This window comes from Photinus pyralis, unplaced genomic scaffold (assembly GCF_008802855.1).
Source record: "Photinus pyralis isolate 1611_PpyrPB1 unplaced genomic scaffold, Ppyr1.3 Ppyr1.4_LG1, whole genome shotgun sequence".
NCBI classification, from domain to species: Eukaryota; Metazoa; Arthropoda; class Insecta; order Coleoptera; family Lampyridae; genus Photinus; species Photinus pyralis.
In genome coordinates this window covers 21,256,072-21,328,160 of record NW_022170249.1, presented here as the reverse complement: position 1 = coordinate 21,328,160, position 72,089 = coordinate 21,256,072, and the positions used below count along the sequence as shown (strand labels likewise).

Here is a 72,089-nt window from a genome sequence, read left to right as displayed (position 1 = left end):
TCTTCATCACGTGATCGGTTAAGCAGATTTCTACCTGACCCACCGACATTTTCAAACCACATTTGACGACGTATCTCTATTTTGGATTTATAACCGCAAGTATTGACGCCCTTATTATCTACCATTGCTAGACGTTTGACTACCGAATTTATTTATCAACGATTGATTACCAAATTTTCGACGCTGGATATTTTTGGCCCGAATTACCTCGAAATACTTCAAAATTACTACATAACCTCCGACCTAACCTTAAATTATTTACGACCCCCTTTGTGTGTATTTAATTGACTTCATATTTACCTTGTTTACTGTGTTGTTTTGATATTATTTAAATTGTGCCTTGTGTGAAAATTGAATTATTTAGATTACTCGTGTAAATATTTTGCTGTTCATTTATGCTAACTGTTGTGAGTTGAAGAAGCTTTATATCGACCCCAAAATTTTGTTTTTTTCTGTAATGTAAATGATTTTTTTTATTCGCTGAAGACGATTACAATTTCTTTGTGTGTGTATTATCAGCTATTTAGCTTCGAACGTTAAACCTTTTTGGGCACGTATTCGCCTAGTGCATCAATTAACCCTTATAGTATTTTTTTGTGTTTAACCTGATTTCAGGATTGGCGTAGCGCACTCCTTCGAGCTCGAATGGTTGCGACCCGAGTTTCAAGGTAAGTTTATTCTCCGTTTTCCCCGTGCATTAACGTTTGTGACTCATTTAGCGACCGATACCTTGTCGAAGTTGTAATTAAAATTTTTGTGTCATTTAACATTTTGATTCCGTGTTGTCTTGCGGAAACCCTTTTGGCCTTTTAACGACACCTTTTCGATCTCGAGTTTGTTTTGCCTAATTAAAGCTTTGTTTTATAAGATTTTATATTTGGGTTAGATTCGAATTTATATATTATTTTACCAGAATTGTGAGAATAAGATCTAGGTATTACAGTGTTCAAATTTGTAGTACTGTTGATCCATTTCATCATTTATTTTGACTCATTAAATTAATCCCCGATCGTGACATTTTTGTGTATTATTTGTATCCCTATTTCTTGTATTTCTTTTTCAGCTTACAAGGTTCTCTTAGTCTACATTGTCCCCTGATAGTAAGTATCTCTCATTCATTTTTCTACAAGACTAAGTGGCGCCTATATTTTGCTATATATTTTGCTTATATTTTTGCCTACCCTGATTTATGCTTATACTTTCTGATTACTCACCCTCCTTTTTATTACTAGCTTTTGAAATCGAACACCCCAGAACCCCACCCACACCCACCTCTACCTTGACCGAGCTTACCGTGTGCTTATCTAAGGTAATTTTGTTGCGTGTGCCAATCGTGCATGTAACAAGATATTTAGACTTTTCCGGCTATAAATTTAAACATAATTTTTTTGCCGTTTGTGTTATATTTGGCGGCGTACAACTTCATTATTTTCATTTTCGCTATCCATCTTGACACTTTCAAATTCGATGCGTCGGTAATACAGTGATCTTTTCCTTTGAGTTCAATTCAGCAACTTAATTTATATTAAAACCGGTCTAAATTAGCATGGGATGTTTTATTTAATTTAATATTGATTTTCAATTATACAATTTTGCATTCACATTTTGTTTTTTGTGTTATTAAATCTAATTCTTAGATTTGGGCAAGTCCTATATTTCGATACAAAGGGAAGTTACAACCAGATAAATTGACAGATCGATTCTTTGTTTTTTTATGAAACTTTCTCATTGGCTGGCTGCGGTGAGTTTTTTTAAAGCCATGCCCAGTGATTAATTATTACTCACTGATGCTGTTATCCAATAATGTGAGGAATTTATACTCTTACTTCATAAAACTGGAACGTTTAATGTATTCATTAACCCATATGAGTAGAAAAAAACGATTTCCGTTGAAAAAGTTAATACACCGTCCATTAAATCGCTTGTAAAATCTAAAGAAACTTTGGTAGGTGTAAAATCCAAATCCAGTAAAGCATATGAAAAGTTGTTTCCATGTATGTTACTTACGAATAAAGTCTTAAATGCATCGATAGTGCTCGCATATATGAAAGAAATGTCAAAGGTATCTTTTGGTGCATTCATTCAAAACTTCAAACAATGCTGCGATTAAAAAGTGGAACAGATTTGGAAGCATATCCTAAATTACGCGCGTTTGTGAAAGCTTCAACCAAAGGATAGGTACAAGCCTAAGAAATGTTCTGCATTTACAGAAAGCGACCTAGGAAGATTTTTTATTTCAGCGCCAGATGACAGTTTCAAAAATCATACTTGAAGTATCGTCACTTAGCAACTTTAAAGCACGTGTGTTTTAAAGGCCTTTTTTCGCATGCATGTGAGTGTTTAAAACGGAGATTGTGATTCAGGTATAATAAAAAATAGATTGTTTGGAACGTAGAAGTATTTTTGATAAATTAAAATTGAAGGCTTTTTCGGTTTCATCGATTTTTCCAAATTCAAATGAAAATATCTATAGGTTGTCTGTACAAGTTCATGAAATGACGGTAGACACTTTCCGTGATGAAGAAAATATGGATCTAAATTGTTGCAACACCCTCACCTCCAGTTCTACACTTTATCCAGGAGATTGGATGGCCGTTGCAATAAACATGAGAAGTCCAAGAACACAAAAATACATTTTTATGATGAAAGATACGATACAAAATCAGAAGAAAACCATTAAAAGATTACGACAGCGAACAATTCGACAGAAAAAAAGAATTCAGAATTTACAATCATTATTAAGTAAACTCAAGAACAAGAACTTAATATCTGAAAAAGCTGAAGTGAGTATGCAAGTAAAATATAGGTATTATTCCTTAAGATTACTCTGTAACTAAATTTACAAAATTACTTCTAGATGGTTTATAATAATGAGAGATTGCATATGCTATAGTTTCTGGAAAAGTGGACGGCAAATATCCTGCAATTTTCTAACTTTGCATTTTTACAGTTCACGGGCTTATCAATATGTGAGGTCCAAATTCGTTAACCGACCGCCAGCAACTTCCACAATTAGATCTTGGTACCAGTACGTTAATGAATCACCAGGATTTACCAAAGATGCTTTACCTTACAAAAAAAATTCTCTATCGAAAAGTAATGGAAAAGAATTACTGTGTTGTTTGATGGTGGTCGAAATGGCCACTCGAAAACAAGTCGATTGGAACGATGTACAAAAAAAATATGTACCTAGGCATTGTAGATTATGGAACAGATTTTCCCGAGTGTCAAGAATAGACCGGGAGGCAGCGTACATAGTAACTAAACCATAAGCGACAAAAAATTCGACAATACAGGCTGAAAGTACGTTGAAAACTAATAATAAAATCACTCGTCTGCCAATCGTAAGTGGCAGCATTAACTTGGGGCGGCACCGAATAGGTGACTACTTTAGGTGATCAACTAAATTACCAAACTATAAGGGTCACGGAAAAGATTTCTATCAAGAAATCCCATTTTTTCCATAGTTTTCAAATATGCTATGGCAGACGATTTCAAGTGCAGCGTTGGTAGCGAAAGACGCCCTCCAATGTAGGGAAAAACACCCCTGAACTAAACCATGAGGACCGTATCAAAATTATACATAAAAAATTCCTCTTTTTGTCACTACTTTAAAATATATCCTGGTAGACGATATTAAGTGTAGCTTTAATAGTGGCAGACGTCTTAGAAGTTAAAAAATTTAGGTATAGTAAATCCCAGCGTGTGCGAGCGTGTGAGAGATAAGCGCGCGAGAGCATAACCAACAGAGATACCGATAGGATACTGACTACTGAGATCTTTCAAACCATTTGATTCTAAACTTCTGATTCACATAGTTCCATCCACTTCAATCAAACGGATTGTAGAAACTCAGACATTTTTCGGTGGCATTCGCTCAAATTGCGATGAACTAAACCATGAGGACCATACACAAGTCATACATCCGGTAAATGCGTGGGAACCCGGTAACGCGTTACCCTGCTCGTTACACACATCAACACCCAAATTCACGAACATCTCTTGAAGATTTATGAATTTCTGTGTGTTATTGGAAAAGAGACCCACTTCCATCTATACCTTGATGGTAGCGTCAATTTTACATTTCCCAAAGCAATAACAGCAATCCATATCGGAAGCGCTAATAATGACTTTGCTACTTGTTGGTAGTTTACCAAGATGGTAAATTATTCGAGAATCTGCCTCTTAGTGGCTGCAGCACAATTCAGTTTTTACCACATCATCCTCCCTTGTCACAAATTTATAGCACTTATCTTCATATGTGGCAAACACAACTTTCCTTCCAAGTAAAGCACAACAGATCTTTTTTGCCTATGAACGGTATAAGTAATCTATAAGAGACGCTTTGAGCTATCATTGCGAAGTGGTTTTATAAAATTTGCAGGCTGCTTCTGAGTGGAAACAGAAATTGAGTAGGATTGTAATCTTTCCTTATTTTGATCGCAACGATCATGTTCTGCGTCCTTCATGAAAGGGGTAACTATCTGTCAAAAGTAAGATGTACTTCTCTCGCTGAGACAGCACAAATCTTGCCGAGGATGTGTTCAGAAAATCGCTCAAAGTTTACCGGAGATCTTTTAAAAGATGCAAAAAAATAATCCATCGATTAAAACAACATCTACAACTGGCGATGGACTAGGAGCACTTGAAGAAATCATACTTCCGAAAAAGTTTCAGCAAAACAAACTTGTCGATTTTAATCATCGATCCATCAATGTTGCATAGACAACGGAAGCGGAACTGGAGTCAGAGGATAGTTTAGAACGAGCTGAAGGTCTATCTTCTTTTCTCTTCAAGTTTTCTGTTATACAGTCTGAGAAGAATTCAAGAAATACCGACAATCTTATCGCGAAATAAACAATTTATTATTTTCCCTAATTTAATTCGTTTGGTAATTCCAAGCGGTGCGTAAATCTATAGCTATCTCTGTTCGTTGTGCTCTCGCGCGCTTATCTCTCACACGCTCGCACTCGCTGGGATTTACTATACCTAAATTTTTTAACTTCTAAGACGTCTGCCACTATTAAAGCTACACTTAATATCGTCTACCAGGATATATTTTAAAGTAGTGACATACAGAGGAATTTTTTATGTATAATTTTGATACGGTCCTCATGGTTTAGTTCAGGGGTGTTTTTCCCTACATTGGAGGGCGTCTTTCGCTACCAACGCTGCACTTGAAATCGTCTGCCATAGCATATTTGAAAACTATGGAAAAAATGGGATTTCTTGATAGAAATCTTTTCCGTGACCCTTATAGTTTGGTAATTTAGTTGATCACTTAAAGAAGTCACCTATTCAGCGCCGCCCCAAGTTAATGCTGCCACTTACGACTGGCAGACGAGTGATTTTATTATTAGTTTTCAACGTACTTTCGGCCTGTATTTAGTTTAGTTACTATGTACGCTGCCTCCCGGTCTAGAATGCCTCCTGCCAAATATGCCATGGTATGGTGTACCTGTTAACGTGCATAAATGATCATTGGAAAATTCCTGTGGCGTACTTTTGAATAGACGGTTTCGGCGTAAGTTTGACCTTGAAAGGATAAAGAGGAAAGTTCTACCCTAGTTTTGTTTCTTTCTAACAGTGTCGCCACACATAGCGCAATATATCCCCAAATTGATTAGTTATTTTTACAATATTACCATGTAATTGGTAATCCATGTTTATAGTAATATAACCTTACAAAACATTCGCATAACCTCATTTATTCGTTTCTGTCATCATTATTTCCTGGCCTTTTCTAGTTTTCTCATTGCATATTTCCATTTATCTTTCACGTTCCACCTTTGATTATTTTATTTCCTTTTGCATTTTTTGAATACCCTGTCTTTAACCTTTATACCAAACAGTTTTTTTTTAAACTAAACTGTACACAATCCTTCTTGCTCAAGTAAGTAGTTTTATACTTTATAGATGTTTATAATATATTGCAATGTACAATTTTATTAGTGGATCAACCATCGATTTCCCTATTACCAGAAGATGTTCCTGGTGCTGTTTTACGCCATGGTGTAAATATTGAGGACCATTCTAACCTGGAGTTGCAAAGGTGGTTAGAGTGTCGTGCATTAAAGAAAACAGGAAATAAAACTGATTTAGTGCAAAGGTAAATAGGCAAATTTATTGTGCTTAGTAGAATTACTTATATCTCATTTATTTGTAGGGTTGTAAACTGTATTGAAGCGGGACGCAGTAATAGTATTTCCCTAGCTATTGATGGAGGCAAATGGTACGATATGAAACGGAACGTTGTTGTAACTGCTTCCACTTCAACTGCTGCATCAGGTCCTGCATCTGATGAGACTCTTCTGTGGGCAAGATTCCCATCTCGTGAAATCCCCCAATATTTCAACAAGGGCCACATCTATACCTATCTTGTGGGATGCTTCTTTGAAAATGAAGATTATGTCAGCAACAATACAGGTGTAACAGAAAAACCGTTTCGACGTGGCAGCCAGTTTGTAAGCAGCGATCACTTGCACGAAGTGTTTGACAGCAGTGATAACCGATTTTACCTTTTAAAAGCAAAGTGTTTTGCATCATTTAATAAGAATAAATTGTACTCTGTAGTGATAACTTTAAACAAAGCATCGGGAGCTGTAGTTAATGGTAGATGCGAGTGTAAACAATCTGCGTTAGGTAAATGTAGCCACGTAAGCGCTCTTTTGCTGTTCCTGGAGAAGTTTTGCGGAGAAAACGGCCACGATAACACTGCATGCACCAGCAAGTTAAGGCAGTGGGGTTTGGGTGCTAAACTGAAAAAACCTGGACCTATTTCCCAAAAGAAGTACGGCAATGTGAGATTCGAACCAATTCGCAGGGCAACGTTCGATCCAAGACCAGACAACTATGAAAGAACTGTCAATATAAACAATTTTATTTGCGATTTACAAAAAGAACGTCTTCCTACAATGTTCGAAACTTTATTCCAACTACGTTATGATGACTTCAAATTGGACCAAAGTAGTGTAGATATCGTCATACAACAAGTTCTAATTTTCAAGAAGAATATGGATCAGGAACTTATAAAACAAAAGAACATCTTTTCTGTAGAAGGTGCCGAAATTCAGCATTCGTTGGGTTGGTTTAGATGGAGAAGCTACTTTATCACAGCATCGAATGCAAAGACCGCTTCATCCCTAGTGAGTCTTTCCGCAAAAAACAATTATTTAAAAAGAAATCTATGGCAATTAACACCAAATTTATTGACGGCAGCAATGAGATACGGTCAAGTTAATGAGGCGAAGGCAAGGGACAAGTATGTAGCCGATCACATTCAACCAAATGAACAATTTGTGCAAGTAGGGCTGTATATGAACAAGAAATACCCTCACCTAGCGTGTAGTGCTGATGGAGTTGTGACAACCAACGGAGTGATCACAAGAGTCATAGAAATCAAATGCCCTAAAGTGCTCGAAGACAAAGATCCATGTCAGTGGAACAGTGTGTTAACAGGTCAACAACAGAGCAACTTTTTCGCGTATGAGGAAAATAATAAAGTGTTTTTAAAAGCGAACCATCCATATAATTATCAGGTTGCTACAACAATGTTAATTTTTGAAGTTCCCGAATGTGATTTTGTTGTGTGGTCAAGTGTAGGTCTCCTAGTTTTTAAGGTACAATTATCTGATATCTCTAGGCATGTTATTGACGACATAACTAAAAAGCTTAAAAAAATGTATTATAATATGTACATTCCAGAATTATTTTTAATGCGAATTCCGAGGAACTTACCATTATTTGAGTTGGACTACTTTCAAGAATAATGTATACTATACTATATTTTGTGCTCTTTGTTATAATTACATACATAATGTTATAATAAAATTATGTTAAAACTGGTTTTTCAAAGTTTACCAAAAAACAAATTATACTAAATATATTGGACATAATGGGTAACATTGAAATTTGCACTGGCTTTGCTAAAATTTGGTAGCTTTTTATTCGTCTGATGGAGCGCTCTACAGTAATACGACACTTTGCAATTTTCTTTGTTAGTATTTCTTCTTCCGCTGTTAATCTTGTCCTGCCAGCCAAGAAAGGTGGAATGATTAATTTATATTTGTGCTCATCACAAATGTCTTGAATGGTAAAACCACGATCTGCCATAAGCACATCGTCTTCTTCCAAAAATACAGAAATGTCTGACGACTTAAATAGTTCGATGTCCGAAATGGACCCCTCGTAACCCTCACTGTTGTATACAACTGCCCCTCTTGAAGACACTCCCACTAAAAACTTGATCGTATTGTAGTGCTTGTAGCTGGAATGGGTGTTTCCTTGTTGCTGAAAATTTTTGGACATCTGCATCCGGACTTCAGTGGTATCCAGAACTACGGTCACTTTGTCATTAAGTAGGCGAAAACAAGCAGGCATGTGTCTTATATCAGTGGCACGAGCACCTTTCATGAAAGCATTGCGCAGAACACACGTTTGTAAATAAACAAATTGCACCCACGTATAAAATATTGCCGACACTTGGGTGACACTCATGTTATAAAATATAGATAATTCTTTCAGTGTATAACCTCTTCTTAAACGAATTAGCACTAAACACAGTTTATCTTTGTTGGACAGTTGCATACATTTGGTTCTTAGTGCATAACTTTTATGATTGTACATTAATTTTGACATTACATTTTCATCCAAGAAATTAAATAACGCCTCAAACAGTGGTAACGTCAATCCAGTGAAATAGTGAAAATTCTTGCTGTGCTGGAATTCTGAGAACAAGAAACAATTTTGAAACTGCTTCAACTTCGACACATTTTTGCACTTCACATCCACGGGTTCTGAAGCTGTTTGGGTGGCAGTATGATGATAGTTGCTAGTTGATCGTTTAGTGTATGTGTGATCACTGTGATCTCCACTTCCAACATTTACATTAGCCAATGCCCTTTCCAGATTCACATTATCTTCTTGGGAACCTGAGCCGACTTCGATGAAACTTTGAATATCCAAACTATTTAGACGTAGTAGAGGGTTAGTCAAGTAGCTTTGATGCGGTTCTGGATTTTCTGATTCCCTTGTAGCAAAATGCTGCTCACAAATATACACATTCTTAGTAATATTAGATGGGTTTAGATTGTTGTTTCCACATAGTTCAATCCATAATAAGCTCTTCGCCATATTCCGCAGTGGTTTAGGGAACGGATGATAACGGAGATTGCGACACCTTTTAGACTTTGAGGTGTTGTTGCAATCCTTGTAATGACACTTTGGCATTGTAATGCCTCCTATAATGAACAGAATCAATCATAATGTAACCTTCTTTTTACATAATACTTACTTGAGCAAGAAGGATTGTGTACAGTTTAGTTTAAAAAAAAACTGTTTGGTATAAAGGTTAAAGACAGGGTATTCAAAAAATGCAAAAGGAAATAAAATAATCAAAGGTGGAACGTGAAAGATAAATGGAAATATGCAATGAGAAAACTAGAAAAGGCCAGGAAATAATGATGACAGAAACGAATAAATGAGGTTATGCGAATGTTTTGTAAGGTTATATTACTATAAACATGGATTACCAATTATATGGTAATATTGTAAAAATAACTAATCAATTTGGGGATATATTGCGCTATGTGTGGCGACACTGTTAGAAAGAAACAAAACTAGGGTAGAACTTTCCTCTTTATCCTTTCAAGGTCAAACTTACGCCGAAACCGTCTATTGATGGATTGGCTGAGAGTGAAAGAGTGAATATAACACGCAAGCACTACGTTGAAGCGTTTAATTATAAATGACGTTTGTGAAATGATTATTAGATGCATGTTTATGGGTTAACCTTTAAAAATAATTATATTTTTTTACCATAGATATGGCAATTAGGGATTTAAAGTTTACTCGACTGTAACTCGAATCGAAATTCTAAGATATCTCAAGTGTCACTAGTTAAAATTTACACGATTAATCTTAAAATACTTCGACGTTGAAGGTTCTATGAACTTTCAGTTAATTAATCCTAGTTTATGAGTGTTTATGTTATGTCCATCTTATAAATGGCAGCTGGCATAAGAATGCGGAAAGTGTCAAAAATTTATCACCTTAAAGATAGATCGCGAAACATATTTTTTCATATTTTTACTTGGCATTAACTGTAGCCAAGAGCAATGGTTTTATAGTACTCTACTACACGAGCTTCATTAATTTAGTTCATACAATTGAGATAAAAATTCAATTCAATTATGCAGCTCATCATAAAATATTGTGAGCGGAGTAAGTAAAATGCATTTAAGGATTAAAGTTTCAGAATAATTGGGGTAGTAGATACTCGTTAAATGTACACATAAAAGCTCTTCTGCTACAGTACAGCATGTTTCGAATGCGTTTTATAGAGAAGTTATCGGAAATTCATATTCTACAGAACAAAATAGTAGGTAAGAAACATTATGTATTTACTAAAAGGATTCCCACCTACAATAATAATATAGATCCACGGTCGTATGTCGTATATAGAGCTAAGAGGACCGGTACTGGCAATGTTTAATGATCACATTGTATTACATAGTCTGTATTCATCCCGTAAATATCCTCAAAATTGAGACGGTTGTTAATAGTACGTTACTCTTTGTGCGTTGCTCTGGTTGTAATAGACTGGTTCAGTTTTCGAAATTTTTTTGACCTAGGGGCATTTCAGACAACATTTGGCCAAACTAGGCTTTTTTTACTAATTGGTACCTGCTGAACACGAATATCGATGTCGGCACCTCTGGCACATCTGAACAGGAAGTACAGAATTCAAGATGGCGGTCAATTTCCGAAAATGTCACTTATGCAACCGATTTTGTCTATCTAAAAACGGATGTTAGAAAAATGGAATTTGAATAACATATTTTAAACGGTGCTCTTTACTATGAATTTTTAAGTACTCAATGTTTTTGCTCTTCTTCAAAATGTTCTGATGCACATCGTAGAAGAAATTTGGATTCAGCACTTTTACTTTGATTTTTTATCGTTTTTTAGTTGTTTTGTTTTATTTGAAGTAAAAGGCCTACTAATTACTATGTATCAAAGTATCAAGCTACCCTTGATTGAAATTTTGAAAATTGACGGAGTGATTTCTTTTAAGACAAAACAAGTTTAACTTTAGCCGTTCGGCATATGTTAGTACATTACTAGATTAGTAATACTGCCGAGTCACGGCTTTCTCAGTTTAATGATAACTGCGATATTCAATTTTTACTGGACTTCTACTTTTTGAAAAAAACGATCATTTGCGGTTAAAGGACTCATTTTAGATATAATGTGTAATACATAGTCACACTAAAATTTACCAAGGAATCAAAATATCTAATAATATACAGGGGGTTCCATTAAAAAAATGCAATTTTGATATAAATCACCCTGTATGACAATTGAAATTTCGTTGAAAATATTTTTAGGTTGTAGCCTTAAGGGTCCTTCAACATGCCCCGACAATGAATTTTAAATATGTGCGCTAATAAACCCACAATCTTCCATCCACACACTAGTGGCCCACCCTGTATACTTCCTCCAGACGCTTTCCACTTCATATTTGCCAGATTCTCTGCTGAAAGCGAAGAGTTTCCTGTAAATTTTCTTGGACAATTTTTTGAAAAAGGGCCAACCTTATTACACTTTAAACATTTCCTCGAGTTCTCTTTCGCAACTTTTTCATTTCCACCAGGATTTCCACTGTTTGTTAATTCCTGATGCAACATATAAGCTATAGAATCATTTTTCTGGTCGGGTAATCTCATTTCTGTAAGTTTATTTAATGTACGATCCACTAGAGGAACCGAATCCCACACGCTGGTAAATTCGAAATAATCAGGGGACAACTCATTCAGAGCAAATCAGGGAATTGAGCTTTCACTAGGTTCATTTGAATCAGAAAAACTCGTGGTTGATCCATACTCTAAATGGGGTGATGAACCATACAGTAAATAAACAACTCAATTCCTCAAAACCTCAAATTAAATATCCATGGGGAAGGTTTTGAGGAATTGAGTTGTCTATTTCCTGTATGGTTCATTTGAATCACTGAAATTACGCTGCAATCGAACTGTGTGTATGTGTGTTTTCCGAAGAATCCTTTCCGCACGGAACGAAATTTTCCATACATCTGTCTACTCGTTGACCTAAACCACTGAATAAGTCCTAAAATTACTTATTCAATGCCTGAACTCTATCCATACACTGAAGTTAGTTTCCCACGATAATCTTGCAGTCCGACATGTAGCTAATGTTAGATCAATATTGGATTCATTCATAGACGTGACTAAAATAAGTTGTGCCAGTGCATCTGCTTTCTGAAATTTTTTTAAATTCCTTCTCATGAGCACTATATGCCTCAACCAAAGCTCCTGCTTTTGGTGCAACGAGCTCAGAAAGAGTACCATCTACCACATCAAGCACCTCACGATGTCCTGAGAACAATTCAATATGTCGCCTCCAGTTTGACCATTTACCAGGTCTCTCAACTTTTTTAATTTAATACTTTTAATATTAAATGCCCGCTTTATTGTAAATGGTTTATTACTTTTAAAACTAATTATGCAAAATTCACGTTATTTTGACAACTCTAACAACTGTTTTCTGATGTATCTATGATTCAACTACTCAATACACAACACTCCTCCCTTCCTAGTAGACACCACGAAATCTCAAAACGACTGGTCATTCGGCGTTCCTTTGTGGTCTTTGGATGCCGGTTGTTACTGTCATATTTTCTTTTGTATCTCCTACGCGGTCTCTACTGGTTCCTCCTCCTGAAGTCTGTTGTCATCAGTACGTAGATTGTTCGTTCTGAGTTCATCGATCTCTGATGGTCCATTCATAACGTTTCTACGTAGATGGTCTACATGTCGCTTATGTGTTTTTCCTATTTCATCCATCGTTTCATAAGTCACTGGACGCAATTAAATTTCCACGGTTTCGCGCTCACACGTGTGCATTTCAAAACGGCTCTAATCACCTACAGTTTGTAATATGTAATGTCTACAAAGTTTCTTACGGAAAAATTCAAAATTATGATTTTACTAAACAACTCGAACTAAAGCAATGCACACTATTTGCTACTGTTTTTTTTATTGACGTCGTTATAATGTATTATATTTCTAACAGTATTCAATATGTTCAACGTATTCAAATTATTATACTTTTGTAACTCGAAACAAGTAGCGTTTATTCAATAAATAAACAAATAAGTTGAGGTAGAAATATACGAACTTCTAAATAACACGATCCCCCAAACTAAACAAGGGGTGTAGTAAATATGCATAAACCAAACAAGATAAACTATAATACAGGCATGGATGAATTAAATCGCGATCTTCAATAACAACAAAGTTACTAATGCAGTTCCACTCGTGCTGGGACACCCTGTATTGCTCTCTAAATATGGAAAATTTTCGAAAAATGGTTGATGTGAAATTTTAAAGTAAACGTATTTATTTAGTACCATTCAGGTAATTTAAGAAATCCGCTTATTTCTAATTCTCAGTAAACGTTCATATTCGCTTAAAAATTGTGAACAATAATCTTATGATTTATAATTCTCAGCATATCTCACCAGACTAATGGACAAATTGATTCAGAAACGCGAACGTTTCCGTGGAGACCGTTACATTGTACTACTACCTTTATGACGGTAATGTATCATACGTCTGAATGCAATTTACGTTTAAAGGTATATTCCATTTATAGGAAATAACGTCGCTTTATAAATAAAAGTGCACAGTACATTGCATTACGAGACACATATTGATAAATATCGATTTTAGAGTCAGTACGGGAAATAACGCATTATGTCACTAGGCCAATAAGGTTACAATATTCTGACATTACGATTACCAAGACGTTAATATCAACAAAACCTGATGAACTAAAACGAAGTTCAATTCCAGTGCAGTATAAAGTCAAATATTGTACGACACACGCTCGTAGTTCTTCTCGACTTTGATCATACTCTGGCACTTGTTACTAAATTACTAATATTAATTACTTCTTTCAGGTTTTGCATACGAATATTTTATTTCATGAACCTTTGAGATGTTGTAAATCACGGTGATGTTTATGCGATGCTTACGACACCACTACATACCTACACTTGCGGTGATACGTAACTGGACAAGATTTAATTTGAATATTATAATATCCTTCGGATATGTTACGTTCAATCTCGGCTTTAAATGTAACAAAATTACCTTGAGACAAGCACATGATAAGCACAAACAAAGTAGAGGTGGGTCGGAGTGAATTTCGAGGTTCTTATACGCAAGCAAAGATAAGCAAAAAAGGAACTGTAGTAGTAAGGCAGACCAAGAGATCCATGTTCTGGTCTTAACAAGCTAAAGGAATAAAATACTTGATAGAGATAGCATATAAACAATAATTATTGACGTCACAATCGAGGGTGAGTTAATCAATGGTCTCAAAAATATTACAAATAGGTCACTGTGACATATGTCTAAATCTGCAATGTCAATATCTGAATTTAAATTGATTTTTAGTAAAAGAGGATCAACACATTGTCAGAGAAAATATTAGTAGTATTCGTAGTAATCAGAAAGTAACGTAAACAAAAGCGACTAAGCGAGTCTCGATATCGGTAAAGTCAAATCTTCGGTAATCACAAAGACAAAGCACATAGTATCAGGTATAACGCAGCGATTTACAGAGTCGTTAATCTTCAAAGAGGTTTCGTTATACTTGCAGTTATAATTCCGGAACAAATATCGAAATCTCCAGGTATAAACTTCGAGTAGGTCATGTAGATTAGTCAGCTGTTTAGTTGCATGGCGGGTAATTCTGCAAAGTCGGTAATGTAGAAACATCTATCGCGTCGTTCGTCGCTGTCAACCTTCATAAAATGACCGATCCAGATAAACGTAAAAGGTAAGTGCAGAAAGGTACAAAGCGCGAACTCTAGCAACAAGACAAAGAAGTAAGTAAAAGAACTAACACTAGGATAACCTCTAACGGCAGGACAAAGAACTAAGATAATAAGAAATCTACTACAGAAATTAACTTACATCTACGAGTAAACTAGTGGATTACAAATAAGATATCTACATGACGTGAGAATATCAAGTAAAACGTCGAATTTTAATAACCACGCAAATCAAAGGTTACTTAAAGCGGTAAGAAAAGAATGTATCATACTCTCCTGACTTTCGCCCCGTGTTATTATTTTGTTCTTTCTGCTGTCAGACAGCAACTTGCGGGAGAAAACTTGCCAGTCCGTCCCCACCGTTTAGTAGGTTCCCGCCAACGTGGAACCCGTCCCGTCTCCACTTCCCTGCCGAACACTTACATAAGCAGAGACGACAGTCAGGGAAAATTCCGGTAGGGTGATAGCGCCAATTATTCAATTTGCGTATTTTCTTCTGCCTTGACTATTAGCCAAGTTCGCGTTGCAGATTTTGGCGCCCAACGCGGGGCTCGACTTTTTGTACACTACTTGTGTTGTTCATTTTGAAATAATCTTTTTGGAGTAGTTACTCTATTTCCGGGATTATAATTGTAGGAGAAATTTTGTGTTTTTATAATGTTAGTTAAGCATCTTAGGCGGGATGAATTGGAATATCAATTGCAAGTCAGAGATGTGTGCGAGGGTGAAATGAGTAGCAGATATGCGTATCCCTCACTAAGTTAGAAAAAGGCGATATATTCTTGACACACCCTGATTATAATTGAGATTAGAAGAAAGAGGTTTGGTCAAGTCAAGTATGATGAACTTGTGTCGACAATTAGTGGGGTGGGGGGTGGGGAATATTAAGCACGATTTTCACCGCGAATGCCATGCTTAAGCGAATCCGACCGAGTTAGGTGTTTTGATTGTCATATATTTAGAAGCAAAATAGTAACAGTTTCAGTTAAAAATTCCTACTTTTAAAGCGAAAGTTTCAAGAAACAAATTATGTCCGTTTCGGTTTGGCCTTGGGGTGCACTATTAATAGATCATACCGCGAGAACATGAACTTGGTTGAAAGCAGACTGTAAAAGTAGACAGTTCAGTACCTAATCAATCGCATAATAAGAGTTAATCGTACAAAAAATTACCAGGAAACGTTAAAAATATTCAGGTTTCATTCTATATTGTGTTAAGGCAACATAGTATAGTTTTGTAACAGAAAACACTATTATTAAGATAACGTAATTTTTTTTTATTTGTATTTTTTTTTTTTTTGTATAGATGGGGAAATGCTCCTTATGCACACTCTAGAAGGAAGTTCCAGAGTAGTGTGGGGCTCTCCCATTTGTTGCGAATACCCACTAAAACCCCACCTAAGGCTTCGGCTGCTGAGGCCATTTGCCTATCACCCATTTTTATTACTTTTTAGACAGATATAGACAAGTACAACGAACAAGAACTAAGCAACATACATACATACTAATATCACAGAATATCACATTTCATTCAAAATTCCAATGCCTCGCATAATATCACAGATTATCACAGATCATTTAAAATTCCAATGCTTCGCATGAATCCCAACACACTTCGACAGCGATCCTGACTAGCAAAATTTGTTTCCCATATCACACTAATTTTAAATAGGTCACGCTCATTTTGGTATGTTACACAAACACAAAGTATGTTCTCTGGTGTTAAATTGATACCACATCTATTACACAAAGATGGTGCCTCACCCTTCAGCAAATAACTATGCGTGAGAGCAGTGTGTCCCAAACCGAGCCGATACAACTTTGTCGAGTGCAGACGTTCCACGTCAAGTAAAAAAAGTGGTCCTAGGTTTGGTTTAATTCTTCTCAAAGATGTATCGACCCGCGCCCATTGCTCCTGCCAGCGCTCATTTACACAGTGCTTGACAGCCACCTTTGTGAAATCTACAATGTTATCCTCTTGTAACTGTAGCTCCTCCATGAATTGTCTTGCTCTTTCACCTTGCGATTTATATAACCGTGTAGGTCTAGTTGTATCGGTAAGTAATCTATAATTTGGGTGTTTATCATTTTGATGTACTTTCAGGTAATAGTTAACTATTAACTGCTTTCGGCGAAGAGCAAGCGGAAGAATATTCGCTTCCACGTTGAGAGCACAGACGGGACTCGTTGGAAATGCCCCAAGGGAATATCTAATTGCTAAATTTTGAATTTTGTCCAGCTTACTTAGCAACGTGGAATTACACGAGGAATAACTATAGCACCCATAGTCAATACGTGACAGAATCAACAAAAATAACGATCGGTTCTCTTTAAGAAATTGCGTAAAGCATTTTTATTGAACGTAATCAAAACAATTTTTGAAGTGATCGATTTTTGTAAATTAGCTAAATAGAGCAAAATTGTATCGCATAAAATATTATGGTTGAACTTATTTAGAGTAGTTTTGGATTTTCTTCCTTTTGAATTTGTATTGTCTTTTTAAATGAGACTCAAATTTTCTACAAACGGATTGTCGTATGTGGTGAAGAATCCGGGACAAACAATTTTGTTAGAGTCGAGAATCCATACAAGAGGATCCTCATCCCGGACGAGGCCTCTGGAAGCAAAACCACAGAAGACAATAAAGAATTCAAAAATTGGTGTTGACAAATAGTAAAATTAAAGTTTCAGTCATTGCAAGAGAAGTGCGCATATCAGCTGCAACTGTTTAGAAAATATTACGCGAAGATTTGGAAATGAGGAAATTTCCGACAGATGGATTGCCAAGCTCCGCACACCAGAACAGAAACTTATCGGGAAAGAAATTTACCAGGAAAATGTAGGTCCTGCGATGACTATATTTTCCTCAAATTGAAAAAATACTTATGAGGCGAAAGGTCTGCTTGTGAATATGACCTGCAAGTTGCTGTTAGGGATTATTTCCCAAAGAATTTTGAGGTATCTTGATTGCTGAAAGGGTGGAATAAGTGTGTAGAGGTTGCCGAAAAATAAATCTTGTTTTGCCTTAAATTGATTTTCTTTCATATCTACGTAGATTAGGTACTTAAAAAAATCGTGTGGTCAATTTATGACAGCAACCCATTAAAATAAGTATAAATTGTGCACAACCCTTGTGCAGATAAGGCTGATTTTGTTAAACCAAAATAGCTTAGTAAATTATTGGGTTATAAGATAGTAGCATATTATATCCATTTATCGATGTTTACCTTCTTAGTAGAAGATTAATGGGGAGAGAAGTTTTTGTCATTACTTGCCTCCCTTTTTTGTCAGCATTTTTTATATACTAATAAACTGTCGAATGTGATCAAATATACATCGTTAATCTAAATCTACCACAACATGGAATATTTCACCGAGAAATGAATGCAAATTAAGCTATGGTGAATGACCTGTGAGTAGCTTATCTATATCTTAAGTTTTCTCACATTAATAATCTAAAGATATTAATACTTTATCAGGAAAATATCCCGAAATATGTGCTTGTTATTTTGGTCTCATTGTAAAAAAATAACTATGTAGCTATGGTGAGTACTTACACCTTCTTGTATGGCAGGTGAAAAAGAAATGGATTTTTAGGGAAACAGTTATCTCTTTGCACTGGTGCTGTTGATATCGACTATATTCTTAATAACGTTTTTGGGTACTTCTCGAAAGACAAGTAGAAACACAGCAAAGGAAGAATTTAATGGCGATCCCATCCTGTTGCACTACAGTCAGTTTATTGATCTCATTGCCGACCTGGTGGTTGTAGATGACTCTACAGTTTATTACGGAGGGTTACAGTTTCAAATATCTAAAAGTGATTACGAATTATTGCGGAATTTTGTTCAGGGCAGTGGCGGCGTTGCATTTGGTACAGTGAATCGGATAGTGAGAAGGATTTTATCTTCTCCAAAAGAGCTGGGATCACGGTGGCCCGATTTGTATTTTGGCGAATGGTACGAACCGCTTATTATTTCAACTGCGGTGCTTGTGTTGATTTTTGCGAGTTATTTGCGAATAATTGGATTTCCACCTTGGTCCATAATCATGTACTTGTTATTTTTAGCGTGGATTATTGATTTTCCCTATAGATGGATAAATCATTTGAAGGTCGGTACTTATTCTCAAACTCCCCAAATTCCATAATTTGTGCATTTAAGGTGGCCGAATTGAGTTCCCTAAAGTACCAAGAAGATAGTTCTCAATGCGATCATAACCGATTTTCCTGGGTGCAGTATTTGTGGTTTTCAGTTAGTAAGTACTCTGACGGTGAATAGTGCAATTAGTTTGGTTCACTTCAGACAGCGAAGACGATTGTCGGAAACATCATCAAATCAAAGGTGTTTTCTGGACTATTACGCCATTGCAAATCATTTCGGAGCAAATGCAATTTTTGGTTTTAATTCCAATAAATAAAATTAACGAAGCTATAAGAGATTTGGGACAGAGTTTCAGTAAGCCAGTTGATGATCTTGGAGTAGGAGTACAATAACTCGTATGTTGTAGAAATAATAATATTGGACTGGGAAATTATCTTGCTCTCCATTATTTTAATGGTTGACCTATTGCTACTCACGTACTTAATTAAAACGGTTCGCCATATACTTCTCTCTTTATTTGGAAGTAAACAAAAATCAAATGTCGAGACTAATACCGATGTGGAAATAAAGTATAAATATAGGTCAACCTACACCGAAGAGATACATCATTCTACAGAAGACTGTTTAGCCGTAACTTATGAGATCTTGCTTCATATACTGCTTCCCCTACAGGTTTAGTTTATTTTTAGTTATGCTATACCAATTTGTATCTCAGTTACGTAAATAAAGGCTACACTTGATATTTACAATTTCAAATAATCCAAAATCAGTTCTTCCGTATCGCCATGAAGGTTTGTTTGAGTTTTGAGTGACCTTTACTAATACACGTCATTTTAAACCACTAAGCAAAAAATAGCTAGAAACCATAGTTGGAACTATAATTTAGGTGATTTCAAAGTAAAACAGGTTGGTGATGAAGTGAAGAATAGGAAGATGGTAATAATAGAGAAAGTTTCAGAAACAGAAGGCAATTTAGAAATCCAACGTGAGCAGGTTTCCGACCAAGCACGCTACGTCCAGAAGCAACCCTTTCGTTCAATTGGAAGGATGCAGAAACACATTTGCAGAAATCTCAGTGTTCTTGCCATTACATGACAAGTCTATCAGAACGGAAGGGAAAGAATACGATGGCTAATGTTACAGAGACTTAAGGTATATGCATATCAATAACCGTCAAACAGTGTTTAAACCATTAGCGAGGGAAGTCTCCTTAAGGCAGTATACATCGAATCGTAGTCAGGATGATATTGCATAACTCGTAAGGATACTGGTGCACAAATAGAATATTGAGGGCTACGTGTCGTATCCAATTTGGTAGTCATTTGGTAGTAATGAAAATTCTTTTTATCCGAAAATAATACGTTTATCAAAGTTCGCGTGAAAATGACGTATATTGTTCACTGGTCAACAAATACGTATATACTTTTTGATTTCACCATTAGAAAACAAAAAGCACACGTGAGTTTTGCTTCCCACTTAGAGAGAGTCGTGCGTTATTTAAATAATAAAACCAAAATCCTTTAGTGAGAGGGTTTTTATCCAAAATGGTCATGAAACCTTCATTTTCATGCCTACTTTATGTTAGGAACTTTTAGTTTCCATGACAGGGCCAGACCAGGTTACTTTTCTTTGCCGCCTGTCACTTTACCGACCACACCTGTATTGAAATTTTATGTTAAAATCCGATTTCGGGTAAAATTTAATACAAAGTCGTCAGTAAAATGGCATTACTTGACTCGGAAATTAAAGTACTCGGCCCCATATTTCCTCACCATTAATGTGTGATTTTTTTACCTGAGGGGTGGCTCCCTACCAGGCGCGTCCCCAGGTGGCGGATAGGGGAACGGCCTAAGCGAATGAGCGTAAGTGACGCATAGGCTAATGCTAGGGATAAGGATGCTCGTCGCTTATGAAACAGCGACTGGAAGCAACCAAAGACAGCATCGCGGACCAGCTACCCCGCCCGGCTGTCGTGTCGTGGCCAAGGGCTTGCACGGGGTTTAACGGTGCCGACATGTGTTCGATGCGCAGAACCATGTTGATATACCATGCATGATCCTGGGGAGCTCAGGATGGTGTGGGGGGTCTTGGCTTTACCGCCCGGACCAAGAGGAGACAACCTCATCAAACAACCTAAATCCTAAGGGTCAGAGGGCCGGACCGAAAGGATGCGTGGCTGAATAGAGGATCAGCAACTACCGGCCCCAACCTCGGAGCACCGGGCGCCACTCCGTTGTATTAAGTCGCCTTGCACGTGTGCAGGGGGCACCGCGCGTGTGGACGTTCTTTTCCCCCAGACTCGTGGGACTTATATGGACCAAGAAAAACAAAACAAAATTCCTACTCCCGGAGCACCTGGTACTGGAGAGCCTAAAAAACTCTCCGGGGCAGCGCGCCGGAAGCTAAAGAAGATGAGGCAGGAACCAGGGGGCTCCAAGCCACCTGACCTCCCATCTGAAGTGGGACGACCTGGGGGCTCCAAGCAACCAGGCAACCCATCAACTAAAGCTGAGCCAAAGACTGGGACGCAAAAGCGACACCGGTCTGAGGGCAGCACTCCAAAAGGAGGTGCCTCCAAAAAAGTTAAAACTGGGACCGTAAAGGACACCAGAACTTTTAGTGAAGCAGCAACAGGCTTCAGAATGGCTTTCGTCCATGAAGACCTGGAAGGAACGCTGTCGGAGGAGGAGACAGGGCGACTACAGACCTGGATCCTTGACCGAGTTGACGCTTTGGCCGTTGGGGCGGTTTCGCCCAAATTCACAGAGTGTCGCCACCGAGGGGGAGCGCTGTTGATAACGTGCGCAGACCAGGCATCGGTGGACTGGCTGAGGTCGGAGCTAGGGAGTGTAGCTCCGTGGGAGGGTGCGAAACTTCGATTCGTCGAAGCCAAGAACCTCCCAAAACCGATTAGGGCTCACGTCTGGATCCCCGGGGCTCAAGTTGAACCGGAGAAGATCCTGAAAAGGATCGAGATCCAGAATGCTGGTGTGACAACCAGCAATTGGCGCGTGGTTGACAGGAAGGAGGATCCCAAGGGACAAACTTTGATTGTCCTTATGGACCAAACTTCCTGGGAGAAGATGGGGGCCACGTGCAACCATCGGCCCTATGTGAACTTCACTAGGGTGACGTTCAAACTCCTCTCCAAGACGAAGGTGGAAGAAGAGGAGGTGACACGAATGGAGTGCGAAGAGGCAGCAGCAGGTGAGGGGCTCTCAGAAGAACCTCAACCAACTGCGCCAACCACCGCACTTCATTAGGTAGGTTCGGTCTTACTCTTCTCTTTATGGTAAGACTAGCACAAATTAATCTGCATCACAGCAGGGCGGCATCTGCCACCCTCTGTGCATACATGAATAAACATCAAATTGATGTAGCCCTAGTACAAGAACCTTGGACCTACAAAGGGCAAATACGAGGTCTGGGACTGAAAGGAGCGCGGCTCATTACTGAGCCAAACGAAATCAATCCCAGATCGTGCATCTTAGCTAGGGATAGCGTTAAATTACTACCACTCTGGGAATTCTGTTGCAGAGACCTGGTGGCAGTAATGCTGGCAGTGGAAAGGGATGGGAGCGAGAGGGGGCTTGTGCTCGGATCCGCATACCTCCCTTACGATCAACCTAGTCCACCACCAACAATAGAAGTCTGCAAACTGGTGGAACACTGCCAGCGTAAAGGCAGGCAGCTACTTCTCGGATGTGATGCCAATGCGCACCACACTGTGTGGGGCAGTACTGACGTCAACAGAAGAGGTGAGTCTCTCCTAGATTATATTATTAATAATAATTTAGAGGTAGCTAATGTAGGCAATGAGCCAACCTTCGTCAACAGTCGGCGGAGGCAGGTAATTGACATAACATTTGGAACTGTTGCTGCTTGCAGCTCAGTACACAAATGGCATGTGTCGGAAGAGCCATCGCTCTCCGACCATAGATATATTCGTTTTGACATTGAATCTAACGAAACGGCTGTATCCGTATATAGAAATCCGAGAAGAACCGACTGGGACCTCTATAGAGAGAACCTAAAGGTCAATCTCGAGAACTGTCCTGCAGGAGTCAGTAACTCGGCGGAATTGGAGGTCATGGAATCAAACCTTCGCATGGCCATCAAAGGTGCCTATGAGGCAAGCTGTCCCACAAAAGAAAGGAGAACCTCAAACAAAGTGCCCTGGTGGCATGAGGGACTCTCTCGATTGCGGGCACAGACAAGGAAGCTTTTTAACAAAGCAAAATACANACGTTTATCAAAGTTCGCGTGAAAATGACGTATATTGTTCACTGGTCAACAAATACGTATATACTTTTTGATTTCACCATTAGAAAACAAAAAGCACACGTGAGTTTTGCTTCCCACTTAGAGAGAGTCGTGCGTTATTTAAATAATAAAACCAAAATCCTTTAGTGAGAGGGTTTTTATCCAAAATGGTCATGAAACCTTCATTTTCATGCCTACTTTATGTTAGGAACTTTTAGTTTCCATGACAGGGCCAGACCAGGTTACTTTTCTTTGCCGCCTGTCACTTTACCGACCACACCTGTATTGAAATTTTATGTTAAAATCCGATTTCGGGTAAAATTTAATACAAAAACTCGTCAGTAAAATGACATTACTTGACTCGGAAATTAAAGTACTCGGCCCCATATTTCCTCACCATTAATGTGTGATTTTCCTGAATTTTATGTAAATAAATATTTTGTTGTTTTCAGGTTACCTGTCAATCAAAATTGTGGAAGTTTACGTATACATTGCGATACGTTAAATTTAACAACTGTTTGTATTATTTTATGGCGTTTTGCTACATTAGCCCATAAAAATCCATTATTTCATAACGAACAATTATAGAAGCATAACCTTCGTAAGTTTCACTGCAATATTCTACGCCAAAAGATGTATAACCCAAAAGTGCCATCAGGTTTACCAAGAAAAAGTAATCAACTTATTTCTAATGTTCTTTTGAACGAAGAGACAATGGTGGCCGACTTTTACCAGTCGCGGTAGTAAAAGAGGTGAGTGGTTTCATTTCACACAGAGTTACGGATGCATTAAATATTAGCCTGCGAACAGTGACTTGTATTTTACAAATTTCTAAATCGGGCCAACCTAAAAAAGCCAATATAAGAAACCCGTTAGCGATGTTGATACTTTCACACAAACAGCGATCCAACACACATCCAACACAGTAAGTTCAAACACCCGTTAAATGTAGATAGGCATTTATGTCAACTGTGCTAAGATTATATTATATTAAATTTATATTTGGGTAGATACATTATAAGCAGTTTACATTTGAATTTTAGAACAACATCTTACGCTTCAATCCCTTTTGCAATTTCTAAAAGGGAAAGACGTATTTAATGGGCCCAAAATATAGGGTTATAGTAGGGGAGCTAGTCCTAAATCTACTGAACGAGTGTTCAAAATTTTAACCGATGGAGTTCCACTTTGGCCTATCCGAGTATGCCAAAATCAACCGCCTGGCACCTCAAGTCATGTTACTTTATCTGTATCTACGTTAAAGTTGTGTTAAGTAAAAGTTAGTACGATTTCTGGCTACGTCGATTCATTAGCACATTATCTTCCCGATTTCGTACATTTTTCCTTTTTTCAACGACGTCAGTTTCAAATTTTGTTACCCTACCGGTCTGAATCATTTTTGTTCCTGCAGTTAACCCAGCTCTTGTTAGCCTTCTCCGTATAGTTCTGAAATATATTTATAGAACATTCGAGATTCCTTATTGTACCAGAACCGATAGCGTTTGTTTGTATTTTAACGTTAGTTTTATCATGAGATTGTATTAAGTTAAAGGACGCACGTTGTATAGGTGATAATTGCAATTGTACATTATTCACTAGGATAAAATTAATTATCTGCCCAGTGAGGCCAGTTAACTATAATAAATATGTTTCGTGTAAAACTATTAATGTGACTGCAGTGAAAGGAAAATTAATTGGATTCTTTCCTATGCTTAACCCTTATAATCTGATCTAGCCCGGAAATAAAAATACGCAAAATATGTCCAAACGTACTCATAACGAAGGATGAAGAAGAAGAATTCCCGTTACATTCTTTACGGTCTTGTTGTGAGCAGTTATTGGCATAGTACTGTGAAACGTATTTGCTGCCCACAACATGAATTGTGGGACGTGGGTCTTTTTGAATTTAAGAATTGTAAGTAGTAGTTGCAAAGTAGATACTGAAGAATATTTGCGACGCGACGCTATAAAATACGTTTGGTACCTATTAACGGTACAGTTCAAAATTTACTCCAGTTACTGTTTTTACTGAAAGTAATTTTGTGGCGGTTATAAAATTGCTGACATTTACTGCAAATGCAACAATCAATACGCATGCGTGAGATTTACTGCAAAATACTCATGTTGCTTCTACCAATTGGGTGGTAAAAGCTGAGTAAACTGAGTAAAGGTTGTAGTAAACATGTGGTCATAGAAAATGGAGTTGGTTCTCGAAAATAATGCACAGCAGAAAATAACACTAATTCCCGAAGATTACGAAAGAGCTATAAATGGTAAGTTTATTAAAGGTTACTTGTCTGGTAGTCCAGTCACTATTGTGTTACAGATATTACCTTTGCAACAACATTGCTACAAAATGGCAGGACTACACAAGCCACTCAAGAAATAGAAGAAAACTCGGAGGAAGTGTCGGAGAGCACTTTTGAGGTTGAGGAATGCTCGCCACAAAGTGCAGAGGGTGCAGAGTCTCAGGATGGATTACCATTACCAATTATACAAACATTTGTGAAGTATTTATAAGGAACATAATTAATTTTAGATAACACACATCGTTGGACGCATGAAGGTATTGTACTACTACTACACAATTATAGCGAAAACCAGCAATATCTTCTAAAAGGTAAAATGAAGCAAAATGCTTTTTGGGGAAAGATTGCTGCTTTAATGGCCAAAGAGGGATTTGCAGTTATTGGAACGCAATATCGCACCAACCTGGCCACATTAAAGCGCCAATATAAAAAAATCAAAGATCATAATAAACGCTCCGGGAGTAACAGGACAGATTGGCCCTATTTAGAGGTAATTGAATTAAAATCTGTAATGAATTTAACGTAATTACTGGTTTAGATAATGGATGATTTGTTTGGAAGTAAGCCATGGGTAGAGCCTTTGTCTACGGCTTCAAGTTCTTCAGCCTCCGATCCCAAAAGTGAAGGTCCTATAGCCATAGAACCACAAATTTCTACAGACCCGGAATTGCAGTGTAACGATCCGCTACCTCCTGTCGTACGTTCAACATCTATGTCCGGAGAACCTGTAACGTCTCGCAATGCAGTGAAAGGCACACGAATAAATCAAAAGAAAAAACTACAGAGAAGTGTGATGCCTTCATAACAAATTATTATTCTTTTAACATCATTTTTTAGCCGGCAGTGCCAACCGAGTTGCAGATGTATTAGAAAAACTTAGACAAGATCGTCAAACGCAACATGAACAACGAATGTCCCAAAAACAAGAAGCACTAGATCTCTTAAGATCCCTAGTGGACAAAATGTCCAAGCAAAATTAAAAAAGAATTGTAGTTTTTGTTTAGTTTTATTATAAGAGTTTCTGTTCATTTTTTATTAATCAAAATGTTCATAATGTGGATGATTTCTTTACCTTTACCTCATTAAAATAAGCAAGTAAAACATGAAGTTTTATCTATACCCTTTCCTGCCCACCATTGTTCATTCACTTTAAAAATTCATTCGGGGAGTAAATTTTTTACTACACTCAATTTCCCTTATTTGAGGGGATGTACATTGAAATTCTTTAGTATGGGCCATTTTTTAACATGCATGTTAAATTAATATGAATATTGTAACGTGATTTATAAATTCGGGTTCGATTTATATCAATATTTATTAAACAAAACTAAAACACTATAAAAACCGTACAATTTATATCGATTATTTATATCACACACTTCGCAATTTATATTTCCGCGCGTCAATGTTTCATACTTACTCGATCTCGTTCGATAGTAAAACTGCCGCGATGTTCGGTCCGCAACCATTTATACACGCAAGCAATGTAAGTCCAGAACATCGCGTACATTCTCGAATATTCCTACACAAATCCCACTATCGCGCGCGTAGAAAATTCCAGAGCGCCAAAGGCGACGTCATGTCTGGAGCATTTCCGTTACACTGCCCCCTTCTTAATTCTGGACGTCTCGTTCAGAAACTGCGTTAGTATTACTTTTTAATGCCTCGTGTCGGAATCTGCAGTCAGAGCCTGCTCGACAAACACCTTTCTTGAAAAAGTAACAGTCCACAGTTTTGCGGAGGGTCGTCCCCTGTGGGTTGAAGCAGCATACTGTAATTCGAACGCTAGTGTTTCTAAAAATCACTTCGATCATGGTTCGCACTATTTTCCAGTCCAACCCATCTAAACCACATCCAATCTTCGGGATCGCCAAGCTATTTATGTCATAGTATGCCATGAGTTTCTTTAAGCTTTTTAAAGCAGACCAGAGGTTTTCATAGGTGGGTTTGCCTTCTGACGTTTTCTTTGAAACCAAGTAGAACAAAGAGCGTTGATTATCTTCCAAGCGCAGTACTTTACCCACTCGTGGTCTTTGCTTTAACAACTCGTCTATTCTTCCAAATCTTTTCCGGAATACGGAAGCTATACCTCTACCCATGCGAAGGTCTTCGGCGACACAATGGGCGATGGAAACGTTAACCGGAAGCTCAAAAATATTTTGACAAATTTCCTGAGTAACGCCAAATCGAGCTTTCTTCCGCTGGGCGTAATTTGACATAAAATCGTTAAAGTTTGGCTCGATCCCAAAGCTGCGTTCCTCTTCTCGAATACCTCTAACTTCTTCGTTGTTGTTGGATCCGGCATATCGTGCGAGTCGATTAATGTGGACAACTTTCGGTTTCCGGTGGTTCATTCTGATACGATATATCACGTCATTTATTTTCTTGATCACCTCATACGGACCTTCCCATTGTCTTTGTAGCTTGGGAGAAAGACCTCTTCGTCTCTGTGGATTGTGCAGCCATACCAGATCTCCAGCTTCAAAAGTTTCATTGGCCGAGCGGAGGTTGTATTGATTTTTCATGCGATCGCTGGCAATCTGAATATGACTTCTAGCCAAGTCGTGAATGTCGTTCATCTTCGCCTTTAGTTGGTCAACATAATTTTCACCTGCGACATATTCTTCATGGGGTTTACGCCCAAACTCGAGGTCACATGGAAGGCGTAGTTCACGACCCAACATAAGGCAGGCAGGAGTCTGACCCGTGGTCTCGTTGACGGCTGATCGATATGCCATAAGGAACAGGTGGAGGTACTGGTCCCAATTTTTCTGATGTTCTGCCACGACTTTTGAAAGATATTTACCCATCGTTCGATTCATTCTCTCCACCATTCCATCTGACTGAGGATGCAAAGGTGTTGTTCTGGTTTTATTGGCTCCTACCAATCGACAAACATCTTGAAACAAAGCCGATTCAAAGTTCCTTCCTTGGTCTGAATGGATTTCTATAGGAACACCAAAACGTGTAAAGAACTCCTTTACCAACACTTCTGCAACTATTGCTGCCTCTTGGTTTGGAATGGCGTAAGCTTCAGTCCACTTTGTGAAATAATCCATAGCGACTAGGATATATTTATTTCCGCCATCTGTCTCGGGAAACGGTCCTGCGATATCGATAGCAACTCGTTCCATCGGACTACCAACGTTATACTGCCTCATGGGTGCCTTCTTCTTGGAAACTGGTCCGTTTCCAGTAGCACATAACTCGCATTTTTGACACCATCGCCGGACATCTTCTTTACGGTTGACCCAATAGAATCGCTCACGTACCCTTTGCAACGTTTTCGTAATACCAAAGTGTCCTCCGGAAGCGCCGTCATGCAATTTTCGCAATACTTCCGACACTTTGCTTCTAGGTACTACTAATTGCAGCGTCGATTCGGTGCCATCTTCACTTTCAAGGGTCCTATACAACAGGTTGTCTTTCAGAGTCAGGCTATTCCATTGGCCCCAATAACTCTTTACTTCAGGACTTGTGGCACTAATGTCTTGCCAGTCTGGTCTTTGTCTGTGGCGCATCCAATTCAGAACAGTTTTTAAACTTGGGCCGTTTTGATTTCGCTTGGCTTCCATTCCTCACTCTCTACAGTTGTTCGTCGCAGATGGCCAATCTTGTCTTCTATTTTAGAACAATGTGTGCAGTTGTCCTTGCACGGTCTTCTTGACAAAGCGTCTGCATTATTGTGAACTTTTCCAGCCCTGTGTTCAATGTCGTAGTCATATTCCTGAAGACGTTCTAACCATCTTGCCACCTGTCCTTCTGGGTTTCGGAACTGCAAGAGCCACTTTAGCGCTGCATGATCTGTCCTTATCAGGAACTTGCGGCCGTAAAGGTACTTATGGAAATGTTCCCATGCCTTTACCACACCCAGGAGCTCTCGCCTAGTCACACAATAATTCCTCTCGGGTTTCGACAGTACTTTGCTGAAATAGGCAATGACTCTTTCCTGTCCGTCTTGCAATTGAGAGAGAACAGCTCCAATGGCGGTGTTACTGGCATCGGTATCTAGCACAAACTTTCCTTCATTTCTGAGGTAGCCAAGGATAGGTGCGCTAGTAAGAGCTTGCCGGAGATGTTCGAAAGCTCTTTGACAGTCTTCACTCCATTCGTACTCATTGCCTTCTTCTGTCAACTTTATTAATGGTTTGGCAATATTGGCAAATCCTTTCACGAATCGTCTATAATAGGTGCACAAACCGAGGAAACTTCGAATCTCGTGCTTGTTCTCAGGAATCGGCCACTCTTGAATCGCTATAATCTTCTCTGGGTCAGCTGTAACACCATCACGAGATACGATGTGCCCCAAATATTTAACTTCTTTTTGGAACATAAAGCATTTCTTGGGACTTAGTTTTAAATTGGCCTCTCGTAATCGTCCAAACACCTCTCTCAGGTTCTTTAGGTGTTCTTCAAAAGTTTTTCCTACGACAATTACATCATCCAAATATACCAGACATGTCTGCCACGTTAGTCCCCTTAGAACTGCTTCCATAAGTCTCTCAAAGGTCGCGGGGGCATTACACAATCCGAAAGGCATTACTGTGAATTGCCAAAGTCCAGAGCCTATAGAAAACGCGGTCTTCTCTCGGTCTGTCGATCCCATCCCCACTTGCCAATAACCACTCTTTAGGTCGAGTGTGGAAAACCATTGGGCTCCAGATAGAGTGTCCAAGGTGTCGTCTATTCTTAGCAGTGGATAGCTATCTTTCTTGGTGACCGAATTTAATAGACGGTAGTCAACGCAAAATCTTGTGGAGCCATCCTTCTTCTTTACAAGCACTATCGGTGATGACCAAGGACTATTCGATGGCTCGATGACACCTTGTTTTCTCATGTCTCTGATAATTTCCTCAGCTTCGTCTCGTTTAGCTAAGGGGAGTCGCCTTGGCTGTTGTCTAATCGGTTGGGAATTGCCAGTATTTATTTTATGGGTGACTATGCTTGTCTTGCCCTTGTCCTGGTCGTTTACCGCGAACACATCTCGGAATTCCACAAGCATATTTTTCACCTTTTGTCGTTGTCTATTGTCCAAATCTGGAGTGTTTTTAATTACCATATCTATCAGCTCTCTTGGATACTTTCCTTTAGATAGATTTTCCGATTTCACAGAGCGAATAGCCGAGATGGGCACACACTGTCCAACTGCAGTTCGTTTGCTTAGCTTAACAGGACTATCTTTCAAATTCATAATTCGAATCGGAACGCCATTTTGAACTTTTACCAGAGCCCTAGCCACTAGAAATTCCTTTTGGTTTAGTGCTTCGACTATCCGTAGGCTTCCCTGGCGACAATATCCATCTAAAGTGGTCATTATAATTTTTTCACTATGTCCGGGTATAATGACGTCATGAGTGGTTAACAGGCGGATGACATCTTCTTTGTCTTCATGGAAAGGGAGTTCTTCATCGCCGACCTTTAACACACCCTTTTTCACGTCTAACACAGCTCCGAGTTTCTTAAGAAGATCCATCCCCAAGATGAATTGATCAGAAATATCAGCAATTAGCACCTGGTGATTGATGGTGGTCTTTCCGATTTTGACAGACATTTGTATTTCTCCGTGCGTTTTTATTCTCGCCGCAATTCCAACATCGTGGTTCACGTTTCTTTGCCAGTGACTGTATTGCTTTATTGACCTTTTCTTCCACTACTTTACTGACCTTTTCTTCAACACTTTCAGAACCACCTTCCTCTTCGATGGTTCTTACCCGGCTGTCACTGCGAGGTTCCACCATACGTACTCGCGCACTTCCATGACTTCCATCACGAACGGCATCGATAAATGTTTGTACAGCCAGTTGATCAAGAAAGCTCTCCGGTGCCGTAGGGTATGCCAATCGAATCAGTCTAGCGATGTCCGCTTCAAGTTCCTGCAAACTTTCTCCAGATTTCTGCATTCGGTTCTTGACTTGGGCATAGTAAACTTGCTGAAGGTGTTTATCGCCATATCGCATTTCGAGTCGCGCTACTATTTGTTGGAAGTTTTGTTGATCCTCGGGGATGGTCCGCAACACATCCAGAGCATCTCCTCTCAGAGCAAGAATCAGGGCTGTAGTTTTGTCTTGAAGAGTCCATTTATTTGCCGCAGCCCCTGCTTCAAACTGTCGAACGTACGTGGTCCAAGGAATCTTACCATCAAAAGTAGGTGGCTTTACTCGGGCTTGCTGAACGTCGCCTTCTACTCTTGTATTTGTTTCTGGGGCACTACTAGTACGCTCTTTCGTAGTCAGTCGCAAGAATTGCTCGCGCAGCTCTTCATACTTGTGCTCAATCTCAACGAATGTTGCTTTAAATGTTTTGGAAACTTCCGTAATTCTATCTTCAACTTTTTCTTCAATTGATGTAGAGACTTCTTCGATAATCTTTCTAGAATTTCCTCCATCTTCTCGAATTTCTCTTGAATATTTCTAGAATTTTCTTCCATTTTCTCGAACTTCTCTTCAAAATTTCTAGAATTTTCTTCCAACTTCTCGAACTTCTCTTGAATATTTCTATAATTTTCTTCATTAATCTTTCTAGAATTTTCTTCCAACTTCTCGAACTTCTCTTGAATATTTCTAGAATTTTCTTCCAGAATTTTCTTCCAACTTCTCGAACTTCTCTTGAATATTTCTAGAATTTTCTTCCAACTTCTCGAACTTCTCTTGAATATTTCTAGAATTTTCTTCATTAATCTTCGAATTTTCTTCCATTTTCTCGAACTTCTCTTCAAAATTTCTAGAATTTTCTTCCAACTTCTCTTGAATATTTCTAGAATTTTCTTCATTAATCTTTCTAGAATTTTCTTCCAACTTCTCGAACTTCTCTTGGGTGCTTTTCATTTCTTGTTGCAACACCTGTTGGCCATTTTGGATTTGCTGGAGCAAATTGAGCATCGTTTCTTCCATTTTAGCGGCAGCAGATCTTGTTACAGGCATACACAAGCACAAGCACTTAATTTAATCTTACTTTTAATTAATTTAATTAATCCCACTTCTGACACCAATGTAACGTGATTTATAAATTCGGGTTCGATTTATATCAATATTTATTAAACAAAACTAAAACACTATAAAAACCGTACAATTTATATCGATTATTTATATCACACACTTCGAAATTTATATCAGATTTTCGCGCTCAATGTTTCGTCCGTACTCGATCTCGTTCGATAGTAGACTGCCGCGATGTTCGGTCCGCAACCATTTATACACGCAAGCAATGTAAGTCCAGTACATTCTCGAATATTTCTACAAAACCCCACTATCGCGCGCGTAGAAAATTCCAGAGCGCCAAAGGCGACGTCATGTCTGAAGCATTTCCGTTACAATATTAATTAGGTAAATTTCCAAATCTGTATTACCGACAACATTTTATGTGGGGCAATAATATTGCAGATGGCGCATAAGATGAATATAATTCGTATAAATTTAGTGAATTATTTTATTTTTGATAATGGAATGATTATAATGATGATCGTGAATAAAATCGTAAACGAACCTCGACGAAAGGTTATTTTTCTTAGAATATAATCAAATGATTAAAATTCTTCGAAAAATAACCTACTTTCGCACTCGGTGCGTAATATACTATAATTTTTTGGTGGGTAGTACTGAAATTGCATACATATCACTACAGACAGATTTATAACTTCCTATAAACGAAATCCATGTATCTCGCCATTCACTGTCTAAAGGAAATCTGAAAAGTAGATGTATTTTAAAATGTTGTTTTACATACTATCGCTACGACAATGAATCTGTATCACAACCTGCAAAATGCATTAAATTAATTATCGTGAAAGAAGACCATTAGATATAAGAAATATAACATGGTTACCACGTATTTAATGTAATTTTCGTGTCTTCTGAGCTTTTGACTTTGTTATATTACACGATTTACAGCTAACCATTGTTTCACTGTACCGTAAATGCCAATTAATTGTCAAAGTCGGCCATATTGCAAAGCCTAATTGGATCCCAGCAAGTGTACATAGTGTTATATGTTTGTAACCCTAACCCTTCTTCCTTATTCTTTTATTTCAATGCTTTAGTATGTACGCTTTCGTTTTAACACATAAACACAGTAAAATATTTGAATCACCCTCTTACCTCGTCGCCTGCCTCTACCCTCATCTCTTCTTTATATTTGTACCTGACATTATTAGATAGTTTTGAACTTATATTTTTATTACCAAGGAATATGGGAAAGCCGTTCGGAGTAGAGGTTTGAAATACACCTTGAAGAAGGGCAATATACATCGAAATAATCACCTCCTTTTTAGCAATGCAATACCTTCCGTTACAATTTTTACGTTATTGGAAAGTTCTGCAGTTTTTAATACCCGGGTAACGCAAAGTAAAGACTGCATTTACGTAGCTTCCTTAGTATGTATGCTCAAGGGTCAAATAGTCCTTTCTGCACATAATACCTACTTTTATTACATTCTGCTGACAAAAATATAAATCATTTTATTTTTTGTATTTGAATAGCTAGTTTATTGGTAACAATGACGAAATTCGCACATAAATCTAGCATTTACTGAACTGAAAACCCTTCCAACTTGGACTAATTGATCCATACTTATCCTCATTTTTATATTCCCATCAATTGGTTAATTACACAATAACGAATTTAGAATGGGCCGGCCTATATAAAATAGTAAACGTAGTAAGACAAATTTCTAAACTAGACATTTAATTGATATGTTTTTTGGTGGAATTAATTGCGATGACGTAACCCACACTCATTTAACTTCATCTTGAGGAATTTCTGACATTATTTGAACGCGTTTATACCTCCGTTTGGGTTTGCCGTGGGGCAGATACGTCAACTTCGAAATTCAATTTCGATTTTCATATCTTTATCGCGCGATACAAAAAATGTAATCAAATATCTTACCTGAACCAAGTGGAGTGCTGTTGTAGGATTCGTAGCCGTCGTCGAAAGTTGACGTCGAGGTGGAATGCTGATTGTTGCCTTTCGTGCAGGCTTGGCTATTCCCATCGACGTCGTCGAGAGATTTTGCACTACTTTCGTCGCACTGTTCGGACTTTAAGTTTTTATCGACGGTTAGTTCGTTACCGTTTTCCTGAACGTTGTAACTTTTTTGCCGTTTGGCGCGTTTATTGTTTCTAAAAAAGATGTCCGTTATGCTTTTTGACACTTTCCGTCGATTTTTAGGAACACGAGTTTGTATTGTAATAATTTTTTCGTCTGTGGGACTGCCGTTGTGGTTTTCGGATGAGGTGTGTTGCAACAAATCGTGGACGTCTTCTACCTCTTCGTTTTCGGTATTCTCTTTTTCTTCTTTGTGTATGGTTGTTAGGGGCAAATTTTCACTTTCGCCGGACGACATTTTCGATAATGTGTTCGATTTAAAAATTATGTAAGCGTGTGCATTATTGGGTCGAATCTGTTAAATAAGAGGTTCAATACTATTTGCATGTGCAATTGCGTGGAGGCAATCGAACAAACGTCAAGTCGAAAGTACATTAAGACGGCTGACATAAGTTCGAATTCCACCCGATCTTTACAATATAATATACAGGCATGGACTGAAGCTCGTGTATCGCAGAAGATGAAAGTCAATAATAAACCTATTCACAAAAAGTTGTTTCATTATGACAAAACAATATCTAATGAATCTATGCAATAAACTAACAAAGACACAAAAGACACGACGGACTTTATCTTTTAAGTTGGCTCGCTTGCTGCCTCACATAGTAAAAGGTATACCGAGAGTGACCATCAATTTAATCCTAAAAAGAAAACTGTTCGGTTTTGGTCAAATTATCTCTTTTATGCCTTTAAAGGCTTTATTTTTATTTCATCATAAGGAAAGAAAATGCCCGATGATAATAAATGTGCGTTGTAATTGCTTTTTGAACAACTTATTCGTAAAGATAAATGTGTTACATTGAAAACGAATAGCGCTATTTATAAAAATACAAAAATAAAAATATTATCGAATAATGAAAACACACACCTTGTTACTTTGACGAAGTCATTTATCTCACTATTTAAATAGTATTTGGCACCAACAATGTGAAATAATTTTTTATTATTCAGATAACCCACTTTGCCAACATAGTACTACAAGCGAAAACATTGTTTAGGTAGGAAGACAAACAAATTCATTACAAAATACGGAAAAGATCAAAATTTTTACATCGACGCTCTGAGCGTCTAAAGTGCAGTGACGGTTTTTGAGTTAAAAGCGAATTTAACTTTCATTTTCAGCGCGACGTTATTGTTTGAATTAGCGAACCCAATCTAACTAATCATTTTCTAAATATAACGCATTTTAATTAATTAAATGGGCTTGGAAATCGGCGAGATCAATTACAAAATGTCAGTTTTCATTTACTCTACTATTATTGTGAATGGCACGACACGTGTAGTTGGCGCAAAAAAACTAATTGAGAATAGGTATATTAGAGACTACAACAAAATTCAGCGGTAACTCACAAATTTGGAACGTTAGAAAAGTTCACAGGCACCACAACTTTTAAACGTTAGCAGCAACAGGTCCGCGACATCTTCCCCAAATTTTCTTCGGTTTTCTCTTCTCGCGAAAACACTATCGGTTAGATTTAAATGTTAAAAGATGTCTTCGTTGAATATGAAATTTTGGCCGGTGTTTAATCGGACTGCTGCGACGCAACTAAACACATTTCGATGACGGAATAACGCCGTCGTCGCGACTACGTAAGTGAAGATTGGATTGGCAGGTGGATGGATGTAATCTAAGCGTAGTACGTAGATGTACGCCACAATGAGGGCATCAACAATTTTTTAAAAGCTTGCAACGCGCATATACCATTAGATTTAAAGCCAATGCAAAGTTGTGATCTACTACACGCTATAAATCGGTTACACTTTTATGTTTTCGTATTCCTTTTTATGGGGAAATCTATCATAGCACTTTTCACAATTTTCGCCTTAAAGTTAAATCCATTGGGAATCGGATTGGTATACCTCAAATAAACGATTTAATTTAAGAGATAGAGCGAAATTATTATCCCTTTGTCATTGTGAGCATGGTTCTTATAATGGCGTTCAAGATTTTCACTGTTTACTGAAAGCGGCCTGTGCTAATAGCTTTTTTACAAAAAGAAATAATAACCCAATCGATTTTGACTACGTTTGGGGATTTAGCGGTTTCACATTAACGTACATTAAGCGTGGCATTGAGAACGATACATTTAATAGTAGATATCTACTTATCTAATTCATCGACAAATGTTTTCCAAATATGTTATAGTACCGATATCGAGAATAGTGCTCGCTTACAAGTACAAAGTGTCCGAAACCGACGACAATCGCTGTTACTGATCAGTATTTCATTTAGAAAAAAGCTTGAAGGAAATTACTTTTCCAGAAAATCTTTTTTGATAGCACGCCTTCACATTCATGCGAATCATAAGCAACAGACCAGTAGCGTCACGTGGAAGTCGGAGGCCCCAATGCAAACCAATCGAGAGGACCCTTTAATTTCAATTAACACTAAAACAAACAAGTATAAATTGTGCACAACTCTTGTGCATTTTTTTTAGCCGAAATAGCTTTTGTTTTGACATCGCCCATGGATATATTTCTTGCAGACGTCTCAGTCGCCCTTTGTGAGTACCCTCTTCCGACAATCCGTTCTTGAGGTATAAGGGAATATACCCGATCACGATAAGAGGTTGAGGAGGAGGGATATGGTTGGTAGAACTTAATTCCTTTCGTTGAGATCTTTCATTAGAGTACCATGAAGGATAAAACTAGTTCCACTCCCCCTCCACCCCGTATTTTGAAATGTCCAATTTCGTTTTCATTTTCCCTATTTTCAGCGGTCGGAAATGAACGGTTCCCCGTTAACACCTTTTATGGGCACTTTTTTGGAGAATCTTAATTTGTTATCCGAATTTCCATAACACACTAGATGTCTGCTACAGGCTACTAATTCCTTATTTCCTGTGGACTTCATATTGGATGTTACGGAAGAAATGAATTGTGCAAAGCAAAAACAAAGCGTAACATAAGTAAATAAGGTAATGAGCGAAAGATGCTGTATTGCAAAAAACCTCAGGTATTCTTTAAAAAATTGAAAATGGTTTTCACCTTAAGGCGAGTAACTATAACGCATTTTCCATGAATTGATCAGTACTTCTCCAGAGAAAATGGTTATTGCGCAGTCATGAAGTTTAAAATATGCGATATGTTTGCCTTTACTAGAAGAATCTTTGGTTAAAATTTAAAAAAATATATCTACAAATATGAAAGTTGACATTGCACAGTTTGCGCATGCGCACTTTAATCATCAAAATTTTTCTTGATTGAAGTGCCAGAGCTATAAGCTACCTAATGCAAAACGAACGAACGAATTATCTTGAAAACTGTAGTAGTTAAAGCCTCGGACGGACGGACGTAGGGATGCAGTCAGGGACGGACTGGCCAGTCGGGCGATTGCCCTATGGGCCGGTATAAATGTAGACTGATGGGCCGCCCAAATGACTGATTTATTTGAAATTATTTCTCTCTAAAAAAATTGGACTGTAGTGATAAGTAATTGCATTGTGTTCAAGAATGCTTGATGAGTTATGATATGACGATTGTTTGGTAGCGTTGGGCAAAAAAATCGATTAATCGATTATAATCAAACGATAATCGATAATCGGGTTTGATTATTCTATTAAATTAATCGATTATTTGATTAATCGATTATTTGATTAATCGATTATTTGATTAATCGGTTATTTGATTAATCGATTGTTTGATTAATCAAACATTAAGTAAATTTTAATTGATTATTATTAGCTGGATCATCAGTTTACGCAAAAAGGAGCACTCACAGCTCACAAGTATTATTTTATTTTATAGCGGATGTTAAAACGTTACTTTAAGCAGCTAAAATGAATTAAGATTGTATCATCAAAACTAAAGCACACCTCATCGGAGAGTAAGCTGCCTAATCATTTATTTTTATTTATTTATTTTTATTTTTGACCTTCATTTTCAAATGGGCAGGGTTTCACCCAAGGCTGTTCTACCAACCAACCCACTATGCATTTGCAAATATCCATGCCCGAACTCGGATTCGAACCAGGGACACTTTGTTGATTATTGATTAATCGATCTGCCTAGTAATGAACGATTTGATGAAAAGAGTAATGGAATTATTTTTTATTTTTATTATTAAATAATTAACGTATTAATGCATACAGATATTTATCACTCCTTGTATGTGACAATCGACTTTTGATTAAACGATTAGGTGATTAATCGATGATTTGATTAATCGATTATTTGATTAATCGATTATTTGATTAAACGATTTTTTTATTAATCGATTATTTGATTAATCGATTATTTTTCATAATCGATTATCGATTATTCAAACCCGTAATCGCCCAGCCCTATTGTTTGGTCAAGTGCAAAAATAAGAGATGCGTTTTGTTTCATGAATGTATTGCATATAATACATATAGACTAACTCAATCGATCTTTTAGGTACAGTTTGTGAAAACAAGAAAATCTACGTTTAGGACAGGCGAGAAGCTATTTCTGAAGAACTAAATGTTAATATTGAAGAGTGCGGTGAGAGGGGATGAAAATCATGACAGCAATGTTTGTTTTGTTGCTATAGATTCTTGATGAAGTACCGTTTGCCCTATTTTGGTTGAGACTGCAGTATATCTCAACTATTTTTAAAGATACTCTTGCGGTTTTCGCGACCCTGTGCCAATTTTGTGTGAAACTTTTATTTAATAACACAAACAGAATCACTCTATACCTACGTTTGTTTCTGAGATACAGGATGAAAACGAAAAGTTTGACTTTTTGTGGATGTTATCATATCTTACGACCCATGTAAGATTGGAAAAGGTAAAAACTGGCTGTTTTAATAGTTATTTATGTATTAAGGGCATAATAATGATGTTTATATTCTCGAGGGGGACGAGTTAAAAAGCTCGAGGGCCGATAGGCCCGAGAGCTTTTTAGTCGCCCGAGAGTATAAACATCAGTTTATGCCCGTGGTACATACAAAATTTTATGTCTTACAAATAGTTTTCTTCGTCAAAGTAAATATTCGTTTACAAAATAATTGATCATTATGTTTGATCAAGTATGCGTAGTTCGAATTTGTTAATGTGATTGAAACCATCCAAACGTCAAACGTAATTTTAAATAATTCAATTCATCGTGAATGAGCAAGAAGTTCCAGAAACTATACGAAATAAGGCCAATCTTGTGATTTAGTAGGTATTGACAATTAATAATTGACGTTTCTAATTTTCAATGACCTGCAAATATTTGTTTGTTTGGTCATTAAGTATAAATGAGTTACTATGGTGATACTTAATGCTCTAGGGCATAAAGTGGTGCTTTATGCCCGCGTATCACACATAAAATGTGCTATGATAGGTTAGTAAGACATAAATATTTTTACGTTAAAAATGAAAAATTATGCATTTCAAAGTTTTACGAAGAGAAGGCAAAAGCAAGCAACTAAGCAAGCAAAACCAAAAAACTTTACCAACCTATAACGTTATCCTAGCTCATGTTTGAAAATGATGCACAGTTATCCTTTTTCGCATTCGAACACAAGTTAACGTTGGAAAATCGGGTTTTCCTGAAGGTCATGACCTTGAACTTTGGTCTCGAGTCGGGCCCTTAGAATTTTACCACGGGTTCTCCTCGCGGTCGTCGGGGTCATTGTCCCGGGATTTCCCACGGATTTACGAGCATTATGCAGTTTAACTTTATATGTTGGTGAAAAAGTGTCTTAGTTTTAAGAAGATATCTGAAATACGTTTTTGAACTTGCAACCACGTTCGACTTTCACTTTATATGTTGATAAAAACTTTGTGTCTCTTAAAACAAGCTTTTATAGTTTAATGAAATAGTTTCTAAGTGTTGGGAAAATATTTGAATTACGTTTTAGAAGTTGCAAGAATTTTCGGGTTTAACTTCGCATGTTGATAAACAAAGTTTCTAACTTTTAGATTTGAAATATGTTTTAGAACCGGCATGCATTTTCGAGTTTAACTTTGCATGTTCATAAAAAAGTTGTGTCCCTGGTCCAGAATCCAGGACCTCGACCTTGGGACAAAGACCAAAAACTCAGGGTCATTACCTTAGTCCAGATGGAGAGCTCTATCTTCAAGGCAATATTTTGATTACGAAAAACTATTTATAGGATGTAGCTCCGAGCATCGCCCCGAGCAAAATACTAATACGTTTCAGAACTTGTAAAAAGAACGTATTTCAAACTTTTTCACCAACATATAAAGCAAAACTCGAAAATATTTGCAAATTTTAGGGAAATCCCGGCCACCTTGGGAAAAACCCGTGGTTAAAGTTCAAGGCCATAACCCTGGGGAAAACTAGAGACCGCCATTTGATTGAGGTTAACTCGTTTTCGAATACGAAATAGCTTTCTCATTTCAGTTAGTTTGCGGTTATTCCGTCGCGAGCATAAACACGTATTATTACTACCAGTTTGAACAGTTTCCCCATCTTTCTCTTAAAGTTACGCGATTATAGTGATAATTGTGCATCTCTTTTTTCATGTGTGAAACTTGAAAACGTAAGGATTTTCAAACATGAACTAGGATAACGTTATAGTAAGTAAAGTTTGTTTGTTTTGCTTGCTTGCTTTTTCCTCTTTTTAAAAAAATTTGAAATGCATAATTTGTCATTTTTCTAGAATAGCTTAGGTTTTTTGCAATACAGCATCTTTGGCTCATCACTTGTGGTACGGTTTGGTTCTGCGTTGTACGCACTCATCCCACAGATTACAATAGGGCCACGCCTTAGTTACGGTAAGTGACGTAAAGTCCAAAACTAAGGACCATGACCTTGTCCCAGAAGCCATAATCTTGGCTCAGCATCCAAGGACCAAACCTCAAGACTATGAGCTTGGGAAATCTAGCCGTGACTTGAGGAAATCCCGGAGCAGACGAAACTTACAATTCATAATCATCTTGCGGACAATGCGTAAAACTAAATAGGATAAAAATCGTCACAAATCGGAGGAGATGGCACAATCGGTAACGGTAAATCGATAAATCTTTTATGACACACAGTGCGCTCTTCGGTAGGCGTATTCTTTTCGGCCCCTATACGGATAAATGTACATGTTGTGTAAATGTGTGGCGAACGTTTTATTTGACTTCGACATTGTTAACGCCAAATGTGGTTGTTTATTGGAGATTAAACGCATTGTCCATCGTATTATTTGATTTTAAGGTCAACGTTTTGCATCAGAATTAATGATGTTTTATTTTGTTTTATAATTGTTTTGTTTATTTTGTTTTGGTAATAGCAAATTTACTTACTTGTTAAAGGATTAGATTTAAACGTCTGGAAATTATTTACGTAGTATTTGTAAAAGTTCATCTCCGGTCGTAGATAAAAAATTTTCTTATGCCTGTAAAGCTAATTTGGTTCAAAGTAAGGACGTTTAGAAAAGAAGAGAAAACTTGAGTCTAATTTTTTTACGTTAAAACAGCTTTATTTGAGCGTATTTGTTGCAAAACTAACAGTTTTGCTGTTATCGAAGCTGTTTGCAAACACTCGGTTTTGCACATTATCACGTTTTAGAAGAAGTCGTAGTGGGAGTGCATTTTCACGTTTACGAAAAAGTTTAATCGGGGTGCTATCGGTGTCGTTTAAATCGAAGAAGTAAGTGTTTTCTGAAGTATCTCCATTTTGTATCTCTTTGTGCGTCTGTCCGACAATCGCGGTTACGACCGGAGATTTTGGATTATTGACACCTTAAGGTGACTAAGTTTTGCTTTAGTTAATTGCCTATCGAGCGCTTGTTGCGTGATATCTGATATTCTGGCCCTGAGAGCCTGTTTTTCTTTCAACCTGATTGTTTTAAGTCTAACAAATTTGCTTCATCCCTAAATGATTGATTTTGTGATTAATCGAGCCCGAATTACGACCTAGATTAGAGTTTTTCATGTTAATTTTTTTAATTTCGTACCCATAATTACATCAGGTGTTAATGAAAAATTGGTTAATTAATTCTTTGGAATTTTAGAGGCGGTTATGACTGCGAAATTTCTCAAATTATACAATTTACGTCAATATCAGATTTTCGTCGTGGCAAAGGCTGTACGTGCTTTAAAACATTATAATCAATACTTTTAAAAGTTTAGCCAGCCCCTGAATTTATTAAAGCTAGCTGGACAGATGCTTGTTGGTGGTTCAGTGATCGTTATGATTTTATTTCGCGCCCAACGTGAGGCACAGTAATATTTATTTAATTTAATTTACTAAGGAGGCTAACCTAAAAAAAATATTAATAAACTGACACCCTATAGATGAAGTAGAGGGCACCAATCGCCAATCACAACAGCGTGTACAAATCAAACAGGGGTAAGTAAAAAGTAGTTGTTTCGTTCGTACGAAAAATGAGTTTTCGTGACTCCGACGCTCTTCGTCGTAGATTGGTAACGAATTGTTTGCGAACCTATCTTTATATGAACTTTTAGTCATGATCTACGCCTAAGAATTAGCTGCTTCCGTATGTACATGTTTAGGAACACCCTGTATATCATCTTACCTCCACTACAGAAGCAAAAATGGTCAAATGAGGATACCCTAAAATAAGGCGTGCTGCGGCCCCTAATATATCTTATGTACTACACAGGTGAATGAATGGACCTCCAAAGTAAGAGAAGATACTAATGTATTTAAATTATTGCAGATAAATGCCTTTACACTTACACATGGTAATTTCTAAAATCAAAATTAATTTGTCTGCAATGCCAAAGCGTCCTTTTTAAGCAATCGTAAATATACGAATTATTCTATTTCTCTTCCAACTTTTAAACCCTATAAATGATTAAAGGATTCATTCAAATAGAGTGACCTAACATTCCAAAACCCAAATGCTTCTATGTGAAAGTCGTCACTTTACCTTATACCTCACAAACCCTTTTCCACTAAAGAGCTCTATGAGCTCCTTTTACGTTAGCTCCCTAATTCCCTCTTCGAGTGAACGTCTAAAAAATTAATCCTAAATGAAAAGCGTGATGTTATTCATATTTCCTCCCGTTGAATAGCGTTACCATGAAACGCTTACAATCCTTAATCGTAAATTTAATTACTATTCTAATTTCAAGACATTTAAGGGTCCAAAAGTTTTTGTTTACCTTACATGAAGCTAATAAATATTTTGTCAAGTACTTAAATATTTCCGCGCATTTCATAAGGGACTTCTTATCCAGCTAGCTCCTTATTCGCGCTTTATACGTTCATTATTCGGAAAGCCTGTATTTAAAGATCGCACTATTTGCGTGCTTCGAATTACATTCCCAAATGGTCATAACTCGATAAAAAAATTTCGCATTGAGAAATAATAATTATTCTCATAGGGGAGAACGACGTAATAAGAGACGTTTGGGGTTACAAGAGACAACACGCACTTGTACAATGGATGTTTACTAATGAATTTGACTCAAAATTTGACCAAGTACTACTTTTGACAGTAAAACTGCCCTGTAAAATAATCAGCCTTACATCTAAAGCAGGTTTTGAAAAACTATTTTTTTTATTTTTTCATATTTGCATGTCTCTTAATTGACGAAAAGGGTAATTGTAGACACTTTCAGAAATATAATGTGATAGTGTATACCAATGATTCGTCCAATTACAGACATCTCTTATTGTCCTGGGGAAAGTTTAAAAAAAAACCTCATTCACTTTTGATTGATTTTGACCACACTAGAGAAGTTTGAAAATTGAAATTAAAAAGTTACACCCAAAGTTTATAGACACATATTTTATTGTTTAATTGCAACTTAAAAAACAACTTAAAAATCATCCCCAGGTGGGGTACATAACAAAACATTAACATTCTTTGGTGGATAGTATAAAAAAGGCATACATATGTATATAAAAATATTAAATTTAAACCGAGACTTAGGCATTAGCAGTCTTCATTACCTTGTACAGTTTGTTTATTTGTATCCGATCTTGCCGTTTCAGTAGTGTATCATTATGATACAGCGAGATGGGTCCATAAAAAATGTACTCATTTATTACGTTCTGTATATCTACCTGTTTGGGCCAGACAAACCCATCCATACTTTCGCGCATGAATGTTAATTTGGTTTCAGGTTGGTCAGGGTCACAAGTTATAGCTTTACCGATGAACCATTTTTCATAATAGTAAACCGAGTACAATTCTCCTTCTTTAATGTCAACTGGCTTCTCTGTCGCGTGAAATTTCTCATCGTTCTCATCGTTATCTGAACGAAATTCTAAGTCTTCACTCTCTGTGTCACTCACGTACTTAATATCTTGTTCATTTTCTTCATCCTCGCTGCTTGATGAAAAGTCTTTGGTTTGTTTCTTACTCTCAATCATTTTTGTTTTTTTTACAATTTTCTTACCATTCTGCAGTTTTTTATCTTTCTTATGTTGATCACGTTCATGTTTTCGCTTCAGGGTTTCTAGTGCTTCTTCAGTGGTTAATATATCGCCCACTTTTTCAGATAGACGCATCCGCTTCGTGACACCTTCCGACTTTTTGGTGAGGTTTTCAGATAATTTTCTTCTTATGAATGATTCAAATTTATTTCCAGAAATTGATGGCTCTGTTGAATGTTCGTTCCTCTCATTAGAGCCAGCTGCATCTTCGACTAAATCGGCGGGAGTTTGCTCAGGATTAAGTCGAGCCTCTGGTTCAGTGTGTTCAACGTTACTTTGGAATCTTTCCCACATAAGTGGATCATACGAAACTTCTGGAACCTTACGCCAGTTGACAATTGGAAAAAGTCCAGTTGACGAAAATCCTGAGATAATGTTTTGAGGTCTGAAGGCGTTTTCCCAAACAAGCTTTATGTTGTGAGAAAATTCTGAATTTGCCAATAACTTCCCAGGATTTTGACGATTATAATCAATCATGAGTTTATTCCAATAGGTCTTTATTGGCTTGAATTGAATTGGGATGTGTGACTTGCAAGTCCATCATAGATTAATATTACCTTTTTGGTACGATCTGCCTTTTGCGGAATATGTTTAAGAAATATGGTTTCAAACCATTGATTGAAAATATTTCCCTCCATCCATCCTCTTTCTTGTGCTGTGTAAGCTGTTCCAGGATATGGATCTTGACACATCCAGGAGGACCAAACATATTTACCGGCAAAAATTATAAACGGGGGCATTTTCGAGCCATCAGCACATGCACAGGCTAGCACAGTAGTATTTTTTTTTCCGGATCCTGCAACATTTTTCGAAACACGCTTCATTCCTTTGGGACCCAATAACTTGACATCCTTTGGATCATGACTGAATCCACTTTCGTCGCAATTATAGATCAAATTGGCGTCGTTTTCGGTTATGTCTTCTTTCTCGTACAGTTTTTGTAAATTGTCATACCACTGCTTTATTAAAAATGGATCAGCACCTCGCACTCGTTGTGAGCCCAGAGATTCACCTTTACGGATTGACAGTTCTGGGTGTCGTTTTAGAAACAATACGAACCATTCATCACCAGGCCCTTTTTCCCCCCACCTTGTGTGTAATCCGGTTTCCTTGATGAATTCCCGTACAAACTCGAGGACTTCTAATTTTGTGTAGCCGTACCCATATATGCCACACTGGAGGAGATATTGTGCCAAGGTTTTTTCTTCATCTTCACCCAACTCCGCCCTTCTACCGCCACCAATTCGAAGTTTATCCTTTTTGTAATGTTTTCCAACAGTCGAAACTGGAACTCCTGCATTTACCGCAGCTTTTCTGATGCTGACACCTCCCTTGACTTCAGCAATCGCATTCTCCAGCGCTTTTAGGTTATACTTAACCCTTCTGGGTTCAGAGTTCTTCTTTCTTGGCATAATTTTGACTATAACAATTTTTTGTTAAGTAATGCTAATAGCATTATGCTATAGTGTCTTTTATTCGACGTGAATATAAGCGTCTCTTATTACCTGACATGCGTGTCTCTTATTGTACCAGAAAAACCAAATCTTCAGTCGAATAAGAGACAGGTAAAAAAAAGTAGAAAACTGCATCAATTTCGAATCACCTTTATATGCTTGTAAACATAACCTCAAAATTAGCCTATGAAAACAGGATTATCCTTGAAAATATCATTGGACAAAGTTTGGCTTTTATTTAATTTTAATAAGAGACACTTTAGCCATGCTTTCCAAATAGGGAAAATTTTAAATTCAATTTATTTCACAAAAAAAATTTCAGAACTTACCAAACAATTTTACCGGCGTCTCGACAAATGAACAATAAGTTGTAATCTACATTTACCATCGCGATTAACCACCAATAGATGGCCTGAAGAGCCGAAGTCTCTTAATACCCCTGTCTACAATTAGGCGGTTCTCCTCTACCTCACAAATATGTAGTTTATTTGAACATAATTCCAAAAATGTTTTCATACAAGTACAATAGTTTTGTTGGCATCGTTTTGGTAGTACGCATTTTAGAAATAAATTTTGAATGAGAAACGCAATGTAAACATTTTTTATTTCTTTAATTGTATTCGTTTGTGCGGTTGCATTAGTTGGTGGTAGCAAATGCTCCCCAAACCACTTAAGAAAACTGTCTTTGTTCAATTCCCCATTGTGATCTCGATCATTAATTATCGATGCTCCAGAAATAAAACCATTCATGTTTCCGGCATATAAAGCCGCATATCTTAAATAGTTGTTGTAAGATTATCTCGTTCTCACCAGTATGTTACCTGCGTCCTTTGGGATTAGATTTTCTTACGCTTTTTGAACTGTCGTCTTGCCATGATTTACATACTGATCCATTTTCAAATACCCACGTTCCATCCAAAAAGTATGGCTGCTTTTGCGAGGCAACATCGTTTATATCACATTGCCCTATTTTTTTAAGACTATTTTGTTTGTTGGGATAGCGGTCGCAGTGGCTTTTGCGGGCTCTATTCAAGACGAGCACTAACGCTTCATTAGCAACTGTTGGGCGACCAGGGGATTTTCCACAAGCAACACTTCCTGTATCGTCAAATCGCTTAACTACACGAAGAATGTGGCGGTGTAAGTTCTCGTAATCAACGACATGTTCAGGATATGCGCAGGCGAGTCGAATACGTGCAAACTTCGTTTCTCCAAACGCAGCTTATTTTCTTCCAAAGTAAAGGGCATGACACAGTTGCAGAATATTACAATCTAAAACGATAAAAAATTAATTTTTGATTTAAAGTGTAATTTACCCATCTTGTAATTGTAATTGCAAATACGTAGCCTTGACAAAGATTGTTTTGTAAAACGAAAAGATAATGTAGACCAATGGTTGTGGAAATAAATGGATCAAACGGGAAGTGACAGGAGGATTAGATTTAGAGGTTCTGTTTTGTATTGGTTCAGCATTACATGCGTTGCGGCAATGTGAAATGAAACTTGTTGTATAGGGAGAGTAGGGTAGTGTTGGACATTTAAGGTAAGTAATGTAACGTCCCGTTGTTTCGTTGAATGTAGGTACTCTTGGTTTAGGTGATTGCCTGAATGCAAGTGTGCATGGAGTAGTTGGCACCATTAATAGTGAGAAAGATCACTTTTGCTTTTGTCGTTGAAATGACAGGTCGATCTTTGCGAAAAATGTTGCTTTAGTGGAACATTCCCAGAGTCGTCGCGCTAAATTTTTTTTAATTATTTATCTAAGCGTCTTTACACGCGAGTGGGGGTGGGGCTGTAATCCTTTTTAAGTAGTTAATTTTAGAGAATTCCTCTTTGTCAACACGATTCTTTTTAGGTTATGTCATATGTGTTGATTTAATTATCCATCTTTGTTTTATCGCTAGCGCGAATTAATTGGAATTAGGTTTGATTTTTGCATTGTAGTCTTTGGATATATTTTTCTTTGTACGTTACAAGCATTAGCCTATAATTTACCTGCTGTGAGTGGGGATTAATTATTTATCAGTGTGCAATTGATGGATGATCTTATATGTAATGACCCTTTGAAAATGAATATTTTTGTTTTCAATTTGGGAAAAATGTCAAATTTACACCTAGACTTTTCGTCTAGAAATTTGAAATATTTGGAAAACTGTTGAGGTTTTGCTGTAAGTTCCCGAGTTTGGAGGACACGTAACAGATTGGGTTTATAAATAGAGAATAAATGTGGCAATATGTGATTTGCCAAATGGTATCATAAAAACTGACTGAAACGGCACTTTTCATCAAATCTCCTTTCAATAAGAGGGAAACCTCGTTTAACTGTAAATTTTACTTTTACCATCGTAAAATCGTGCTCCTGGAATCTAATAAGTCGTAGGTGTGTTATTATTAAAAGGGAGATTATCAACTGAATATTACATTTTTATGAAGCCTAATAGTGGAAAATAAGAATATTACGTTCAAGCATTGCGTGTATAAAAAACGAATAAGTAATTCGTATATCTACAACCACAGTCTTAATAACATTCCAATAGCACAGTAAAAGGACTTTGACGCGGAAAACCCATAAAGAGCAAAGAACGTGTGCGAATACTGTCAACTTTATTATGCTTTATTCAATTCCCTCTCACTCCAGACGTATATAATAGACCATATATTTGCAAACAAGTTCATTAAAAATATTTGAGAACGTTAGACTGCACATTAGCACTGAAACGTTCTAGAATGTTAATATATAAGTAAAAGAAGAGAATCTAATATAGAATCTTTCAATTCCATTGGTAATGAGGTCAGAAGCTAAGCTTTTAAATGAGAATTCGAAAACTTCTCCTTTAAATTATGACCGTTCTCATCTTCATGGTCATATTTTCTGAATTCCATTTCATATTAAATGAACGTTCTGAAGAAATAATGCATTATATATATTGGATTGTACGTACGTACTTTTTAATTATATTGTAAAAGCACGCAAATACGACGCTGTCGGCAACTGCTTCCTATAAGTTTCAAGTTATAACGATAATATCCAAATCAGTCTATATATGCGAATATTTCAATTTATTAATTGTAAATCTGGGAGATTATTTACGAATAAGCACAAAGTTGATTTATTGCATTTGAATTTTTATTTCGGTGTCTATTTTTTCTTTTAGAATTGTTTGTAATTGCGTATTATTTTCTTGTTTAAATGTTATTGCTTTTATAAACTATTCAATTCATCAATTTAAGTTAGACACATCTGGTCAAATTTGCATGTTAAAATGTAAGGACATCTGGTCGTTTACGATAGAAACTTTTTATCGGAGGAAATTTAATTAACGCACATGTTCTTACCGTTGTTGGGAGCAAGGTGTTTCGAAGAATTGCGCGTTAGTTTGGTGAAAGTGGAAACGTTCAGCGCGTTCCGTTGTGGCGAGTTATTTGAAAATTTTTGTAAAGGAAATTATTTTACAGTAGAAGTGGCGTTCCCTTAAATACTGGAATCAATGTAAAAACGAGACTGCTGCTACGAGTTCCGCGACGGTAAAGAGCGTGTATGTAAAATATCAGTGAAAACCGCATTTTGATGTCTGTTTCCTAAGCAGAGATATGGCGAAAATACTAATTTTAATTGCACTATTTATATTCATCCAAGTTAGCATTGAAACAAAAAACACATAGCAAGCGATAATTACGTCAAAGTGAACGAGACGAAGGCAGTTCAGAATTAACACTCAATTTTAAACTATGAACAACAAGTAAATTATTTAAATTTTAAATCAGTGAAATATACTTAAGTTAAAAATAAAGGAGACAATAATTAGAACCAGGCTCCGGGTTATAATGCTAATAATTAATTGGTGCTATAACAGTTTTACACAAGTCAAAAAGATGGACTCACCTACATATAAATGGACAAACGTACAAAAATTGAGTGCACTCAAATCGATAATTTAAAAACTGTTAAAAATTTCCTTAGTTTGGTTCCGATTTCATGTTTTTCGCATTCAAATTTACCCAAAGTTTTATTGTTCGCTTTAGTTACTATGACTTGGTTATCTCTTGCCATTTTGCCATTACAGTTCTTCTTCCGGATCCAACCTGGAACGCAGTAATAGTCTCTGCACTCTCCAAGCGATTTCGTGGCGTTTTGTAGGGTAGCTTTCACCAGTTGTTTAAAACTCGTCGGCCACTGCTTCGAGGTTCTTGACGTCTTCGTTTACCGAATTCTACGAGAATGGGGTTATGGTCCCAGGCCATCATGGCATCTTTCAGGACGGCGACGTCTAAGCGTAACTATTGAGAACCAGGAGGAATCCTTCGTGTCGCGTCCCCGGCGATGACAGTGGCTACATCCTCGTTTAGGAGCGCATTCAGATCTTTGGGCAATAGGGGCATGCGGGTGGGTTATACGCCGATACGAACTCAATTGACCCGCACTCGGCGTTTGCACCTACACAACGGTGGCCTCTATGCTTTGAAGTGGCGGTGTTTCGATAACGTTTATGTGCAAGGCGTGCGAGTTCTCGGGGTTATTGGCGCTTACCCAATTTGTCCGTTGGCGTTACAGAAGGATATCTGCAGCGAGGCTGACACCAGTGGCACCGTCCTCCGTATGCCCATTGTTACACGAACAGATTAATGAGGCTTGACCGTGTTCGAAGATGACCCCCAACAACTTGACGTTCTTCAGGGCTTCCGCGACCATCCGAAGTACAAGTATGGTTTTCTCCCTATCGAATTTGGCCAGGAGGTTCAAAATCGACTGGGTACTTGCCGTTGGCCGGAGGTCCAGATTCGCTGCCTCAGGTACTGGCAGCGGCGGATACTTCCGCATCCGTATCTTTGTTGCCGCCGCGTAGCTCGTACCGCTATGAGGCCGCTCTCGGCCGCCTCGAAAGAAGGTGCGAAAATTTCTCGCATCCTTTGTAGTTTGCGGGATGTTCATCTCCGCAATTCACGCAGGTTTGTCCCTATACGAAGTATCAGGTTCTTCGCTGGTGCCCTCTGCTGGTTAGGGTAGGTTAGTGTTTGTGATGATTTCGCGCCCTTTGTTAGCACGTGCTCCATGCTATAATAAGTAGGTTTGCTGTTGTGTAAGCGTTACAGTTACAACTGTACGATTTAACGGGATTCTCGCACTTGTATCGCACTTGTATTTTACCGCCATAGTGAACATACAGATTTTTTACGTTCTTTGGATATGATTGTGAATCTGATGTGTGGCCTTGAAATTGTTTATGTGAAAATTAATGACTTCAAGGTAACTCAAGTCGTAGGAGTAGTGACAAATTTGCATTATGAATCCTGTTTTGAAATTTGCTGTTTCTGTTTAGAGTATCTCAAATAAAAAAGGTTACTTATATTTTTTCTACTTTTATCTTGCGATAAATACTGAAGGATGGTGAAAATACTGTGTCGGCTAATTGTAAATCGTAGATCTAATCGTCTAGATCTACAACGTAATAGTTTTGTGAATTACCCTTCACGCCGCCAACTGAAAATATACAAGAATAATTACACGTCTAACGATAGGCAACTTACATAACACATATGCTTCTTGAATTTGGAGAAGGCAAAAGTAGCGACGCCACTGAGTGCGACTTCTATGAAAACATGCTGCGCCACTGTGCTTTCTCTGCAATAAATTAATAACCCCACAATTACAATAAAAATAGCATGAATCATTTTAATTTATTATTTATTATCTACCGATACGTTTGAATACAAGTAGGTAATTTTAACACGTCTTGTGGTATTTATCGTTTCCAATTTCAATTTGTATTAGTTGGTTGGTAGCAATGATAATTGTGTAGTCGACAACGAATGGTTTATTGAGTTCACTGTGCCGTTTGATTGGGCTGAATAATTTCGAACAATTTCATGATTGGCCCTCATTTTGTTACAAAATAAACTTGAAATACGAAATCAATTTGATTTAATAATAAATAAAAGTAAAAGCAGAAATCGGAATGTCAGTGTTCTTCGTAAACGCGTAAGTCAATTGCTCATTATTACACGTTGCCTTCATTGGCTTTTTAATATCATCTCTTCCTGCTTTTAGCAGTGGTGACAATGTTGAGGTGGACCAAAAATCCGATTTGCAGCAAACAGTGTCGGATGATCAAATCTCGTCACAAAGCGAAGCACAGGCGGCATTGCAACAATTTTGGCCGAGAGTGATGGAGGAAATTAAAGCAATCGCTACTGTATACATGGTTTAGTGTTTGTATTTGGCGTACAATAATGTGAATTTTTAGATGGATCTACGGCAACAAGTTTTGCCCTTGGCAAGGATTAAAAAAATTATGAAACTCGACGATGAGGTTAAAATGATTTCTGCAGAAGCACCGCTTTTATTTGCAAAGGCAGCCGAAATATTTATTCACGAGTTAACGTTAAGAGCTTGGGTGCACACTGAAGATAATAAAAGAAGAACATTGCAGGTACTTATTGTCTTCCGAAATTTGATATACAGAGTGCTTAAAAAAGGGCTGATATCCAGGTATATTGTACAGTACTCATGAAAAGAAACCCTAAAAGTTTTAAGAAGTCCGCAAATTAAGTGATCCAAAGGTATAGTAGATTGTGTATTGTCTTATTCATTATTAAAAACAATTGAACAGTCAATGTCTCCTCCTGCCATTTGCACACAGACTGCACATCTTTGTTGAAAGGAAGCACAAAAATATTTAAATTAACGAATAAAATCAACTCTTCTCTTTTCGGACCTATGTTTATTAAGAGTAAGAGACTACCTGGATAAAATATCCGACCCTTTTTTTGGAAGCACCTTGTATATTGTATAGTAAGAAATCTACAACCTATTATTAATGCTACTATACTTTACACATATTGTAGGTTTTTCACAATTGCTTCAGGTAAAAAAAAGTAGTAAGTAGTGCAATTTCCCTCTGTACAATGCGATCAAGAAACAGTTACTGGTCCACTCTTAAAAGGCCTGTTTAGAGTTTGCAAGTTTTATTGCGGGCAATATTTATTGCACGCATGCGCGCAAGTGTACTTTTCGATCAGCTGTTGCAATTTTTATTGCGTTGCCAGAAGTAGATCCGGAACGATTTTTATTGCATTGCAATTGCAATTCTGGTGACTATTTTAGGGAATTTTTAATGCCAACATCTAGAATTACTATGGCACCAAGGATGTGAAGTGTGTTGAATGTGTTGATATCTCTGTTGTTCATTTTGATTGAAATGCACAATAAATATATAAGTGAAGAACAAGTTACATGCCAATGACAAATTGAAGATATTTTGTACACACTTATTTAAAGTTATAGGGTTGGTACTATGCAATGAAAATTGCAGACTGTAAACACTTGCTATTTGTTGCAATATTTATTGCTGCAATAAATATTGCCGTTGCAAACTCTAAACAGGCCTTTAGGAAATAAAACTTTAGTAACTAATTGCTGCAATAAATAGATGCTGCACCAATACTAAACATAACCTAAAAAGTTAACATGCTTGATAAATGATAGGTCAACTTGAATCATTTCCATAATTTTTGGAATTGTACAGAAGAAGAAATTTGGTAAAATAACAGTTCACATGCATACTAAACACAAGTGTTCAAATGTTCATTATTGAGACAGGGGTCGATTATGGCTTCCAATTTTCAAAAACTTTCTAGTTGCTGTGTTGTTATATTCTGAACGGCTTCCAATATAGCAGTTCACAATTGTTTAATGTAGGTATAGAGGGCTTAATCTACGAGCGTTCCCTAGCTATGCCGAGCTCGCTTTTGGCTTGCTCAACACATGTAAATTAGAAAAAATACCCTAACCCTACAAAAATAACCAAAAATCCAAAACTTCTTTATCAAATACTTTGCTTGGGGACGGAGTCCTCGAGTATAAAATCACCCAAAAATTTGGACATATGAAAGCTAACCCATAAATAAAAAAAGAATTATAACCAAAATATTGCTCTCAATCAATCTTTTGTCTTTAGTTTTAGATAGATAAGTTATGTTCCGTTTATTCTCAATGTTTTATTGATCATCATAATTTAAATTGGACGTTTAATGCTCTATAATAGATGTGTTATTAAAAATAATAGTGCATATAATGTGTCGGAATTTCAATTTTTTTACTCATTCATTCAATGTGATCGTTCATAAATAGTGTCTGTATTAGGACTGTGGCGACTAGTTATCGTCAGCCCCGCTCATTCGCCATATTGGGGATAACTCACCTACTACACCTCGGTTTAAACCAAACTTGTCGTAATTAATTTCTGTTCACTTTAAACACACCAAACTATGTTTTTAAATAGAAACGAATATCCACATTATACATTTTACCTTAAGCAGCACATTTATTCACAGAATTTCGCAAAAACACCAAAAAACGTGTAAACTGCTATGCCAAAGTATAGCAGTTTAGCCTCAATATGGCGACTGGAGTCAATGACCAATCAAAAACGAGTTACCCTTGTGCCACCACTGTTCTAAATTGAGTCTGTATTCATGAAGCGTCAAAAGCGACATCTAATAATAGCCGTAACATTTAATATTTTCTTTCTCAACTGTCATCCGTGTGTATTAGAATCTTAATGTTTTGCGTAATTTTGTAATTTTCCACGCTTAGCAGCAGAACACGAGGGACAGGGACGGCGGAACCTGTGATACCTATTTACATAATTTTAACTTATCTATGTTGTGTCACGTGAGTTTAATGTTTTTTTATGTATGACGCGTCCTATGTACTGTCGTATGCCAAAGGGAAAGAATTAAATTGAAATTGAAGTCTTAATAACAAATGAATAAATCTGCACCTGTCTAAATCTTTTCACTTTATTCTCATGTGTTCGATTCGAAAAAAGTACTATTTATAAATATTGATACCAATAGCAAAGTGCTGATGATATTAAATAAAATAATTAAAGGTAGTTCAAAGATGGAAAAGTACGTGTGTCAATTACGGTGATGTGTTTTTTACAATGTATTTCTTATGGCAATACTTCCATGGCCGTGTTGGTGTTGACTACGCAAGTCAACGAGCTAATGAATTTGGTTTCAATCATAATCGCCCATGGAATTATTGCCATCAGAAATACATTATAAATTGCAAGGCAAACATTACATTCCAAATTAAATACTAAGTATTTAGTATTGTCGATTTTGTAATTTTTTCTCTATCGAGTGACAAAAATCCAATGTGGCGTGCATAAAAAATAAGAAAGTTGAGCATCAGAAAACAGAAAAGATCACCAAGGGTCTGTTAAAACTACTTTTTGTTATTTTTGGAAATAAATAAACGCCGGACCATCGTCTAAACTGGCATTTTTCGGTTTCTTGCCCATAACTTTGCTATATGGAGACACGAAACTTTGAAAGGGAAACTTAATCAGCATAAAATTCTGCATAAATTTATCGATTTAAGCGACTTTATATCTCTTATGGTTTATGAGACCCCTGTAGTGAAAACTCACTCTGTAGGTATACTACATAACTAACTATAACATAATTATCTAACTTTTATAAACCAATACCTAATACTCGGAGGCGGACTAACAACCCTGGTCGCCCTAGGTCTGTAAAGTGCCAGAGGGCTGTCGGAAGCGAATGGTTTCTGTCAAGAAGCATTGAATAAGAGTTTCATTTTGTTTTAAAATTGCACACTTTAAAATTTATACTGCAAGCCGCCATTGGCTACAATATTCTCTCCATGGTGTATTCATTCTCGAAATATTCGCTGGTATAAATACTAAAAGTAGTTGTTTTGTTTATTCATTACTCCAATATGGAGCAATACATTAAACATAGTTTTCATTTTTTTTCATTTTTATTTTTTGTAAAAAACAATGTACAATTGTATTACAACGTCAGACTAACAAACATTTAATAGACAATAACATTTTCACATGCAGAGAGGTACTCGCCCTGATTGTAAATAACATTGGCCGCCAGGAAATGTCACCTTGCCCTTCTCAAGAAAATTTGTCCAAAGAATTATTCACATTTAGAAAAACTCTTCTTTAGTAGTCAATTTTCGTAATGGAGGGTTAAAAAACAGATTCCATTGCGAGTTCCCACTACACAGGGTGTTTAAATTCCAGTATAGTACGTTTAGAAATAACTCAATAATGGAAAGGTGTGCCTGTGTTGTTAAAGTTATTTTTCATTTTTGCAGCGGAATGACATTGCCATGGCAATCACGAAGTTTGATCAATTTGATTTTCTTATCGACATTGTTCCACGTGATGATATTAAACCAAATAAACCAAGAGATGAAAGCGGACGACCTGCTGTTAATTCTGAACAGGTAAGTAATAAAATAGGTATTATTTTGAGTAATTTCTAAGTGGAATGTCGATTAGGTTCATTATTATTTGCAACTCGCTCAACAAGCTCAACAGCAACTCCAACAGCTGCAACCCAGCACATCACCGTCTGCCAGTACAACAAATTCATCTGTTACACAAAACGCAATTCAAATCGTACAACCCCAAGTGCAAGCAGTTCCAGTGAATGCCTTAGAGCAGGTAGGTTTTTTGAGATTTAATTAAATATTTTAATTCGCCAATTGCTGCATTGTTAAAGAACAACACCAGCGTGGCGGCAACAACTACAACATCGACAGCACAACCATCTGTGGTTATTCAAAATCCCACATCGCCACAGTCCTCTAACGGAAATATTCACATTGTACAACAAATCGTAACTCCTGGGGGAGAAATACAACAAATTCCCGTAAGTACTATCATTCTTTAAGAAATTGTTATGCGTAAGGTTTCTTTCAGATTCAGTTGACCCCTCAACAATTACAAATGATCAGAATGCAACTCCAGAGTAATACGAATCAACCTCTCATCATTCAAGCAGCTCCCATACAAACAATTCAACCACAAGTTATACAGGTTAGATCTTCAAGGGGTGATTAGGTGAACTGAAACTACTATATTGTAGGTAACTCAACAAAATTCAAATGCTCAGCCTGTTTACCTAACTGAAAACAATGGAAATACAGAAAGTGAATAATAAAAGAAATATATAAAAACAGTGCATCAAAACTTTCATATTGTCACTTTTGTTATTTCATGTAGTGTAAGTTATTGTACATGTAGGTAATTTTAATAACATTTATTTATTAAATATTTTCTATTTTATTCGATCTAACACTAGCGTGTTTTGTAGTCCAATGTACTACATTTTCATTATGCCATTATAGTTAGATCCTGAATCAGTCAAGTTTCCATGAGCCTTGTTCAAACATATTTGTGCCTGTGGAAGGTCTATGTTTTGAGATATGAGTGGGAAATGAATTCACATTTCTATTGTTTCAGGTAAGTATTGGAGAGGATTAAGTAAAATTTTTCTGAGCCTCCTAGTTTTACGAATTCTGCTGTTTAGTTATTTTTTTATTTATTGTCCCTCTTGTTCGGGGCCTTCAACAGGCTTTCATTGTCACATTTTTTTTAGATTCTTCGGATCCTGTTGAACTCTTAAACATGTGTCACTTCGTCAAAATTTATCAGATTCTTCACATTCATCGCATGCTTCCACTTTGTTGAATTTTTCTTCTCATTATGCAGACTTGAAGTTCTTTAGAGTCGGCTGATCCTTTAATTTAAGATTTTTTAATTTTTTCAGTTACTTACCTCAAGGTCTTCGTATTCTTACTTTCTTCAGATGTTTCAAATTCTACTACTCCAACTGTTTCTTTTTAATTACCCAGAGTGGCATGTCGGCGTAAGCCTCGGCCAAATCTTATTCTCTCGGTACATCAATCATTTCGCAGCCAAATAACTATTTCTTTCTATATTATGTACTTACGTACGTACGTTGCCAATTTCCAAGGGAATGTCTCCAAGAAAAGGGCAAGTGTTGAAGCGCCACAATGGCATCGAACTTGTTTTTTCAAAAAGCAACGTAACATTTTTTTATTACGGTATTCAAAAAACAAGAAAAATGTAAGTTAAAAATTAAAAATATGTTTTTTCGTCAAAACTAAATTAATTTTAATTAGAAATTAAGATTATTAATTATATGTTGCCTTGTGACATTAAAATAAAATCTAAAATCAATAGACAAACAGCAAAAATTTAAAAAAAGAGACAACGGCACGCGGTGTTCCCAAGCGGTCACCCATCCAAGTACTGACCGCGCCCGACGTTGCTTAACTTCGGTGATCGGACGAGAACCGGTGTTTTCAACGTGGTATGGCCGTTGTCGAAAAACATAGTGCCCTAGGGAAACAATTGTAGAAATTATTCGTCAGGAGAACAAAGAGATGCACGCAAAGGATGCAAACGTGTCGCAAATTTATCAATTTTGAGAACTTTTCAATTGCTTTCAAAATGGCGGACGCAGCATTTTTTGTTGTTTATATACGTAAGTGCAAGTACACACGAGCGACAGTTGCAGCGGCGGCAGTTGCCGCGCTGCGCGACCAGCTCGTACACACGGGCGACAACCAGCGTTGCCAGTTGAATGTAGTCAAAGGTACTGTTGAGACATGGAAAAAGGTACATGGAAGGAAAAAAGTATTGATGTTTATAATTGTCATGGTGGTAAAGTTGCATAAGAATCTGCAAAAATACGCAAGCGTTGTGCATATGAAAAATATTCACAATTATTCTGTAGGAGGTCGACAAAAAACAGAAAACCCGTTATATCCTCATGTAAGGATTTGTTTATTACGAACCGTGAACGTTCAATACACAATGCATGCACAAGTTTACACAGTCATGTCGGATTCTGTATGCAAATAATGCAAGTCTGGTAGTTGGTATTAAACATTTATTTAAAAAAATGAGAAATAAAAACGTTACTCTACTCTACAACTACCGTCATACCGTTTCACCTCACTTCATACTGAAGCAGATAATGTAGAAACTAGAAAGACAAGGATACTCTATCCCGATTCACAAGCAGCCCGCCGCCGTCGGCGCGAAGCTTTGTCGGTCTTTACGTTTACAGTTTGCGCTTTTGTAATTTGTTTTCACGTGCGGACAATAAAAGGAAAGAATGTTGTGTAATGTTCCTAGGGGGGGTCTATCAAGCCGACACGGAAAACGTTGACTTACCCTATACTTACGGTTGGCAACTCTGGCAAAAACTACAAGCAGAGCCACCTACCTTTCAAATCGAAACGATGGTAGTTTCGCGGCACTTTTGAATTTGGATGACAGTCGGCTCGATATGGGTGGCACGAATGGACTCCTACGTTGTGTAATCGGTTCTTTTATGTGTTGGGCCGTGAGACATAATCGGGAAGGGAATTAAATAAAAGACAGAACTTTTGTGCGTAAGAAATGACAAGATCAAATAAATATATTAACGCACACACAAGACCATGCCAGGGAAACCTTCTACGGGACTAAAACCCTGGCATAGGCCATACAAATACATAAAATAAATCACCTACAGCAATAAAATGCAAGAGAAAATACACATAAATAAGACATCTCAAATGGTATGATAAAAATCAGATAATCAAATCAAATGCAATTAAACAAGTTCATAAAAACAAAATACACAAGACATCATAAATGCAGTGGAAAACATGATAAATCAATTCAGTGCAAAAAAACATCAAAATACCTGTACGATCAATAGAGATAACACAACTCGTCAAATAAACAAATTGCATGTACATAGGAAACATGTAAATGGTGTGGCTCTACTCCATCCTTCAGTTAACATAATTTAATTTAACACGAAAAGTACATGTGAGAATGCCATTGGTCAATAGCAAGTATTCATGTGAAAATCGATTATCGCTCAAGCAGAACATATTTTAAATAGAGGAAATGTAAATGAGAGGGCCCCCACTCGTATTGCTAAGATGTTAAGAACTACAATCCGCACGAGACGAGTAGGCAACAGATACAGCGAAAAATCTAACTGCATTAGGTACCTACTCCACGGAGACAGAAATACCCACTCGCACACACAAACATCGAAACATCAAATAAAAGAGCCCCCCTTCGTATAGCTAACGCACAAGAACTGTAGCGAGCCACGAAACAGAAAGTAACAGATACAGCGAACAATCAAACTGTATTAGGTGCTTCCCTCACGGAATTGTTACGGGTCAATCGAACAGAGCAACATCACACCGATAATCAACTCCTCATGAATAACAGAAGTAAATTACTTAATTAAACAAAATAATGGCATAATCATCTGTACAGTATTACAAACAGGATTCATCTAACGGTACACGAAACAAAGGCATGGAGTACGCCATGATTCAGATATCGTAGTTTATGCAAAATCAGCAAAATCTAAATATCACATTGTGGCAAGAAATTCAATGATTAAATATGTAGTACAAGAAAGAATAAAATGGTTACTACCTGTAAATACATCTTCAAAACACCACCACCAAAAATAATCAAGAATAATAAAAAACCGGGAAAGCGTGTGTCTTCCGTCGACCTCGCCGCCATCTTCTTCACATTCCCCTCGCTTCGTTACCAAAATCCCCTAGTATTCGGCATCTGCGCAAAACGGTCGTTGGTTATATACAGAGCATATTATATTTTTGTTTCGGATGTAAATGTGTGCTGCCTAACCACCAGGGTAGATTATGACAGTTGTTTACAAAAATTTTCCCGTTTTGAACGTTAAAAATTGTATTGATCTTAAGGATGACGTACTGACGTACTAAATTCTGATCAAAAGTACTGAATTCAGTACATTTGTACTGATGCTGGCAACGCTGGCGACAACTGAAGCGCGACAACGCAGCGGTATCGTTCTGCGTGAAAATTTCTATCAGCTGTTCTCCCAAATCGCTTACTATTTCTTCACTTATATTGGCTTATTTAGCATTCTGGTCCTTCTCATTTTGTCCTTTAAAGTTGGGGTATATTTCACAGCACACCTCCTCCCACGCATTCCTCTTTTTAATTTTATCATGATATTCCGCAAGAGCTGTATTCCAAATACATGGACGCTTCTTAACTGATTCGATAAAAATGTCATTGTCGAAACCAGAGGGACCCATCACCAAATCACGCACAAAATTGCACAGAAAATAAAGCGCAGTAGTCGAGCTGCAGAAACAATCGACTGCACGTGTGAATGGTTCCGAATGTCAACAGGTACTGCTAGGCCGCCCGACTGCAAACTGCGCCGCGACATCGCGCGCGGTGAAGCAAACCCCGGCGGCAGTCGACTGCATTATGCGGTGTCGCTGTCGCCACTTGCACGTGTGTACAAGCTCATGAGTCTCTATGGTCCGCTACAACGCGCTGCGGTGCCGCCGCGATGCCGCCGCTGCAACTGTCGCTCGTGTGTACCCGCTCTAAGGTAACTATGGAAGTCGCAGCCAACCCCATACGCAACAACGCGAATCAGATATGTGAAATTTTTATTTACAAATTAATTTACTTTTCAACAGCAATTCTACTATTATCAATAAAAAATAAAACAGAGGGGAATTATACTCTGTTTTATCCCGTGGTACAGTCTACGTTTATTATCTACTATCATTGAATAATAAAGATTTATTATTCAATGCTACTATTAATGAGATGAGGATTAGATTTTAGATTATGTAGTAGGTCATATAAAAACATACAAAGGATGTAATACTGTCAAAAGGTGTGTGCTAGGAGCTTAGACCATATACATGGACTGCTATTAGCCCTATGCTTTCAATACAAAATGGGTGGTCACGGATAGAGGGCACTGTAGTCGTGGGTATGTGAATCTCAGGGTAAACTAAAGTCGTATGAACACCACTCAGATCGTGTAAAGAGTAGCTTTTATGGTAACGGCGTAGTACGGGAAGCTTTAAATACTCTTGATTATCTTCTATACGTCCACAAATAAGAATAGGTTTGCTTCGTTTGCCATATCTAAGCGATTAATTAATTGACGTTTGTTAATTTATAGGTTGACAGTTTCAAATCGTGTCTAATCGGATAACTTCGGACAGATTCGTTTACCCTGAAAGTCACATACCCAGGCGATGTCCTTGACCATATTTTCGTTACAATTAGCAGTCCATGTACTATATGGTCTAAGGCTAGGAGTCTCTTCCCTTGTCTAAGGCTAGAAGGCTGTTGTCAAAAGTTTGGCAACTGATTTTCTGAGTGATTTTCATTATAATTTATAATGCATTGGTAACGCATTTTTCTTTAATATATTTTTGTTCATGTAAAGAATTATAATGGGGGGGGTACTACTGGGTAACTTATCTCCTGGTATGCAGAACCGAAACAATTGCAAGCCTTCCGTAAGGCAGCACCATTGAAAGTGTTTATTTAATGGCAACACATTATACCTTCCAGCTAAATATGCAAAATTTAGCAGCATCGACGAGTATTTTTACTCGTAGAGTGGTACAAAGACAAAGTGAATGTTAAAAACAAATTATTTTAATTCCTTACCATTTTTGTTATCTGAATTCGTTTTACTACTATCTAGATAGAGCATTCTCATTTCTTTACAAAACTGTTGCCAGTTCTAAAAATGTGTGCCTCGTTAGTTGTGCATTCAATATATAACATAAGACATAATGAAACGAATTTATTAACCAGAAATAAAGTAATATAAATAAAACAATAGTACAATATTCTTAATTCATAAATACGAGGAACTTAAATGTATCTTACTTCTATTGCTGAATAAAAATATATTCGATGGCTAATACTAATTATAAAATACTATGTCAAGGTAAATTGTCGAAACAAAAGTACAGGAAGAATACTAATCTAATTACTTTGGTAAGAGGTTGTAACAAGTGAATTAACGAAACACATTACAAGTAATAAACAATTAAGACATACTTTCATACAGAAGAATTTCTTTTGAACTACAAGCTTTTAAGTTTAAAAACTTAGGAAATTATTTTTTAAATGACTAGAATTCCCTTATATGCAAAATGCATGAATACTGAGCATGATTGTACTACAGAATCAGACCATTCCTATTTGTAAGTTGCGTTTAAAAGAATTGAAGGTGATACATTTGAGTCAACACACAATCTTTATGAAAGTTGAACATTTTGTTAAAAAATAATATTGTGAAATTGTCTATATTATTAATGAACGTGCACATTTAATTTTTAATTATTAGGAATAGTATACAAATTATTACAAGGGTAAGGTACTGTAAAGTACATTAATAATATTTAAAAAGTGGTAACTTCCAAAGGTACAAAGTATTATGAATACAATAGGAAAATTAAGAATGGTATCAACTACTCTACTTCCGAAGAAGAGGAAGAGTAAAATTTTCATTACAATTTTCTTATGTGTAAATATAATTAAGTACTATACGATTTCTTATATACACAGTAAGGCAACGTTAGACAATTTTATTATTGGCACACTTGGCAGTCGGATGCACTTTGCAACTAAATTTTGCTGCCCAAATAGCATTTCTGTATAGTACTATATAACTGTCAATACATATATTATATACACTATAAATATTGCGTAAATTTATAGATACAAAAATACTGATACTTTAATAAAAAACAATGAGCACAACGGAAATGCAAATTTAGCAAATATAGTATAACCTAGAATGAAATCCTGAAATATTTATAAACTATGTATAAACGTAACAAATTTTTACAAGTACAGGATTCTCATTCTCAAAAACATCTCATGACCTCATAAAGGCATATCATAGATCATGAGCTAACACTAAATCACTAACAATGAAAATACCATTGAAAAAATCATGTACTAGTGGTGTTAAGAAGTTGCATGTTTCACTATAATCAAGTTATGTGCGAAATTGAGTAATCCAGATTTATTTATAAATTCTTAAGTATCCCCAAAACTGAGTTCTGATTGGTCCATTGCTAAATTATTAAACAAATCATTATTTATTGTTCAAACAAAAAAGTTGCACAAGCCAGTTGGTTACTGGCTGTCAAAGAATACTTCCTGAGCTAAAACGAAAAGTAGTTGCTTATTATGTCTTAATTTAAACGTTACTGAAAAAATTAAATTGAGCATACTATTTATTTTAGCATTTATGTATGAAAAATTAACGCTTTGTATTGAATTAAAGTAATTTAGTAATGTATATATGCATACAGTGATATTCATGTAGTAGTAGACATAGGGATTTCCTAGGTCTACTTTCAAATGATAAAGTCTTCTGAAGGACGCCTAATGTTAAGCAACCAAAACAACTTCTTGAAATAAATAAAGATCTGGCTGTCATATTAATTATTAATTTGAATATTGTAGGAAATTCCTATGTCTACTTCAACATGAATATCATTGTATATACATTTTTAATAGTTGATTATTCTTTGTTTAAAACGCTTTGTGAAACAATTTTACATCATACAAGAAAAGTACTTGCCCAGATAAATTGGATAACGCTTTCACATGTAAAAAATACAATCATTCCTAGACATGTGAACTGAAGAAAAAAGAAATAACCAAGAAAGAAATTAATCAAAGAAAATATGGAAAAATCAATGCAATATTATATAGCCTGCAGTAATTCATAATAACTGAAAAAATTAATATGTATAATAATATTTATAGATTGTATAAACGCAATAGCGCCCAACCATAAATGAAGAATCGTCGAATATTTAAGGTTAAAGCTAAATTTCCATAAAAAAACAGTTCTATATTTAACGTCCATGTCAAGGCCCATTAAGATGGCATACAATTTGATTCTGAGCCAACTATCCACTTTCTATGGAAAATGGTGTTGATACATATACATATTAGAAATTCGCCACTCATAATGACCTTTTCTTGAAGTTGCCTTTTTAAATATCACCTGTTATAACAAAAAAAATTAACGAAAAAACGCCACTAATCTAAACATACTTTGTAGAAATGTATGTGCCATCCCATAGTGAAAAAAAAGATCATATACTTATAGTGATAATAATGAGTCGCAGCCCAATTGACAAACAATTTAAATTGTTCCACACTATAAATCGCTCATCAGAATAGATCAACCTCAAAAGCAGCTAACTGAAGTTGCCGAAATTGAAGACTTTTAAGCTGCCAGGTGTGTGTACAGTGAAGCAATATTATAACAGAGAAAATATAACAATCTGGATTATTCAATTTATAGGGACATTTAGTAGGCACAAAGTTCTATAACAGTTAGTATATTCCTTTTAAATTTCAATGAATCGATGTTTATTACTCACAACTTAACTCAAGGCCACTTAAGCTTTAAAAAGTTCAAGGCCCTATTTCCTCTACCGTACATCCTAAAAAAATTGGTCCCGTAGGTGTGTAGCCTGCCACCTAACTACGTTTTCGTAATCAATTTAAAAATTGGCAAATTTTACTGTTGAATCAGCACAGAGGCTGTAATTTGTGAGTCGCTAACTAGAAGGAAATTTATAAAATTTGATATCAATGTAAATTTTATATCAAAAGATGACAATTCTGTTTCCAACCTCATACTTGCCAATATAAATGGTATTTTACTAAGAATTCGTCAAAGAGATCGACTAACAATAGTAAAGTAATACAAATTCTTGTGTACAATTCAGCTGTTACGTTTAATTACCAACGGCAAAATGTAAATATACTTCCCTGGCTTACACAAACACACAGGATCAAGAGCTTGATAAATTGTGAGATTGGCTCACATGAGTATACGTCTTGCTATATCCTGGCTTATCGTGATCCACGCTACCGATGTCAGTTATTTCTAAAATTTTTGTACAAGTAGATGGATGACAGTAACGATAATAAATTAATAGGAACAATATAGCTAAAAGAAACGCAGTCAATTGAGCGCCCGCCGCTCCATAATACAACAGTGGGTTATCTTCCGAATTGTTTGCCACACACCTACAAGTATCACATAAACGAAATGAATTTTACATGAAAATTTACTTACCATACAACTAAAGCGCCAATATTTTCCATGAAACACACCAAGTAATAAGCGAGATAGATGTATCTTGTAGGGCCATCTCGTGGCGATATAAACGCGATAACGTAGGCAAGCCCCAACGCGGCGGAAAACAGCAGTTCCTCACATCGGTTGCTACAAGCTGCGGTTTGATGTTGACTTAGAGCTAGCCAAATAGACATGACGCCCCAATGTAGCGCACAGATGATTCCCATCCATGTTGGAAAAATGGAAGCAAGAAGACTCAGCGCCAAGATTCTTGCAACTGAAAGAATTCACAAAAACAGGTCAGTGGCGAACAATAAGATCTTCTGTATTACACACAAATATCTAAACTAAATCGCTTTGCACTCGTGCGAATGGCTAAATTGTATTCTTCTTATAATCTTAATGTAAGCTATTGCTTTTACTGTGTTCGTTTGCCAATTTATAAATTGATATAAAAGACTATAACTTTTAAATTCATGTACAAATCGAATTTTTAGTGTGACTGCTGTAGAAAAAAACGAGGTGTGAGTTTTTCCGTTTTTGCTCATCTACAATTTCATCTTCGATTTCATCCAAACTAAGACACCGGTATTGACTGTTGAACAATATAATTCGAAAACCTCCATCCATTATTTCCGAAAAGAAGACAGAAATTACTAATTTATAAGAAAGATTTCATCCTATCAGACTTTCGCTTAATAATACTCACGGAGAAAGATTGTTTGAAGGTCGAATGCGTACTCCATCAGTTTTAAATATTCCAAGCGCGGTGTAATTCGTCGCTTTCAGAGGCGCCGCGTGGTTTACAACATTTTAGTGGGTTTGGGAAAATAAACCTCCCTTTCAATAATGTAAAAGGTTTTCTAGAGGAAGAAATTGTAAGTGTTAAGCTGGATTCACATGAATACGAAATCCGACGATACAATCATCCGAATTGCTTATGATTGGTCAATAATTTCAAATGTGCTTGACATTTCAAACTATTGACCAATCATAAGCATTTCGGATGACCGTATCGTCGGATTTCGTATTCATGTGAATCCAGCTTTACCTGAGATCATTGGCGAAATTGATATAAAAACTTATTTGAGAATGAAACAGATTTCAGCGAAAAGGAACCCGCCACTGGTGTACACCATACTTGCCGACGGCGTTGCGTGACCTTCGCGACACGAAACAAACTTTCTCAGTGAAGAATATATTGTAGCGAATATTCTAGAAATTGCGATAGACATCGAGGCGCAATGAAAGATTAGTCATTGGCCAAAGAAATTAAGCCGGATGCGACGCATTCTTTCCGGGAAATGTGACGTGTTCTACAACATTCGGACGCGTTTGGGAGCATTCGACGGAGAACAGTCTAGAAAGATTGTTGTTTGCTATATAAGCAAACCAAATTGTGTTTCGAGCGATAAATACTAATTACTGTTATAAATTAATCCATTTTAAAACCTCTTTTAGGATAGCGACCGTTATTTCGAAAGTATAGGTATTTAGGTACACACCATTGGACGTTCTCGAGTTCAACTCAAAGAAGACACAATATTGATACTAGTTCAAGTAAGGAATGGAATGTTGGAATACAGTTTCAACACACACATAACAGCACAACAAGCCAAAATTTGACGTGCACTGTACCAAATCTAGGCAGCCAGGACACCTAACTTAAAATAACAAAGAGACAGAAGCCCTGTTACACAAGCCTCTTGGATTCGGGCTTAATCCTGATCCTGCTGTTACGAAACGTGACACTATCCAATCAGGGGAGAAATACACTCACTATGCAACCAATCAAATGTAATCCCATGGATTATTACCACCCGCACGTTAGTAAGGAGGGTATTGCATTGGGGTAAAAATGACCCCCTCTACTTTTTTTTATGGAAATACACATTTTGAAGCACCAGGAATCTAGTCCGGAAAATATAGACTGAAAATGGACCACAGAAATTTGGTTGGTTTTTTATAGTTTCAATCATATCTTTTTATAGGTTCATAGCCACAGCAAATTTTGTTTGTGTAACTGTACTACAATACACATGGTGTACACAACAAAAGACTTTGTTTTCGGAATTTCGAATTTTGACAACGAACTTGAAAAATTGTAGAACGAATTTCACATGCAAAAATCATAATTTTAAATACCAACTTCATTTTTTTGGTGGATCCTTAATGTTGATGTTACTTAAAAACAATATGCATGGCATCACAATTACCATTTTTCGTTTTCGTTCTGTTACATTAAATATGGTAAAATTTTCCGCTCTAAATATACTTAGCTTACAGTTGAAATATGTGACAGTTCCAAATATTATTTGGCATACAATTCAAGGTTATATTTGTTGGAGCAAATCAACATTTTTACAGTCTTTGGCCGCAAATTGCTCTAAAATTATAAGCAAAGTGTTTTTTAAGTTACATCATAGCAATCAGTCAGGTAAGGAATGATCTTGACAAAAACGGACATGTCTTTCAATGCTATAAACTTTTACGGCAGATACACTTTAATGAGCTAAAGTAGTGGCCATTAATTCTTAATTAGATTCATTTTAACACATTTTTATTTTTAGAACACATTGTAACTGTGAGTCTACCTAAAAATAAGGTAATGTGAACAGAAAACAACATTATTTTTAGACAATGTTGACCCACTTTTAGTAATTTAAATAAAGCAGTTCCTTTTGTAAATTTTCACCTTCATAAAATGAGGCACAAATCACAACGCAAAACAATAAATTCAGAGATTTGGCGGCAAATAAAATTAAAGAATAATAGGACAAGCCCCACAAATAAACAGCACCTAGTGCATAATAAACCTTGGTGAAATGTCGTTCTCACTGATAATTTTCAACTAATTGAGACGTAATTTGGTGCCAAGGTTTCGAAATGGCATAAAGTATGCTAACTGGTATAACTCGTTCATTAATACCATTAGTTTCCTAAATTGGTCGATTTATTTATAAACGGATATACCAACCTGCACTCATGAGATGCCAACAAAATCCAATAAGTACAGCGATACTTGAAAGGGTTTCTTTGTCGTCCCTGGCGAACCTCACGGAACGATGATAGGACGTTAGGGCCCAAGCAATTGACAATAACGAAGATAATACTGTCCAGGATTGTAAAACTGCCACATCTGAAAGAAAAAGTGAACGTGGAATTGGTTTTTTAATCTCCCTTTATAAATGCAGTTTATTGGTGGCTTTAGTATAATTTAAATTGTGTACTCACCTATACCTAAATCATGTAATGTAGAAGGATTTGTCGCATAATTAATTAAAAACATTAGCTGAATGATGGCCTGTGGAGCCGAGTGCAGAAAACAATGAAATAGTCTTAACAGTGCACCATTTGAGTCCTCATCCAGCATCCGTCTATACAATGTGCTGTGAAGATTATCGGAGCCGGACGATTTCGCAATTAGGCTTCTTAACCCATAGATGAACGTGTCCAGATATCTTAGAAGGGGTGCGAGTTGTAGTAATAAAAATAAAATTCTAACTATCCATTGTGCCACAGAAGTTTTACCCAATGATGGATCGTCGTGATCTACAATGTACCTTAAAAGAAGAAAAAACAATGTTAGTCAAAACGGTCTTAAAAATTACATCTAAAAATAAATAAAAAATATAAATAGTTTGTGTTCGCCAAGTTACTACCGATGCCAAAGTGATTGTATCCATTAATTTGCCAAATCATAGGCTCGTGGAACATTATTGGGCGCTTTAGTTTGAAACAGTCACATACCTCTGGAAATAAATTTTTGTTTTATTCTTATTCTCATGTTTACTGACTGGCGGTCGTCCGACGACCTTTTTTTAATCGATCAAAATGTCAGTAACAGAATATCAATTAATCTGAACTTAATGAATATTATTGTACCATCTGTTATGATGTGAAGAAATTGAATACTCGGTCCAGAATCCCCTCCCGCATATACCATTTCTAGACAATCATGCTCGCAATCATGGTACCTTTAATATTAAATGATTTATTGCTCGATTTATTGTTACACATTTAGATATCTATCATTTTCAGTTTTTCTGTCACCGTGGCCCAGAATATCGAGTAAAGACGCGCATATGCACAGCGATTTTTTAAAATTAAAATAAACATACAAAATACCGAGCAAAATACATAAAGATTTTAATATGATTTTGTGGCACTAAAAGATCTACTAGGTTTTATGTAAATAAACAAAGCATTTTTAACAACAATAAATAACATTTTCATATTATAAAAAAACGGCTGCAAAATGACCAATTATAGACAGAACTTGACGATTAAATAAAACCGAGAATAAAACATGTATATATGTAGGTATATGTCATTATTATTTTAAACAAATGTATTAAAAAAGTATATTAGAATACAAAGATTAACAAATCCGTCTTTGAAGTATAGCTGGAGAAGGTAATATTCCAAATAAGACACTTTTATAAACTGTAGCAAGGTCTTTGTCTATTCTGAAAACAGTTTCATCTTCCTTATAGCTACTGTTATTATGATCAAATCGAGAATCACTATGCAGGGTGAAAATGTTGTCTGGAAGACTGATAAACAACAACAACAAAACATGTTGCTTTTGATGATACCTATCCAAAATTAAAAAGGGTTTGCTACTAATCTACGTACCTTAGATATGTCAGTGGCGTACTTCTGCATGGCCAAGGGGGGCTTATTTTTTTTAATGGCAATCAATAGTTTTCATTACATTTTTTGGATATAGGAGCAAAAAAAGGGATTATATTAAGTACATAATCAAACTTAAGAGAAAAATTCTAATTCAAGAAAACGGTTGTTTTAATTAATTTAATAGTTTCACTAGATTGAGTTGAAAAAAAAACGTTATTCTTTTGTAAGTGCCCCTTTTGGCCATGCAGGAGTACGCCACTGACCACAAACTTAAACTAGGTAAGTACATAATTTTCGATACCATAAAAAGCTTCTTTTAATGAAATGTTGTTTTGAAGACATATTCAGTGTTCCAGTCATAGGTTATCCTATATTATCGTTAAAAAAACAATAAAAAGAGACCTTCTTACTGATCTAAAAAAGGTTTTTTTTCAATTCTTTCGTGTTTCATTAATGATGACCTCGATGAGGGCCAACCTATTTACTTAGTACACGAGCGTTGAGCAGTCCCATACGAACAATTTTTTGGAATAAGACACTATCAAGTGACACTAATTATCAATTGAAGTAACTTTCTTAGTTGCGATCCGATCCTAGTAAAATGTAGCACCTCTTAATATAAGCAAATCGATTGGTTATATTGAATATGTAAAAAACAGCGCCCACCTGGTTATAAAATGTGAAATAAATTACCACCATGTGACCGGCTGAATGACAAATAGTCCAAAACAAAAAAGAATATTGTGGTTAATTGTAATCATAAATAACCCACCGGATTTACTTCAGACATTGAAACGTTCTTTCATAGATACAGTCACCCCGTCATTATTTTTGGGGTTTAGACAGATAACGTCTACACTCTTCACCGTTTGAGATAGGTATATTTCCGCTTCTTTTTCCCTTTTGCTTTTCTTTGGATGCTTCAAATCATAGGGAATTCTCAGGTCTACTTTTAAATCACAAAAACTCTTCTGAATGCCTAATTTTATGCAACGATTAAGTTCCAATCGATCAAGTTCCAAAAATTCCAAAGAATTTTTTACACAAATTTCGATCAACACCTGAAATAAATTTTGGACACCAATAGAAAAATCTGACATGGAAACTCTGTCCGGGTCGCACAATGGATTCGAATAAACACACAATTAATTGATTGACAATGACACAAATTTATTCCGAACCAAAAAAAATTAGACTAAAATCCCCAAAGGAAAGATAAGCTTGTTTGGGCATATTAC

At 36.7% G+C, this 72,089-nt stretch overlaps 5 protein-coding genes, 2 long non-coding RNA genes and 1 other non-coding gene across 15 annotated transcripts in view; 5 read left to right on the top strand and 3 right to left on the bottom strand.

The window, feature by feature from the left end:
• The window catches only part of LOC116158575, an 8,283-nt gene extending 389 nt beyond the window's left edge, over window positions 1-7,894 (top strand). Inside the window, exons 1-4 of one of the 2 annotated variants that reach the window (XM_031471372.1) lie at window positions 1-668; window positions 1,064-1,100; window positions 5,953-6,109; window positions 6,167-7,894. The exon at window positions 1-668 is cut by the window's left edge and continues 389 nt beyond it. In XM_031471372.1, coding sequence (XP_031327232.1) covers window position 1,100; window positions 5,953-6,109; window positions 6,167-7,769 — 1,761 coding nt within the window. In that variant the 5' untranslated portion in view covers window positions 1-668; window positions 1,064-1,099 and the 3' untranslated portion in view covers window positions 7,770-7,894. Of the gene's footprint in view, window positions 669-1,063; window positions 1,101-5,349; window positions 5,894-5,952; window positions 6,110-6,166 lie in introns of those variants that run through there. The other variant, XM_031471371.1, reaches the window with a different exon arrangement.
• Window positions 7,895-16,433: 8,539 nt separating this feature from the next.
• Window positions 16,434-17,311, top strand: LOC116159640. The gene is made up of 2 exons (XR_004143024.1): window positions 16,434-16,916; window positions 16,964-17,311. It is a non-coding gene; the product is annotated as an uncharacterized LOC116159640 (long non-coding RNA).
• Window positions 17,312-18,804: 1,493 nt separating this feature from the next.
• LOC116169685 lies at window positions 18,805-19,309 on the top strand. The gene is made up of 3 exons (XR_004145036.1): window positions 18,805-18,972; window positions 19,023-19,116; window positions 19,164-19,309. It is a non-coding gene; the product is annotated as an uncharacterized LOC116169685 (long non-coding RNA).
• A 4,379-nt stretch (window positions 19,310-23,688) lies between these two features.
• Window positions 23,689-26,604, top strand: LOC116160615. 5 transcript variants are annotated; one of them, XM_031473859.1, is made up of 5 exons: window positions 23,689-23,826; window positions 23,884-25,498; window positions 25,552-26,024; window positions 26,073-26,322; window positions 26,372-26,604. In XM_031473859.1, the coding sequence occupies exons 3-5, from the start codon at window positions 25,851-25,853 to the stop codon at window positions 26,512-26,514; spliced, it is 567 nt and encodes a 188-aa protein (XP_031329719.1). In that variant the 5' UTR covers window positions 23,689-23,826; window positions 23,884-25,498; window positions 25,552-25,850; the 3' UTR covers window positions 26,515-26,604. The 5 variants fall into 5 exon arrangements, with proteins under 5 accessions (XP_031329719.1, XP_031329721.1, XP_031329720.1 ...); XM_031473861.1 differs by having other exon boundaries at window positions 23,703-23,977; window positions 25,420-25,498; XM_031473860.1 differs by having other exon boundaries at window positions 23,703-23,977; window positions 24,269-25,498.
• Window positions 26,605-34,196: 7,592 nt separating this feature from the next.
• LOC116159187 lies at window positions 34,197-36,383 on the bottom strand. 2 transcript variants are annotated; one of them, XM_031472130.1, is made up of 2 exons: window positions 35,982-36,383; window positions 34,197-34,931 (listed from the first exon to the last, which is right to left on the bottom strand). In XM_031472130.1, the coding sequence occupies exon 2, from the start codon at window positions 34,872-34,874 to the stop codon at window positions 34,380-34,382; it is 495 nt and encodes a 164-aa protein (XP_031327990.1). In that variant the 5' UTR covers window positions 34,875-34,931; window positions 35,982-36,383; the 3' UTR covers window positions 34,197-34,379. The 2 variants fall into 2 exon arrangements, with proteins under 2 accessions (XP_031327990.1, XP_031327989.1); XM_031472129.1 differs by having other exon boundaries at window positions 34,198-34,931; window positions 35,987-36,380.
• A 15,683-nt stretch (window positions 36,384-52,066) lies between these two features.
• Window positions 52,067-57,508, top strand: LOC116159538 (nuclear transcription factor Y subunit gamma). 2 transcript variants are annotated; one of them, XM_031472534.1, is made up of 8 exons: window positions 52,067-52,381; window positions 52,451-52,595; window positions 52,647-52,832; window positions 56,543-56,674; window positions 56,730-56,894; window positions 56,953-57,102; window positions 57,153-57,269; window positions 57,319-57,508. In XM_031472534.1, exons 1-8 carry the CDS (start codon window positions 52,359-52,361, stop codon window positions 57,388-57,390), a joined length of 990 nt encoding a protein of 329 aa, XP_031328394.1. In that variant the 5' UTR covers window positions 52,067-52,358; the 3' UTR covers window positions 57,391-57,508. The 2 variants fall into 2 exon arrangements, with proteins under 2 accessions (XP_031328394.1, XP_031328395.1); XM_031472535.1 differs by having other exon boundaries at window positions 52,068-52,381; window positions 52,454-52,595.
• A 956-nt stretch (window positions 57,509-58,464) lies between these two features.
• On the bottom strand, window positions 58,465-58,583 carry LOC116160708. The gene has a single exon (XR_004143296.1). It is a non-coding gene; the product is annotated as a 5S ribosomal RNA (ribosomal RNA).
• A 4,296-nt stretch (window positions 58,584-62,879) lies between these two features.
• On the bottom strand, window positions 62,880-69,776 carry LOC116173582 (XK-related protein 4-like; the record flags this gene model as incomplete). Its single annotated transcript, XM_031491190.1, is given in 4 exon segments — window positions 62,880-66,161; window positions 66,211-66,490; window positions 69,191-69,352; window positions 69,448-69,776. Coding segments are annotated over 4 exon segments (1,009 nt in total), but the record flags the coding sequence as incomplete, so codon positions are not given.
• Window positions 69,777-72,089: the final 2,313 nt, after the last annotated feature.

Coding starts and splice junctions, on each gene's coding strand:
- LOC116160615 (XM_031473859.1), top strand. CDS start 25,851: ATGAAGCAAAATGCTTTTTGGGGAAAGATTGCTGCTTTAATGGCCAAA. Junction 26,025..26,072: donor CAGATTGGCCCTATTTAGAG/GTAATTGAATTA, acceptor TTACTGGTTTAG/ATAATGGATGATTTGTTTGG. Junction 26,323..26,371: donor AAAGAAAAAACTACAGAGAA/GTGTGATGCCTT, acceptor ATCATTTTTTAG/CCGGCAGTGCCAACCGAGTT.
- LOC116159187 (XM_031472130.1), bottom strand. CDS start 34,874: ATGTCGTCCGGCGAAAGTGAAAATTTGCCCCTAACAACCATACACAAA.
- LOC116159538 (XM_031472534.1), top strand. CDS start 52,359: ATGTCAGTGTTCTTCGTAAACGC. Junction 52,833..56,542: donor ATAAAAGAAGAACATTGCAG/GTACTTATTGTC, acceptor TCATTTTTGCAG/CGGAATGACATTGCCATGGC. Junction 56,675..56,729: donor CTGCTGTTAATTCTGAACAG/GTAAGTAATAAA, acceptor AATGTCGATTAG/GTTCATTATTATTTGCAACT.